This window comes from Petromyzon marinus, chromosome 26 (assembly GCF_048934315.1).
Source record: "Petromyzon marinus isolate PM22_M1 ecotype Great Lakes invasive population chromosome 26, UKy_Petmar_22M1.pri1.0, whole genome shotgun sequence".
In the NCBI taxonomy this organism is placed as follows: domain Eukaryota; kingdom Metazoa; phylum Chordata; class Hyperoartia; order Petromyzontiformes; family Petromyzontidae; genus Petromyzon; species Petromyzon marinus.
In genome coordinates this window covers 14,334,118-14,406,206 of record NC_133692.1, presented here as the reverse complement: position 1 = coordinate 14,406,206, position 72,089 = coordinate 14,334,118, and the positions used below count along the sequence as shown (strand labels likewise).

General features: G+C 45.8%; 1 protein-coding gene and 1 long non-coding RNA gene across 3 annotated transcripts in view; one reads left to right on the top strand and one right to left on the bottom strand.

Annotated features, from left to right (window-relative positions):
- The window catches only part of LOC142929198 (chitin synthase chs-2-like), an 18,294-nt gene extending 11,228 nt beyond the window's left edge, over positions 1-7,066 (bottom strand). The window contains exons 1-4 of the mRNA XM_076069952.1: positions 6,855-7,066; positions 5,414-5,576; positions 4,107-4,193; positions 1,234-1,375 (exon numbers count right to left, since the gene is read on the bottom strand). Coding sequence (XP_075926067.1) covers positions 1,234-1,375; positions 4,107-4,193; positions 5,414-5,576; positions 6,855-6,910 — 448 coding nt within the window. The 5' untranslated portion in view covers positions 6,911-7,066. The remainder of the gene's footprint in view (positions 1-1,233; positions 1,376-4,106; positions 4,194-5,413; positions 5,577-6,854) is intronic.
- A 33,140-nt stretch (positions 7,067-40,206) lies between these two features.
- LOC116938294 (uncharacterized) lies at positions 40,207-48,468 on the top strand. 2 transcript variants are annotated; one of them, XR_012945419.1, is made up of 3 exons: positions 40,831-41,933; positions 42,058-42,215; positions 48,160-48,468. It is a non-coding gene; the product is annotated as an uncharacterized LOC116938294 (long non-coding RNA). The 2 variants fall into 2 exon arrangements; XR_012945418.1 differs by having other exon boundaries at positions 40,207-42,215.
- Positions 48,469-72,089: the final 23,621 nt, after the last annotated feature.

The following is a 72,089-nucleotide window of genomic DNA, read 5'->3' as shown; positions in this document are numbered from 1 at the left end:
ACATCTTACCTGGTTATAATTTGAGGCTGAGTTGACCTAGGGGAGCCGCTGTACGGGTTCAGATAATCGTCACTGGTGTTGACCTTGAGCGAGAATCGAACTTGGGTCGCCAGGTTCATAGCGCAGTGCACTAACCACTGCACCACCACTCTGCACCACACACACGTGCATCCTACACCACACACACATCCTGCACTACACACATCCTGCACCGCACAAGCATCCTGCACTACACACATCCTGCACCACACACATCCTGCACCACACAAGCATCCTGCACCACACACATCCTGCACCACACAAGCATCCTGCACTACACACATCCTGCACCACACAAGCATCCTGCACTACACACATCCTGCACCACACACATCCTGCACTACACAAGCATCCTGCACCACACAAGCATCCTGCACTACACACATCCTGCACCACACACATCCTGCACCACACAAGCATCCTGCACCACACACATCCTGCACCACACAAGCATCCTGCACTACACACATCCTGCACCACACAAGCATCCTGCACTACACACATCCTGCACCACACACATCCTGCACTACACAAGCATCCTGCACTACACACATCCTGCACCACACACACACATCCTGCACCACACACACACACATCCTGCACCACACACACACATCTTTCACCACACACACACACATCCTGCACCACACACACACATCCTGCACCACACACACACCCTGCACCACACACACACATCCTGCACCACACACACACACATCCTGCACCACACACACACATCCTGCACCACACACACACCCTGCACCACCACACACACATTCTGCACCACACACACACATCCTGCACCACACACACACATCCTGCACCACACACACACATCCTGCACCACACACACACACATCCTGCACCACACACACACATCCTGCACCACACACACACACCCTGCACCACCACACACACATCCTGCACCACACACACACATCCTGCACCACACACACACACCCTGCACCACCACACACACATCCTGCACCACACACACATCCTGCACCACACACACACCCTGCACCACCACACACACATCCTGCACCACACACACACACATCCTGCACCACACACACCCTGCACCACCACACACACATCCTGCACCACACACACACCCTGCACCACCACACACACACACCCTGCACCACACACACACACCCTGCACCACCACACACACCACAGCTGTCTGCGCACCCACGCCCGTCGGGTGAATTCTCCCGCAGGCGGCGCCAACGGTGGAGTCCCTCGTGAGTCGGTCGACCAGCATGGAGAGCGCCGAGGGGTAGAAGTCCGTGTCTCCGTCCAAGGCCAGCACGTAGGTGTTGCGCTTCTTCCTCTGCGGCGGTGAACGGGGAGTAGTGGCATGGAGACAGATCAGCAACAGCGGTGGCATTACAGCCGTGACCTCGTACAGAGCAAGCAAAGCAACCGTCTCACTTAGCTCCTCAACCCCAACGCTCCTTCTCCTACCTCTAACAACCAAACACACAACGTATGCATGCTGTATGCAAGGAGGATGTGTCCCCCAATATTCAAATATGCTCAAAATGTCCCCCCCAATGTTTTGCTATAAAATAAATTTATGTTTATATGATTGTAGTTATGGTTGCACTTTATTAATCCCTGATCTCTGCCATTACATACAATGAAACAAGAAAAGGTAAATAAGAAAAACAGAGCATTGGAATACAATACACTATTAGACATTATTGTAAAAAAAAGTCCTATGTGTTAGTGAATATTTTTTATATATTTTAGGCAGGAAATTGCAGGAAACCAGTATTCAAATTAAGATGTTTTTTTCTGGGGGAGACCCCCTGGAAGACTTAGTCCCCCCCAATGTTGACTCCAAGGCTACGGCCTTAGCGGTATGTATATTGTATGTATGTATAACTTCTTTCGCATCGTATGTAGCCAACCATGTTCGTCAGGAAAGGATACAAACTAAACACAAACTGCATTTCACAGAAATGAGTGTTCAAATAGATTATTTAAAAGTGCATAGCTCCAGTGGATTCCTAATAACAACCACGCGGGTGGAGAGATCGTTTCTATCTGCAGCGCTACAACCTCTGGAAACAACCTCCCTGAAGCGGTGCACACACTCGACTCCATCGTCACTTCATTAAGTGACAACTCAACAGCAACAACGCGGCTCTTTTCGCTTGCGTACACCAACAACTAACTCCGGTCATCCTCGCAGCAGCGGCTTTGGGCGAGCCATCGAACAAAGATGGGCACTGCATCTCGCGCTTTCAGATGCGCTTCTACGGTCGTCTGGAACGCTCTTCCTTCCGATATTAGGAAGCAACTGGAGGTTTGCACTTTTAAATAATCAATTAGATTGGAAACTACATTCTCTAGAACTGCTTTTTGTGTTTGGTTTGTTGTCCTGCCCCCACACCTCCGATTAGCACGGTTGGCTACGTACGGTGTGAAAGAAGTTAAACATAAATACAACTAAATTTCAGCCGCAAACCTATTTTACACTTCTATTTTAAACAACTGTAATAAGTGTATATATATTTTTTTTCTTTTTGTATAGAAAGTTATATTGCTATTGTAGTGACCTATATTGGGTCACTACGGCGTTTAGCGCCAGTTACTGACAGAATAGGGGAACTGTGCGTGTTAGAGCCACTCTCTGGCACCAGAGTATGTTTGGCATGGAAGGGCGCCCTACGGGGCATGCTTCTGGTGACTATCAGAGAGAGGGCAGTTGAGGACGTGACAGTCTAGGTGAACCCGAGAGGGCACGTGACCAGGACAGGATAATGAGGGGGGCCAAAAGGTGGCGAGAGGGACGCGTGATATTAGGCCCAGAACCTTCTGGTAATATCCAGAAGGGTGCGTGGCCGAGGTCGGAGCCAGGCCACGCTCAGGGGCATAAAAGGGAGGTCCCGAGAGCCGATCCAGGCTGTCTGTTGGAATGGAACGCGTCGGTGCTACGCCTCTTCGATCCTCGGTCGTCGGTCTTTACGCTCGGCATCGTGGGTCAGGCAGTGTGTTACTTACTGACCCGGTTATGTAGTTACCCCGTTGTGTCTAGTTACCCGTTGTCGTCTAGTTAACCTGCTGTATGTTTATGTAGTTACCCTGTTGGGGTGTAAGAATAAACGTGTTGCCTCCGAGTTCAAGTGTGTGCCTCCGTGGAACCCAGTACACTATTTTGAGTATCAACGTGATGATGGCGCGTTGAGTGACAGATTGTGCCAGAAAGGCAACCAAAGATTAACTTCTAAATGTGCCGACTCTGTGTGCAGAGACACGCATAGTGCACGCTATGACTGGGCCTCAACCCAGAGGGAAAGGGCCTGAGAGAGAGAGAGACCCTCTAACAAACGAAACAATTTAAATTTACTAGGCAAGACCCACTGAGCAATTAGCTCTTTTCAGAAGCGACCTGGCTATCACAAATAATAGCTCAACAAAGTGGATTATCATTTGGATATTTATAGCAGCCAAATTCACGAAATGCGTGATGTTGATTCTAAATGTGGTGGGAAAAACCGGAGGACCCAGAGATATATCCATGCGGCCAAGGGGAGAGAGACACGTAAACTTAAAATATGCAGGCATCAGGGTCGGGATCGAACGCAGTGCCTCCTGCATACCAAGCGAGGTAGTTAAAATCTTGCCATGGCGGCACCCGAGCAGGGTGTATTTGGCCTACACTTCCACACTGCTCCCACGTCTTGGGAGAAGTATAATTGGGTAGGCCCTGCACGTTCCCTGGATGGGAAGCTTGCGTGCGGTTCGCGTGCGGTGGGGTAGAGTGTGAATACTCACACTCTACCCCACCGCATGTAGAACTGCCCATCCACGGAATGTGCAGGGCCTACCCATTTATACTGCTAAGTTGAAAGTGGCCTCCCCTATGTCGGCTTAGCCTTAAATGAGTAAACATTAGCACTGGTGAGACAAAGACGGATGGGCGTGGTGTTGGACACACGACCCGCTCGCATGCCATCCCACCCTTAACAGGTGCTCGCTAACAGCACTTGCCTCAACAGTCTGTTAATGGATATATGAGACGTCGTTGTCTTTGCAGTTTACAAAATCCTTACCTCTACCCATTCCTCTTGTTCATCTTTCTTAACTGTGTGGATCTTGCGGTAGATCTTCCAGCCAAGGAGGTAGTACAAGTACATCACCTGTACAGAACACGTCAAGGGGTTTAATAACAACAATCACCATCAGCAGCAGCAGCCGTGATTGATCCACTACTGGATTAAGACCTACCCAAGTCGTCGCGATGTTTCATGAGATCCTGAGTCGTTATCCACCCAGAACCTCTATTACCGACTGATTCCATCGCTCCATCTCCCCAGTGGTCACCTCTCCGCAATGAGTTCCATTCTTTGGCTGCCGCTCCGTTATTATTCTCGACCCAATGGCCATGACAGCGCGTGCTGCTCAAGTGTAACTCAACAGCGCCACCAACCTTCCCCCCCCCCCCAGTCGTGGATAGAAGGCAATAGAACAACACGCAAATGAGCATCGGCGTGAGATTGCTGTGATACATCGATAACAACCCTGGTGCAGTCATCATCATCGTCATAGCACTCAACGGGTAACACCACGGAACACCAAATCAATCGAGTCGGGGAACACTCGGTCACGGACAACACTGCTGTGTGCAACTCGTTTACAGCACTTGCCCCAAAAAGCCTGCTGAGCCTATACGGGGTATCTTCGTCTCTATGGTGTGCACTGATTCGCACGTGAAATGAATAATTAAGCATCACGTGATTTAATTTCAATATGAGAGCATGACTCTCGAGGTAGCATACAGATGGCTTCAATAGATATGAGCTATTGCCATCTGCTTCTTACGGCTGATGCTGATGTCGACTCGTAGAGCGAGCTGTAAATTTACATCGAGGTGGTTGACGATCCAGATGATTGCGTCAGGAGTAGCGGAGTGGCGAATCATCGCTGCTGTGATGATGCCTCTCCCTTCATTCGTGTTGTGAATCGGGTGTTGAGTCGTTGTGTGTTCAGTCGCTCTGTTCCAGGTGGTGACCACTGTCGATATTAGGAATGCACCGAAGCTGTGCACTTTTAACTCTAGATTGGATACTAATTTATTTAGAACTGCTTTTTGTGTTTATTTATTTTTATCTTTCTCTGTACCACCAATTAGCATGGTTGGTGAGGTACAGTGCGATAGAAGTTCAACATACATACGTATCGTCGCCGGACACTGACCGGAGATATTTACTTTTCCAATTGTGCATAATCGTCATCGTCATGTATAAGCACATCAGCTGTTGCTGTTGCTACTATGCTCTAAGTGTGGATGCGGTTGTAGGGTTTGTGGCCCAATGAGATTTGGGGCAGAAGATCTGAAGCCCAGGGATGCAACAAATACCTGGGACCAGCGCTTGCGGTGGCGGATCATCTCCTTGTCTTTGAGGTGCACGCACAGCGAGTTGCCGTGCGGGAGTTTGTAGGAGAGTCGCGCTCCGTACGGCGTCTGAGTCCTCTCCATTGAGGGCGCCTCTCGTGGAATCTTCGAGTTTTTCTCAAAATACCTTCACATCAGCAGCAGCAGCACAAGCGAAAAAGAACACGTTCCCCAATTACTATGTTCCATTGCTGCTACTGCTGTCATATCTGGGATGAAGTCCCCAGTTGCCACCTCACTGCTGCACTCGAATTTTTTTAATAATTTTGATTATTTTGCTGCTATAAATTTCCACATGATAAGCCACTTCGTTACGCTATCATTTGCGGCCAGTGCGCTTCTAAAAAAATATTATACCTCAGTGGGTCTTACTTGGTAATCTGTCCTATACTTTGCACTCCTATCGTGTTGTTTGTTGAGGTAACGGTCTGACCCGCCCCTGCTGGACATCTGTGAAATAGAGCTTTTACCTCATCGAATTCCTCCTGCAGTATAAATACATGTTCTGATTCGGAATTGAGTAAAGCAGCAGCAGTCGTGGGTGACTGATGATCTAGCACTCAAAGATTATTTCCCAGCCGTTTGCTCGCTCTCTGCCAGTCAGTCGCCTCCGTATCTCACTTCTATCGCTACTACTTGTACAACCATTGTTACTGTTCACACGAACTTCGCTGCTCGATTGCTCCACCCACGGCGAGGGCCTCGGTCGCCCAGACTGAGTCGTCTCGTTGCCCAAATTCTTACCAACGCACGAACAAAAGACAAAGATCCCCCCGCATAGCCTTCAACAGAGTGTTGGGGCAAGGGCTGTTAGCCAGTAGCACCCATGAAGGCCGGCCCGGCACACAAGGGGGTGGGTGACCAGCACCACACCCGCCTGCTTTTATCTCCCCAGTGCTGCACCGTTTGTGTAAATTATGTTAAGCGCCTAGTCTGCTCTACAGCAAGGTTGGCTACGTATGGTGCAAAAAATAGTTCAACAGATGAGGTTTCTGCTCAATTCAACACGCGCGTGAACGTCCATCTATCACACCGCCCACCATAGTGTCTCTGTTTGCCGGCCAATTGTCAGTTTGTGCACCTTCGGATTTGCACTCAACAACGGTGATGGTGACGCAAGGAAGGCATTGCTAGCCCTGCGATCCGCACTCACGACGTTCATCTACGTGACCATCACCAATCATCGTCATCGTTCACCATGATCTATTCACTTCTGAACGAAGGCATCGGCGCAACCTGTTGCCATCCTTCCCGTGGTCTCTCGCACCACGAGCTGAGCTTAACCACCCCGTGTCGTCCCGTGCTTTGTTATTACGAGGCCCGTGCCTCTATCCATCCATCCCTCCCTCCCTCCACCCACCCACCCAGCTCATCGCTACCACAGAATAACATCCGGTGCACTGACCGGCACACTTCAGCGATGACGTCCGTGAGGCTGGTCACGAACTGGTTGACCACCATGCGATCTCCCTTCCTCTCGAAGGCGTCGTCGAAGTAGATGTGAGCCGAGAAGTCGTACGGTTCCCGCTTCACCGTCTTCCCCTCCTCCTTCTCCCACTTCTTTTCCTCCTTTTCCTCCTTCTGCTTCTTTTCCTCATTCTCTTTCTTCTTCTTCTCTTCTTAATTTTTCTCCTCCTCCTCCTTCTTCCCATCCTGCCCCTCCTTCCCCTCTTCTTTCTCCTTCTTATTCTCCTTCTTCTCCATCTCCTCCTTTTTCTCATTCTTCTTCTTCCCTCCGCCGCGGGAACCGACGTTGAGATCCTTTGGCTCACTCCTGTCCAGCCTGGCAGCGGCAAGGGGGAAGGGTCGTTATTGTTATCCCGCCACACGCTCCCCATCGAGTCAAGGTCATGGTACAGCATCGCTCTCCTCTGCAATCGAGCGCTCTCCCAAGGTCTCCCGCCGAAACGTTTCCTACACCTTTCTCATCCCACTGATCACAGCAAACTTCCACCGCATCCTACTGAGTTCAACTCACAACGACCTCTACCCATCGCCGGCACCGGCTTCTGGATGAGTGCGTTTCTCTGTAGCTGTACCAGTCAGCAGCCGTCTGGAGCTCTCTCTGTATCTCCCACTGGTGCACACGCAGCAGCAATCAAGAAGCAGACTCTAACCCATCCAGGCTCTCATCTGTCCAGGATCTCACCTGGTTGAGGCTCTCACCTGCCCAGGCTCTCACTTGTCGACGCTCTCAATATTAGCATGCATCATAATATTTTTTGTTGCGGGAGCCCAGACGTGTTAACTCAAGAGAAGTTTACAGCTTGCACAATTCACAAACATCGTACAATGGTCACATACAAAGAACGGTCCGCGTTAAAAACGATCAGCTGATTAGTTGCGACGTTCGAAGGAGGGCAAATGTTCTTGAGGTTAGGACGGCGCTGCTCCATGTGAAGATGTCATATTTACGAGCATCCAAAGAAAATTGAAAATACACCGCCCACAAATACTGCACTGCGTGTAAGCGGTTAAATGTCCAAGGTCGAAATATAACGGTCGTATATGCGACATGGTAATATGGCATTGCTGTAGATTGTCCAAATAAGAGCCACAGTAATGTGGTTCTATTTTGTTTAACATTTTTTCACCGGCATATGCATTGCTGCATATATCACGATATATTTTTTTCAGGACACTTTAAACGTGCAGTTTAGATTAATATCCTCAAATCTCGTTGAGCTGAAGGGAGGGACGCGGTAGCGTGGTAGCCTGACTGGTGTGGTGCCCTGCAGAAATGAATGTACGTATGTGTGGTGGACTTATTTCACACCATACATACCCAACCAAGATAATCGAATGTGCAGGAGAAGGACAACAATCTAAACACAAAAATAAATTCTGAAGAAATTAGTTGTCAATATTATTTAAAAGTGCATAGCTCCAGTTGTTTCCTAATATCGGAAGAGTGTTCCAGACGGCCGCAGAAGGGCATTTGAAAGTGCGCGGTGCCGTGACCACACCCCATCTGCATGTTCGCGAGGGACCCCCACTGGCCCTTGGGATCCGGCCGCTTGATGGAATTGGGCGATAGGGAATATACCACCTCAGGATGGACGAGATGATCTTCGTCATCTCCTCCTTGGTCTCGTGCCACATGGTTGCGCACAAGTAGATCTTCACCCTCTCTTGCTTGTGGTTGCTAGAGGATACAACGAGAACATGAAATCATGTTCAGATTGAGAGAAGGAATCGCAGAGCGTGGGTTCTCTGTTTTATGCATTGGGCATATTGTGGGATGGACATATTTCAGTCTGTAGAACAGAAGGGCAAACGTCACAAATCGTAATCATTATGAAATAAAACAGAAAGAATAAAATCTTGCTTTGATTATATGACCATACTTAACCTCTGATACGCAAAACACGAAACATAGACAAAGGCATCGACCAGACTAACACAAACTAAAAACAAAGATCGCCCATAGAGCCTTGAGAGACTGTTGGAGCAAGGGCTGTTAGCGACTAGCACCGATGAAGCCAGTAAAAGGACTTGAGGGATCTTCTTTGGTTCTTTCGGTAAAGTCACGTAGTATGAGAATAAAATAATAAATTGATAAAATAAAATAACACAATAATATTCTCACGACGTTTCGGCCACAACACAAGCGGCCTTCATCAGGTGAAGGGACGAGACTGTCTGGTAGGACAGCGCTGGAGTGAAAGAGCCACGTTCAGATCACGACCTTTAAGCTGTGTGAGAGGAAACAAAGCGCCTTGACAAAGGAATTAGCATATAATTTAGCATTGAAATGGCTGAGTGATTAGCTTGTGACTGGTCACAGAAATAGCTATGTTAAAAGTTAAAGTATACACATCCGCAGAGGCACCCCTTGATAAAGGAATTAGCATAGAATTTAGTATTGAAATAGCTAAGTTAAAGCACACACATCCGCAGAGGCACCCCTTGACAAAGGAATTAGCATATAATTTAGCATTGAAATAGCTGAGTGATTAGCTTGTAACTGGTCACAGAAATAGCTACGTTAAAGTCAGAGCATACACATTCACCGAGGCACTTAGTACAAATCAAACAGGAGAATTTAGCATTGAAATAACTAGGCGAATTTAGCATTGAAGTAACTGAGTGATTAGCTAGTGACTGGTCACAGAAATGACTATGTTGAAGTCCAGGCCTACACATCTGAGCTATTCACAGTACTATATAGTGAACCAATAAAAAACTAAAATATAAATTACCTTATTGTTATCAATACACTCTATATTCTCCAATCAGCTAAGCTACCAACAATAAGTCGTTATATATCACAATGCTATATGGCGAAAAAATGGGTGGATTATTACCCTCAACTTTAGCACCACGGATAGCTACGGGCCCCGTTCAGACGGACGAGTTCATCCATGGTCGGAACAGAGGAGGGGGAGAGAGACAGCTGCGAGGCGCTATTATACTCCATGTTGTAAACCATACCATTAACCGTGGTGTGAGAGGTATTAAGAGTAAATGCTGGCGAAAGAGCTGCGGTCTGAAGGTCATCGTAAAATACAATTCATTAAGAACAGAAATGGTTTAAAACATCTTTCCAATGGTTACTAAGCCATAATCCATCTTCTCGGTTGAAATTGTCTCTGTGCTTGGATATGTGAATGGCCTCATGAACGAATCTCTCATGGTAGCCGGTTGGTTTGCAAAGAACCTCCGTCTTGGAGAAGTCAATGTCATGTGAGCCCACTGAATTATAACAGTGATCTGCCACGGCAGAGGAGTTCGTCCTACCGTGTTTCAAGTCTGCTTTATGTTCGCGGATGCGGTCCGAGATATGTCATTTGGTTTCTCCAATGTAGCTACTACCACAGAGGCACTTTAGTTTGTAAACGCCCGGGTACTGCATGTCTGGAAAAGCATCTTTACAGATGGAACTAAATCACGGATTTTATGTACTGTGTTGAATCGGACCTGGATCTTGTGTTTATTCAGGATTTTGGAGATCTTTTTAGTGACCCCTGCAATGTAGGGTAAGGTGATGGTTTTGAGTGGCTCCACAAGAGGATCCTTCTTCATGACTGGAGTGATGGCTTTGCGGATTGTGTAGTCGGAGTAACCATTATCCCTGAGAGCCTGGTGTACGTGCTTGAGTTCACTGGTAATGTGTTCCTGGTCGGAAATGCATTGGGCTCTATGGTATAGAGTCTTGATGAGGGCGTTCTTCTGGGATGGATGGTGGTGGGAATTCGGTTTCAAGTAAGCATCTGTATGGGTAGCTTTCCTGTAGACAGAGTGGCTCATTGAACCATCATGTCTCCTTTTAATTAAGACATCCAAAAAGGGTAGTTTGCCATCTTTTTCGACCTCCATGGTAAATCTGATGGCTGGGTGTATGGAATTGATGTGGTCGCGGAATTGGTCTAGAGCTGGCTGGCCATGTGGCCAGATGACAAAGGTGTCATCAACGTACCTCTTCCATAAGGTCGGGCGTAGAGTGGAAGTCTGGATGGCGTCAGTTTCAAATTTTTCCATGAATACGTTGGCTACGACCGGAGATAGGGGGGAGCCCATTGGGGTGCCCTCAGTTTGTTTGTAGAAAGTTCCATTCCAGGTGAAGTATGTGTTGGTTAAGCAATGTCTCACCAGGGGGGGGTACATCAGTATGCAGTCCTTGATGAACCAGGTCTTCAATGATAGCGATGGTGTCAGGTACCGGGACTTTGGTGAACAAGGACACCACATCAAAACTGACAAGCAGGTCGTCTGGGGACAGGGAAATGCCTTTGATTGTCGATACCAGGTGAGTAGAATTTATTATTTTATGTATTATTTTATTCTCATTCTACGTGACTTTACCGAAAGAACCAAAGAAGATGAATCATTGCAGTCACGAAAGCTTTAAATCGAAATTTAGGACTTGAGGGAGTTTATGGCCAGTCACACAGACACACACCTAGTCACACAGACACACACCTTGTCACACAGACACCTAATCACACTTACACCTCGTCACATAAATACAGCAAACAAAAAAAGTTCCCCTGTGTAGCCTGAACAAACTGTTGGGGCACGTGCTGATAGCGAGCACCTATGAAGGCCGACACTGCACACAAGCGGGTGGGTGGCCAACACCACGCCCGGCCGCCTTTGTCTCCCCAGTGGTGATATTTACACACCACACCAGTTACTAATTTGAGCAAGGGGAGGCCATGACCTATTCACACACACCTACTCACAGAGACACCTAGTCACACACACACACCTACTCACAGAGACACCTAGTCACACACACACACCTACTTACAGAAACACCTAGTCACACACACACACACCTACTCACAGAGACACCTAGTCACACACACACACACCTACTCACAGAGACACCTATTCACACACACACACACACCTACTCACAGAGACACCTAGTCACACACACACACCTAGTCACAGAGACACCTATTCACACACACCTACTCACAGAGACACCTAGTCACACACACACACACACCTACTCACAGAGACACCTAGTCACACACACACACCTACTCACAGAGACACCTAGTCACACACACACACCTACTCACAGAGACACCTAGTCACACACACACACACACCTACTCACAGAGACACCTAGTCACACACACACACACCTACTCACAGAGACACCTAGTCACACACACACACCTAGCACCTAGTCACAAATTACTCATAGTCACACACGCAAGTCCAATACATCGCACCAACACCAACATACGAACCTCCTCTCCTCCAGCACCACCACCTCCTCCTCCTCCTGCTGCTGCTGCCGCTGGTTGAGCAGCAGCCCCGCGACGAGACACGCAGGCTGCGGGGTGCGGCGCACGAAGAGCTCGCGTGTGCGCTCCATGCGCCTCGCGTCATCTGGGCGCAACGCCGGCGCCGCCGCCAGCAGCAGCGCCGCCAACCACAGAGCCCCGGCGCCGAACGTGGCCACGGCGTCCACCGCGGAGTCCTCGCCGGCGCCTACGAACGAGCAGACGGCGGCGGCCGTGCGGTCGTAGAAGAGTGAGGCGGTTGCGGGCGTCGTCCGCTCGGGGCCGTTCTACCGTCGGACCGACTCGCAGTCGTAGCGAGAGTCGCCCGAGGCGTCGAGCGCGAGGTGGAGGGCGAAGACGACCGCCAGGGCGGCGGGCGTGGCGAGGCAGAGCGGCGCGGCGAAGCAGCTCCCCTGCTGGCGGATCTTGCAGGCGGCGTTCGCGAGCCACTTGCAGAGGATGGAGGCGCCCGCCTGCACGCCCAGCAGAGCCAGGGCGAGCGCCATGCTCTCGCGGTGTTCCGCGATGCCGCCGATGGCGCTGAAGCTCCTCCACTCGCCCTCGACGCCCGCGTCCAGCAGCACGACCGCCACGATGATGAGCGTGCGCACGAGCGAGCCGTAGAACTCGGCGAGGTTCCGCGATTCGCCGATGGTGTCGCGGAATTCCCGGAGCCAACCGGCGGGCAGGAAGTTCTCCCACCACGACAGGGACACGAGCAGCAGGCTCAGCAGCAGCAGCGCCAGGTGCGCGAACCTTCTTGCCTCCGTGGAGCCATCGTCGGGCGCCACCAACGCCGCCTTGGCGACCGACAGTGCTAAGGCAACGAGACAGCAGCAGAGGGAGGCCATACTCAGGAGCTTGGACGTCCGGGGCGGCTTCCTGCGTCCCGTCCACCTGCCGCCGAACTGCAGCGAGCTCGGCACCAGGGTGACACCGTTGAGGAGGAGGATGCTGCTGAGAAGGTTCGCCGACTCCGCCGGGAGGACGACGATGGCCATGAGCGCCGCTCCGAGGCCGATGAAGCCTTCCAGCAGGCAGTTCTGGGTGACGCCCAAACAAACGCAAGGACACTGAGACATAGAGAGATTGAGGATTGTTGGAATCGTGAAACACACGCCAAACAAACGCCGGCGCTATCGTGGTTTGTTTTTTAAAGGCCTAATTGTCGTCTTTGTACAAAACAGGTGACAACTGCGCTGGCCAACGTTGGTGAGGCTTGGGAAAAAATCAACCCCCACTGATGGACATGGCCCAACGTGGATTAAAGACAACAACAAGACCTCCTTAAAAGGAATGCATACATCAAGGCCCCGCAGAGTTTGTTATTAAGGTTGTTATTGTTTCTAGCTTTGAAGCTTTCGTGACTGCAAGGATCCATACTCTTCGGTTCTATTTGGTAAAGTCACGTAGGTAAAAAATAAAAACAAAAATCACGACGTTTCGGCCACAACACAAGTGGCCTTCATCAGGTGAAGGGGACCGTACTGTCACGAGGACAGCGTTGGAGTGAAGACAATCCAGCCCAGGTCGCGTCCTTTTAAGCTGTGTAGGAGGACACAAAACGCTTTGGCAAAGGAATTAGCATAAAATTACCGTAAAGTGCAATAGGACCGGCAAGGAGGGGGGGAGAGGGGGAGGGGAGTGTGAAGGGGAATGAAACCATCTTCTCGGTTAATATTGTTTCTGTGTTTGTAAATCTGAACTGCCTCGTGGATAAATCTCTGATGAAAACCCGTGGCTTTACAAAGGACATTGGTATCGGAGAAAATGCTATCGTGATCACCCACAGCGTTGTAACAGTGGTCAGCTACGGCAGAAGAATTCGTTCTGCCGTGTTTCAAATCTAATGTGTGCTCGCGATTTCGGTCAGAGACACGTCGTTTCGTCTCCCCGATATAGCAATCACCACAAGTGCAGCTCAATTTGTAAACCCCGGGGTACTAAATCATACCAGACATTAAACTAATTTCAATGGTAGTATATTTATCCAAGTAGTGATATACCGAACTTTCATTGCAGCTTATTTCACTTCAAACCACATTTGTAAACTCCCCTCCCCCCCCCCCGTGCTGGTCCTCTACGTTACGGTCATTCCCCTTCACACTCCCCTCCCCCTCTCCCCCCTCCTTGCCGGTCCTCTTGCAGTTTACGGTCAATTTATGCTAATTCCTTCGTCACAGCGTTTTGTGTCCTCCCACACAGCTTTAAAGGACGCGACCTGGGCTGGACTGTCTTCATTCCAACGCTGTCTTCGTGACAGTACGGTCCCCTTCACCTGATGAAGGCCACTTGTGTTGTGGTCGAAACGTCGTGATTTTTGTTGTTTTATTTTTTACCTACGTGACTTTACCGAATAGAACCAAAGAGTATGCTGTTATTTTTCGATTTAAAGCTTTCGTGACTGCAATGATTCATCTTCTTTGGTTCTTTCGGTAAAGTCACGTAGAATGAGAATAAAATAAGAAATTGATAAAATAAAATAACACAATAATATTCTCACGACGTTTCGGCCACAACACAAGCGGCCTTCATCAGGTGAAGGGAGCGAGACTGTCTGGTAGGACAGCGCTGGAGTGAGAGAGCCACGTTCAGATCACGGCTTTTAAGCTGTGTGAGAAGAACAAAGAGCCTTGACGAAGGAATTAGCATAAAATTTAGCATTGAAAAGGCTGAATGATTAGCTTGTGACTGGTCACAGAAATAGCTATGTTAAAAGTTAAAGCATACACATCCGCAGAGACACCCATTGTTAAAAGGAATTAGCATAGAATTTAGCATTTAAATAGCTAAATTAAGGCATTCGCTTGTAACTGCTACAGAAATAGTTACGTTGAAGTCAGAGCATACACATTCACCGAGGCACTTAGTACAAATCAAAACAGGAGAATTTAGCATTGAAATAACTAGGCGAATTTAGCATTGAAATAACTGGGTGATTTGCTGGTGACTGGTCACAGAATACTATATACTATATAGTGAACCAATAAAAACTAAAATATAAATTACCTTCATGTTATCAATAAACTCTATATTCTCCAATCAGCTAAGCTACCAACCATAAGTCGTTATATATCACAATGCTATATGGCGAAAAAATGGGTGGATTCTTACCCTCAAATTTCCGTACCACGGATAGCTACGGGCCCCGTTCAGACGGACGAGTTCGTCCATGGTCGGAACAGAGGAGGGGGAGAGAGACAGCTGCGAAGCCCTAGTATACTCCATGTTGTAAACAATACCATTAACCGTGGTGTGAGAGGTATTAAGAGGCAATGCTGGCGAAAGAGCTGCGGTCTGAAGGTCATCGTAAAATTACAATTAATTAAGAACAGAAATGATTTAACACATCTTTCCAGTGGTTACTAAGCCTGAATCCATCTTCTCGGTTGAAATTGTCTCTGTGCTTGTATATGTGAATGGCCTCATGAACGAATCTCTCATGGTAGCCAGTTGGTTTGCAAAGAACCTCCGTCTTGGAGAAGTCAATGTCATGTGAGCCCACTGAATTGTAACAGTGATCTGCCACGGCAGAGGAGTTCGTCTTACCGTGTTTCAAGTCTGCTTTATGTTCGCGGATGCGGTCCGAGATATGTCTTTTGGTTTCTCCAATGTAGCTACTACCACAGAGGCACTTTAGTTTGTAAACGCCCGGGTACTGTATGTCTGGAAGAGCATCTTTTACAGATGGAACTAAATCACGGATTTTGTGTACTGTGTTGAATCGGACCTGGATCTTGTGTTTATTCAGGATTTTGGAGATCTTTTTAGTGACCCCTGCAATGTAGGGTAAGGTGATGGTTTTGAGTGGCTCCACAAGAGGATCCTTCTTCATGACTGGAGTGATGGCTTTGCGGATTGTGTAGTCGGAGTAGCCATTAGCCCTGAGAGCCTGGTGTACGTGCTTGAGTTCACTGGTAATGTGTTCCTGGTCGGAAATGCATTGGGCTCTATGGTATAGAGTCTTGATGAGGCAGTTCTTCTGGGATGGATGGTGGTGGGAATCCGGTTTCAAGTAAGCATCTGTATGGGTAGCTTTCCTGTAGACAGAGTGGCTCATTGAACCATCATGTCTCCTTTTAATTAAGACATCCAGAAAGGGTAGTTTGCCATCTTTTTCGACCTCCATGGTAAATCTGATGGCTGGGTGTATGGAATTGATGTGGTCGCGGAATTGGTCTAGAGCAGGCTGGCCATGTGGCCAGATGACAAAGGTGTCATCAACGTACCTCTTCCATAAGGTCGGGCGTAGAGTGGCAGTCTGGATGGCGTCAGTTTCAAATTTTTCCATGAATACGTTGGCTACAACCGGAGATAGGGGGGAGCCCATTGGGGTGCCCTCAGTTTGTTTGTAGAAAGTTCCATTCCAGGTGAAGTATGTGTTGGTTAAGCAATGTCTCACCAGGGGGGGTACATCAGTATGCAGTCCTTGATGAACCAGGTCTTCAATGATAGCGATGGTGTCAGGTACCGGGACTTTGGTGAACAAGGACACCACATCAAAACTGACAAGCAGGTCGTTTGGGGACAGGGAAATGTCTTTGATTGTCGATACCAGGTGAGTAGAATTTAGTACCGCAGAGGTGGTTTTTCCAGTGCTGTTATTGTTGTTAATTGGCCTTGGGCACCACTGCCAACGCAGCTGCAGCATCCCCAACATACTCTTTCCACATTTTGTATGTCCAGCAATGGATTGTCAAATGACTCCGTGAATGATATTCATTGTTTCATTTTTGTTAACGACATAGACGCGATGTTGCTGCTGCGAGGTAATGGTCAGCACAGTCGACGTGCAATTCCTTAGGCCGCCGGGTCTATCTCCCAGTGCGGCAGCTGAAATAAACGGGCGAGTTTGTGACGTCTCCTCGCTCTGTCCACCCAGAACCAAGGGGGAGCGTGGGGGGGGTCTAGCAGAATCATTTACATTTATACTTGAGGAATGCGATGAGCTATACAACTCTTTTTCTTAGATGTCCATTCGAGGTGGGTCAGATCGTTACAACAACAAACAATACAAAAAACACGGAAGTGTAAAGTATGGGAAAGATAAGCAAATCACTTATAAACAGAATTAACAAAAAAAATACTTTAGCAGGTAAAGTCCACTGAGCTATTAGCTTCTTTTTTCAGAAGCCATAAACGATAGCTCAACGAAGTGGCTTATCACGTGGACATTTATAGCAGCCAAATACTCCACCCAGGGAGAATATGCACACTCCAAATAAACAGGCGTCAGAGTCCGGATCGAAATCACGACCTGTATTCTAGGATAGGAATATAACATCTCGCCATCGTGGTGACCCATTCGCTTCCTCTTCCCTCCCCTCGCCCCTCAACTCCGTCTCTTTCTTCTTTTTATAGCTCTTCCGTTACCCCTAAGTATGCCTCTATCACTCTCACTCATTCCTCAATCCTTGTAACACGCCCGTGTACACTAGATCATTCCATTCTGTAAATGTTATGCAAGCTACATCATAGAGTGCATTGGGAGAAGGCGCTCTATAGAAATATAGCTTAGATTAGACATGGGCTTGCAGCGTGGACAAGTAGGGAGCACGCGTTGACAGAGCAACTTCAAGACTGCACCTTTGCCGTGACCTCTGTCCGTCTTTGTCTCTCTGAATCTTACCAGAGCGATCATCTTCCGATTGGAGACATCGGAGTTCTTGAAGGCGAGCCGGAGGCCGCAGCGGATGGAGCTGAAGATGTTGGGGAGGACGAGAACGAAGGCGAGGACCCAGGAATAGAACTGGTTCTGGTCGAGCTCGCCGGCCTGCCTGGCGACCCTCTTCATCTCGGCCAAGTACACCAGGCTCAGCTGCATTCCACCACATTGCGCACGCGAGACAGAAAAAAGCGTCACGATACTCTGCGCATCCTATCTATATAGGGAATCCTCGTTGAGCGTGCGGCATTCACTCTCCACGTCTTCTGCTTTCACGCAATTTATATTTTATGGAAGGTTTTTCATTAAACGCACACTGCGCCTGCTATAACGCGAGTCTAGTATGTGACAGACTTCTAGCTATAACGTGAATCTTGCTTGTGGCACACTGCTCGCTATACATGTGCAGTTAACCCTCCTCAGATTTCTGGCAACTGCCTGATGATGCTGGCTGTAACTCCCAGCGAGGCGTCCATACCCAGTTGGTGAACGTGTGTGGATCACTCTCGAACAACAACAACAACAACAACCACCCCAATGGTGCTCAACGTCAATCAATAAATCAATGCTCCTGCTGCTGCTGAAGCAGTAATACACATTGATTGGCTGCACATTTGTTCAGTGACAACCTCATTAATTAAGTATGGCTTAAGTGAGATATATCTCGTCTATGTACACGGGTGTGCCTGTGTGTATCCGCAACATCTGAAAGGCATTGCTGTGTCAGCGGTTATGGTGAGGGCAGTGTAAAGTATTTCATGACATGACAAAAAAATAAATATGCTTACATAATACAATAAAACCCACAGACCGAGACGTCCCACAGGTTGTCGTCGATGAGACTAAGAATAATAGCAACCGAGATGCCGACTACATGAACACGATGTGAGGGTTGAGGTGACGAGATGTTATCTCGCTCGTCTGGTACACAGGAGCTCGTGGGTTCGATCCCGTCCCTGACGATGCCTATTTTATATTTAGAGTCTGCGTGGTCTCTCTCCCCGTGGTCGTGTGGATTTTTCGCTGGATCCCCCAATTTTTCTCTCCACATTTAGAATCAACATCACGCGTTCAGAGTATTTAACTGCTATACATTTCCAAGTGATGATGATACATCACTAAGTTGAGCTATCATTTGTGGCTAGGTCGCTCATGACATTTTTATTCTATGCAACTCAGTGGGCTTTACCTAGTAAAATAAAAATTTGTTTTAGTTTTTTTCATATCGAGGGCATGTGTGTATGTATCTTGAGCTTCTTTCCCACTGTAAGTAGCCATCCGTGCTAATCGGAGGTGTGGGAAACGAATCGCGTGATCGTGCAGCAATGAGGTGAGGCTGGGGAGAGAGGTGAGGGAGTTCCTCCTTTCTCCTCACCTTGTTGAGCACCGCCGTTCCGAACACGGCGAGGAAGAGCAGTGTCAGGAGGATAAACCTGAGAACCCGAAGACCCCGAGTTGAGGACTCCTCCTCATCGATGTCTGGGCGAATGTTGAACCTGTCCCAGGATCTACGGTGGAAACAGACGTTCGGTCGAGTCACAGTGAATGTTGTGTTGCGAAATTGCTCTCCTTAATCAGCTGCTGCTGTTGCTGAATCTGCAGTAATGCATTAGATCTTTTGTTCACGTAACAACTTTTTTAATTGGTTGCGTTATGTGGAGGAAGCTTTGCGACACGACATTTTACACATACGATCTGACCCGAAAATCGATTACGAAGCACGATAAGTGGTCGCAACAGTCTACACTTTGCTAGATTCAGTCGAATAACTTCAGAGCTTTAATCGACGATATTCGTTGCCAATAGGAAGAAGACGTTGACGAAGCAAATGGAGAGGAGGGCAAAAAAACAACCCTCTTATAATTGCGCAAAGGAGACTGGATCGGTGGACGCTGGGCATTGCACGAAGAGGCAAGGAGAGGAAGACCATGCGTGACCATTCTGGTCAGCGTGGACTGGGGAAGATGCCACTTTGTGACCGATGCTCACCCATGCCTGAGAGCAAATTGACATCTCCTGTCGCCGAGGCTGGAGCGATGGCAACCTCTGCGACATTGATCCCAGACGACGGTGACTCAAGCAGCTTGAGCGACGCATTCTGGGGCATTACTTCGCTTTGCCAGAAACTGGTTGGCTATTAAAGCTAAACATAAGAGGGTCGGTTTTATTACGTAATTGTTTTTAAATATACATTTTAGTTTGTCGCCTACGATCGAATCACCCACCTGTTTGCTGGTGCTGCTGAGGTAACCAGGTTCACAGGGCAGTTGGTTGACCATGATTTGTCTCACGCACGCAGTAACTCCATTATATGTTTTGACGAAAACTTACCAGTGTCTTCAATGCCACCAATTGGGGGTGATACGGAATTCGCCAAAATGTTATTTGCGTGTTTGGCCATTGCCGTTTCATTTGAATCTCGCCCCTCATCCGAGGCTAATCGATGCAGACAATGAACATAATCGAGGGATGCTGCAGTGTTTGCGATTCTCCCGTTGCGGCAGCTGGCCTCTGTCCAACCAGCAATTCAAGTCGATCGGCTGATCGCATGTGGTGGGTTAAAGTGTGGGTACCCCCACCCATCCAATACGTCATTTAGGCCCGTCTCGAAGAGTGGGCCGCATACAACCCTAGCGGGGGCCCATAGGACTCCCCGTGGTGAAGGGAGGCGCTGCCACCAGCAACACCACGGTGGCGAGATGTTATCTCCCTCGCCTAGTATGTAGGAGGTCGTGTATTCGATCCCGACCCTGACGCCTATTGCGCCTATTGTATATTTGGAGTTTGCATGTCCTCTCTCGCTGTCTCCCCATGGCCGCATGGATTTTTTTGCGGGTCCTCCGAGTTTTCCCTCCACATTTGGAATAAAAATCACGCGTTTAGAGTATTTGGCTGCGATAAATTCCCACATGATGAGCCATTTGTTTGAGCTATCATTTGTGGCCAGGTCGCATGTGAAAATAGCTTTACAGCACAGTGGGCATTACTTGGTAAAATAAAATAGTTTATAGTTGTTTACTTAGTTTTAATCAGCTGATTTAGTATTCTTCGCTTAACGTACCTGGCGGTATGGTTCACGTGTCGGCCAATAATCGGTCGTAGAAATATTCTCGCGTCATTGTCAACGGGCGAGAACATTCCACAAAGCACCGTGAGAGATGACACCGACTTGAGGCGGTGTTCATCCAGCAGTGGATGGATCATGGCTGATGCTCACGATAATTGATGGTGGTTGTGGTTGTGGTGGTTGTGGGGGTGGTTGTGGTGTAGGGAGTGGTAGTGTGGTAGTTAGCACGCTAGCACGCTAACTACCACTCGTACAGACGATTATCTGTATCAGTCCTAGGCCTCCCCTAGGTCGACTCAACCTCAAATGAGTACATTTTTGTAAAAATCGCCACAAAGGAGATAAAAGCGGCTGAGCGTGGAGCTGGCCACCCACTCCCGAGTGTGCCATTCCAACATTAATAGGTGCTCGATAACAGCACTTGGGCCAACAGTCTGTTAAAGCTATGAGGTGGATCTGTTTCTTTTGTGGTGGTTATGGTGGTAGTGTTGTTGGTACTGTGTTATTGGTGGTGGTGGTTGTTATGGTGCTGGTTTTGGTTGTGGTGATTGTGGTGGTGGTGAAACGTTAACTTACTTCTCGCATTGGGTTTGGGGCTCCACTTCTTCTGATTGTGCTTTCCTCTGCACGTCCCTGCGTTCGTCCGCACACGGGCACTCGCATTTCCATTCAACAGCTCCCGCCTCTCCTTTCTCTGGTGGCTTTAAGGACTTCGGTGATGCTTGAGGCTTCGTCATCGCCCGTTTACGCGTTTGGGAGCTCAAATGCCGGTGGTGGTAGAGTCTCCCTCTCGGGTCTCCCTTCAATAATCATTAAACCTGTTGTATACGGCCCTTTTTCCACGATTAATATCCATAAGAATATTTACGGATGCATACACATAGATTTCTTTTTCCTTTCTTTCGTGACAAACAATATTTTTTTTTTAATAATGAATAAAACCCGTAAGCCAGAAACACGAAAAACCAGATGTCGGTCATAAACAGGCCATATAGAGAGATAAAGAAATAATAAAACTCTCAAGGCGAGGATGTAACAGCTATCGGCGAAAATCTCCAGATGAACAAGAGTTTGATGGGCCCCTTAGGAAAGGTCCCTCCGAGGTCAGAACACCAAGAGAGCAGACACCAGACGCCAACAGGGTAAATCGTATACATATTCTTTTCCTTATTTTCCAGTAAAACAACAACAAAATAAAAGGCAACAACAAGAATAAGATAAAAGTAGCGAGCCTAACGCTCATTCCAATTAAGAACAGGCCACCAGACACATCAGTGAATTATTATCCAATGATTAATTCGCTATCAAATGATTTTCACCTTTAATACTTTTACTGTTAAAACAAAGCTTGGAGCAAGAATACCGAGTCACATCAAAGGTTATCGAGAAGGAATGAGACAACGAGCAAACTTGCGAAAGAGTTTAAACAATATTCCAAGCAACCCCGACCACCTTTGTCTCTCTCACAGCGCGGAGAAGCAGGAATTACACCTTATCACAAGGGGCCATCTGGAAAAGCCAGCCGGGTTTGATGAGGAGACACACCCACCCCACACACGGCAACCAGGCAAAGAAAGTTTTAAAGAAAATTGCAAAATAATATTAATAATAACAACGTGTTAACCTTACACGACATTCCATTATAGAACCTTACAGAACCAAGGGATATGGATTCCAACAATCAAGAAATGGACCTCTTAAACTCAGGATGATAATTATTTTTCTTAATAATAATTCCATCATAACAATTCGAACCTCGGTAAAACCGAGAGGTGTCGGGAAGACGTAGTTACAAACACGAGTCTTGGCGAACATGGGACCAAATGGTATTTGAGAAATATAAGTCGAAAGTATAAAGAGGTGCTCCCGACCACCTTTGTCTCTCCCGACCACCTTTGTCTCTCCCGAAGAGCGCGAGAGAGGAATTTCACGCCAGGGCAACCAGATCGTTATCGCGGGGACCATCTACCACACACGGAACTTAGTAGCAGCCCCACCCCACCCTGCACACGGGCAGCAAAAGAGCGAGCGAGCTTTAAGTTAAACTGTCACACATTTATAAACGCACAAAGTGACGAAAATTAATAAACTAAGTAAGAGCCAAGGTAACGGGGTGGATTAGGCTGGTAGAATGTGGAGTCGAAATGATATTTGCAAAGTATAGAGAGATGGGAAGATCCCGGCCACCTTTATCTTTCCCTGCAGCACGTGATAAAATGCATACGCTCGGAAGAGCATCCTCACTTGGAAATAAATCAAATACTATGAATCACAAGCAGGATCATAACTGTGTATGATAAGATACCAACTGTGATGTGAAATGTTAAACTTAAAAAAAAAATCTTAACCATTTCTTTGTGCGTCGGAACGCGTACGGAAAAGGGGGGGGGGGGGGGGAACCCGCCCCTCTCTCTGGGTGGAGGGATTAGACAACCAGACGCCACCAAGATGAATCGAGGTGTCTGTCGTCTTGATGTTTATGGCTTGAGGAAAGACCCGAACAGGACCGTGTCATAAATGACACACACACAAACATACACACTGACACACGAACCCCCCCCACCACCGACACACAACCCCCCCCCCCCCCCCCACCGACATACGATCAGATCAAAGATAGCTCCGCCTCGTGAGGGGGAGCCGAGAAGGAGAGAGATTTTTGGCATAAAAAGGAGCCGTTTCAGCATTGAAATCAACTCATCAGCCCTCGGGGGCAGCTCAACAGAAGAAGACTCATCTCAACTCAGCTCAACAGAAGAAGACTCATCTCTACTCATCTCAGCAGAAGACCCGCTCAACTCATCTCAGCAGAAGACCAGCCATCACCGACGCCGGAGACGTCTCTACAACTCGCCGAATTGGCGACCCGCTGCCGCTGTTAGCGGCCAGCGCCACCACGAGCGAATCGTGAGCCTGCAATCTACAACCGCCGACGACGGAGCACCAGGGCGCCGCTGTGGGCGTGCTTCTAACGCCGTCTACCAGACGGTCATCTCAGCTACAACAACGCATCTACTCGTTCACCAACGTCCGTCGAGTCCGAACCAACTACTGAAAGAAGAATCAACTGATACGTATGATACACTGCCCCCCACTACACGACAAACCAGACGTCTGCTTGACGCAAAGGATCGATTCCGAACATTGGCCTACTCTTTCACCACTCACACCATTCAACACACACACACACACGGGTCATTAACAAAGCCTAAAAACCTCAAGCCATTGAACCATCCGTGATTGTGGAAACATCGCAACGACCGAGTGAATAATCCATCGTTTTTAAGAGTGTTCATAATTTTTCTCTGTAATATTGTGCTGGGGCTGTACTTCTAACCGCATAAATTACCAACTGACCCATTAACAAGGATTAATTCTTGACACCTCACCACGGAGCGCCGCTCGCGGGGATAGAGAGCGTGTTCAACCGGTTCCCTGTCAGGGGTCTGGCCACAATTAATTAAAAGATTGGCCCGAGATAAGGATCTCAAAAGGAAACATCGCCACCCATTGAGTCGCGTTGAGAAGTTGATTAGAAATACTTGAGTCGTTCGTTAATATTTGTCTTTCTGCATAATCTTGCTGGTATCCACGAATGAAATAACGAATTGAAACGCATATTTGTGCCTCCAAGAATAATACTGGTTGGAGTGCCCTGTCAACGAGTAGCGTTGCATAATAATCAGTCATCCTATTGTTAACAACGTGACAATAATTGCATTAAGGGCCGCGCATGATCAATGACCGAATGCTGTGTTGTGTGACAATTCAAGTAACGAAGCATTGCGGCCATCGAGTGGTGTTGATAAGGCAATTAGAAGTATTTCAGTCGAACGCTTTAAATTCATAATCGTTATGAATCAATGAACGAACATCAACGTGGTACTGTGCTGACGATTTCAAGCATAATAACTTCGCATATCAGAATGTATTAAGGATTGGATACGAATCAAAGACCAAGTGCCGTGTTGTGTAACAATTCAAGCATACGAGTTTGCATATTATAAAGTTAAGGTTTGATAGAATAGTTCGCATGTTTTTAATCTCTCTCTCAACAACCGATCGATTGCGTTACGCGTCGGGAATTAACCACAGGTGCCGCTATCGAGGTGAAACAACGCAATCGTGATGGTATCATGTTAACGCTGTGTTGAAATTCCAAAATCCCGAGATTGAGTTTTTTTTATATTATCCAAAAATTAAAGTTAGCTAGAAATAAAATTGATTAAAGCAGAAGGTTTGTGTGTGATTCTTCCTGAAATTCTGCATAATATTGTTCTGCGTATGAGATCTGAATCCTGGGGACCTATCATAAGCACACCATCACCACACATAATCCATAACACACATAATTCGTAATGTTCAATCGAGAGTGATCGTATCCTTATCGATAATACGGAATTAAAGAGCAGATTCGAATCGACTCTCGCTCATTCACGCTCACAACGCCTGCGTCACTGCATACGATTAATTGCGTTATTCCAATTCATAACACAATCCTCGTCACCGAGGCTCGACCTGATAATCCATAACGACCTGCATTATCATAACCACGCCCACTCGCATAAATTAATACGATTATCTCTCGAATCAGCATAATTTATGTGCATAATTACACTAATTAACATAATTTCGGATAAATTATGCAAATATCAAATTTCATTTAATTTTCATTATTTTCATCAATTTTCATAACACCTATATATACAACAAACCCCTACCTGTCTGCGATGAGCTGTGGCGTGATTAATGGACATAACTCATCTGTAGAGCTCAACTGAGAGTCGTTGAGACAATCAGCCCAATAGTTTTATCTTTGAGATGCGATTGCGTTGATACGCTACACTCTTACACCATGTATTATAATTGTCACACGAACTAGCGATAATGATTATTATAAAATTGGCAAGATTAGACTCCAGTGGTGAGGAAAGAAAACATCTGACACTGAATGCAGATATTTCAACTGTCTACATACTTCTACAGAGGCATCAGCACTGAGCCCTCTAGGGAGCGGGGTACTAGTCTCAGATAGCGTGGTAGCACCATTGATTATATATATCGAAAGGGAGCGATGACCCCGGGTTCAGTTTGACACCATAATTTGCAAGTGGTCAATGACATAGCTGAGGGAGGCAGAGACTTGCTGAGCCACGGGGCATACATTTACAATGAGGAAGCTGATATTCTCTGCGGCTTAACGTTCACAGTCGCGATTTCGTGAGTTAATGTTCAAAGCAGCGTAATTCCGTCATCATCATTTTTTGCCATGAACAACATCAATCACGTCATCATCATTAACATTGAGTCATCAAACATCAACAACAGCGCCATCGCCATCATTAATTGCATTACCACCATTGCCACCATCATCATAATCATGATGAACATTAGCATCATTCATCAACATCACCCACCAGCATCGTTACCAATAGATGATAGAATCCCGACGCCACGTTGGTTGTGGGAGCTGTTTCGACCATACTTGACCACCATGCTGGGTCAGTGTTCGCGACGAGTAGGGTGGAGGGGTGGGGAGGGGTGGGGATGGGTGGCGCAGTGGTTGGCGCATTTCGCTACGAACCTGAATACCTGAGTTCGATTCCCCGCTCACGGCCAACATCGGCGACGCCTATCTGAACCGATCCTGGGCCTCCCCTAGGTCGACTTAGCCTCACATGAGTATCTGGTGCGGTGCGTAAAAACATCGCCACTAGGGAGACAAAGGAGGCTGGGTGTGGTGCTGCTCACCCACCCTCTCTGGTGCTGTTCTGGCCTTCATAGGTGCTCGCTAACATCCCCTGCCCCAACAGTTTGTTCAGGCTATACGGGGTATCTGTTTGAAAGGGTCGGGAGCGGCGGTACAGCGGTTAGCCCGTTGAGCTACGAACCCGGCCACCCGAGTTCAATTCCTGCTCACGGCCAGCACCACTGACGATCACCAGAACCGGTTCTGGGCCTCAAATGAGTACCTGGTGTCGTGTGTAGCAAACATCGCCACGAGAGAGACAAATGCGGCCGGGCATTGTGATAGCTACCCACCTCCTCGTGTGCCGTGCAAGACTTCTCAGGTGCTATTCTCTAACAGCAATTACCCCAACAGGTCTATTTAGGCTACACGGGGGACCTCTATCTTTAGAGGGGTGGGAGGAGGGGCGGCGGGAGGGTGGGGGAATTAGTTCTGAATCCTCTTGCCGTTTGATGTTCGCCGTGGTCGGGAATCTATGTGGGGGGCCGGGGTTCAGAAATAGAATAAGAAGTTGATTAGCCAAGTCAATAACACATTGAACTCTACAGCTCGTTACCAACGGTGACTCGGCCAGCAGACAAACACGCAGCAAGTGTTACAAATCAATAAGCAAACAAATCAAGAAGTAAACAACATATATACATCACTAACATCAAAACACCAGCAGTTTCCTAAAATAGTCTCATGGCACTTTGACACTTCCGTGTAATGCATGTTACCTGTCACGATGACGCCGTGAGCTCAGTGAATCCCCACATCCAAAAACGACCGAGAGATCAGGAAGTTGATTGTGTCGCCATGGTCATCATTGATAGCACGACCAAATATAGCTTTCATGTTGAATATGTTTGAACTCGAGGTGGTCGGGTTGAGCAGAGATCAAGGTGTTGCACCGCTCTGATCCTGGGTTCGAATCGAAAGAGCCACTTGTGATGAAGCTGAGTTCTGAAGTGTAAGGACTCGAGAGTTTTAGCCTAGTCGCTAATGACTCTACGAAACAATCGGACCCATTAATAAACGTTCTTGGGTTAGATCGCGTAATTTATAAATGTGTCGTAACCATCTTACTCTGATGTTACATCCCGTCTGACCAATATAGCATCTGCCACATAAAAGAACACCAAAGAAATGTAAAATTATCTCAAACACAATTGTCGGCAGTGGCAGAACATGCTTGTCAACAAGGACACTCAATTGATTTTGATAACGTTGAAGTGTTGTGTAAAACTAATTATTACTGGCCAAAACTAATTAGAGAATCCATTGAAATTGAGATAAATACTTTAATCGCTATGACAGCTACAGGCTTAGTGCGGCCTGGAAGCGTATTATTAAAAAAAAAATAGATTACAATTCCAATTCCTTATAGGGGAATGAAATACTAATTAATAACAATTGAATGATTACCAATCTATTATATAATTACAATACCCTCCCCCTCTCCGCCTCAAATCACTGCACCAGATTAGGTTATATGATGACGTCACCGTGCTGCTCTATTTAAGACCGGGAGTGGAGGGCTTCACTATTCTGGCAAATTGCCTGATGATGCTGGATGTAATTACCAGCGAAACGTCGTACTCAAAAATTGTAAATGATGTTGAATCACTCTTCAACACACCGGTGGGCTAAAGAAGAGAACTATTTGTCTTCTGTGAACGTGACACATTTTCAACTGTTTGGCCGTGTCGGGTGGTGGAGGGTTACGACACATTTATAAATAACGCGATCTCACCCAAAAACGTTTATTATGTTTATTATGAATAATATAGGTCACGAAAGCCTACGTGTTAAACGGACCCATTAAGTTTACTTCTCGACTTAATTTTTCAAAATTTCTGTTGTATAGGAATACAAAAAACCAACCTGGTTTTGATTATTTTACAAATGTTACTTTCTGTGGCAGGGGAAAATGAAAGAATTTCCCCCAAATGCGTTGACCTTTTGGCGTTCTCTGGTCTAACAATGGTGAAACAATGCCATAAAGAAGGATCTCTGCTGTAGGCAAATCAGTTTTAAAGACAATGCATATATTATCAAAGCAAGTTTCTCAGCATGTTTTGCCACAAGTACTTGTGGTTAATGCACACCGCCTGTTTTTATTTTTAGCCAGAAAGGGTAAAACCGATTCGTATTGTTTCATCAGTGTCTTTAGTATTACTATGTTGGTAGTGGTGCGCAAGCACAAACAACAACAAACCAATCGGATTGGTCAATAACGCTTCCTTAAAATGAAACAGACAATAGCTGACGTTTTGGCCATATAAGTGGATGAGAGTTGCAGTCAGTAGTTTAAAATCATCCCACGGCATTGAGCAGGGTTTGTACGTGGTGACGTCATCACACCTCCCCCCCATCCCCCAACCATCCACCAATACACGATAATATGAAGACAAATGTTTTGCTGGTTAGCTGACTGCAGGAAGGGTGACGTCGACAGGACGCTCGGGCTGCTAGTTACATTATAAAGCAAAAAGTGTTTACGATTAATAGTCTTTACATAAAGCACTGAGTGATGGATTTCTGGCTTCAAATCTAATTTCAATCGTGAAAGGAAATCCACAAAACTCGTCTTGATCACGGAATTTGTATTATTCCCTTCAACACGAACACGACCGCGCGTTGGGCAGGGCATCAACACTCATTAATGACATCCACCCTTTTCTTCACCCCGAGCCCCCAGCCTGTCTCACACCTGTTTATACACTCTCTCTTCCTCTCCTCTCTCTTCCTGCCAATGTATTCTTTACATTTTAGCCCAAATAATGCATTGGTGGCATCCTTTACCATTTGCCACCAATTTGCAGAGGCGAAACGTTATCTCCCTCGCCTTGTATGCAGGAGTTCGTAGGTTCGATTCCGACTCGGATGCCTGTATATTTGGAGTTTACATGTCTCTCTCCTCTTGGTCAGGTAGATGGGGTTCCCCTACACATTTCTAAATGTGCGTTTAGAGTATTTGGCTGCTATAAATTTCAAAATGATAAGCCACTTCATGGGGCTATTATTTGCTGCCAGGTCGCTTCTGAAAAAAAACTATATAGCTGAGTGGTCTTTATCTGGAAAAATGAAGAAAAGTTTATTTAATGGTTTAAAATCCCACATCCCATTGTCACGCCTTCTTGCCCGTACCTTTCTTGAACAATTTCGCTGAGCATGGTATTTCGCTCTTTACGTGACCTCCACGTTCAATCGCGGCTGAGTCCCGGCACGGCCCCGACCGCAGGATTAGAATGAGCGCAATGCACTTAGTGATGATCGCCTGGGCTTCATGATCATTTCAAAAGCATTAGAGATGCTCTCAAGGAGTGTACGGACCAAACCTATGATATGGGATTGGCTAATGCTTTCGGTTCCTGAACATTTCAAGCAAGTTTTATCTTTGCCCTTGGTATCTAATGTAACTGTCTTAAATACAACAAAATGTGCATTCTGATATGCAGTAAACTATGTATTAACTTAAAATGAGTAAACGCTCTGTATAGCATTTAACAATACAAATATATTTTGAGTGTGGTATTGAGGTGTTCATTCACTGTTGGTAGCGTTGGCTGTGACCATTCTGTGGGTCGTGATTGATACGAGTTCACCACAGCCAGTTCGCTGATCTTGATGGTGATAGTTCAGGAAAGCGGGGATGTCCAGCACTTGAATGGTGTCTCTGATGTCTTCTGTAACAAAGGATGCCGGTCAGCGTTTCGGGGTTTGTGGCTCACTGTCACAAGGCAGTATCCGCGAATCTTCCAGCAGGAGCCTTGACTTCTCAAGTGCACCATCATGCAGCGCCAGGACATGATGTCTTCTGTCCTCAAAACATTCACAAGATAGTCGCATTTGATGCTTCACAATCCGTCCACGTTGAGCTGCACGATTCACGGTGATGGACTAATCGGAAGGCTGCCGTGTCCTTCAGGGGTGGTCCATTTGCTTTGCTGCCATCGGTTTATTCGCCAGGGAAGACCGTATAAAGGTCATCGGCTGATGTGTGAAGGTAACACGTGTTGCATCTTCTCTAATTACATGTGTAATCAGATAGTGCCATCTATTGGTTAGTAAAGGGAAGCACGGATACAGGCACCACTATAAACATTATCCAATCCCAAAAGGGAGAGGTATTTGGGCCAAAGGTGAAGGGTGGGGCTGGCCGAGAAACTCCGAGAACCGGCTAGAAAGTTACACGAGAGAGCGTGGCCGGGGGCGGAGATTAGCCGCGCCTGCAGTAATATAAGCGGAGGCGGACTCGTGGTCGGTGTGTGGAGTCTTGGGTCCGGACTGCGTCGCTGCTCGCCGTCATCTCTCTCCGTCGTCCGGCCACGCGGAGCTCCACCGCCCTCACCAGCACGCCATCAGTCAGCGGCGAGGCCGGGAGTGGACGGGCAGGACCCGCCGGGAGATCACCCGTGTGTGTCGTCTGTGAGGCGTTAATATCTACGTGTGTACTCGGGAGAAGAGAAGATAACGTTGGCCTGTGTTGTGCCCATGTGTGAAATAAAGAAGAGTACCCTCTAAACGACGTGTCGCAGAAGTCGCTCATTACACATGGAAGGATGTCGGACATACTACCATTGCTGTTGCTTCACATGAAGCTGTGTACTGCGGAACACACATAAAGGTGGCCTCTTAACATAGTTGGCAGTGTTTGTGTGGCTCGAAATCTCATCTAAGTGGTTCTCGTTTGATCAACCGTAGAAAAATGAAACTACTCCCAATCTGGAAATTAAAACGTTATGATTTTGGGCTATGTGATATTCTAAACGCAAACCTGCCTTACCAGGTTAAAGCACACTATAAATAAAATAGAGATCAATTACTTGGTTGTCTTGGCTATAATCAATCTGGCATTAAACTGCTTCAGATAGCACGCATTCATTATAACTGGACCAAATCACCGTAAACAGTAATAGGTATTCTGTAGACCAGGGCCCGATATATTTACGTATTAATGTATTAGCACATTACTTTTAATCACATTTGTATCTCTGTATTGCCAAAAACAAACAACAAAGCACAATCTGTAAAATATTACATTTCAGATTTTTAGGACCACGACGTAAAAAAATACATGATTGCAGAAAACATCGAAATGATACAATTTCAAATCAAGATTGATACAATTTGTAAGATAATGTACAGATTTGTAGAGGTGGATGTAGAACAGCGCTGCTCTATGAACCCGATAATCTCAGAACTATTTTGGTTACGGCCAACATCACTGTTTTGAGCCAGCTGGCCAGGATTGGAAAGAAAACAAACCTAGCCCACTTAACACCCAGGAAACTGAAAAGCCGCACAGACCAAGATTTTGTGACGTAACATTGACATTAACATTTAAGACTCACAGTAAAACAACAAGCAACATTAAAATATTGATTAAATTCATAATAATACAAAATTCTTAAAATATCACAAATGGTCCTCAAACTATTCAGGACACTTATTCCAGTGCCCAGCCAGGCTGCTTTTGATATTTAATTTAAAACACCGCAAGCACCAACTTAAAAGCTGTGAGTTGAACGCCAATGTTTCTAGACAACTATGTTTATTTTACCATGCAAGGTCCACTCAGCCGTATTGTTCCCTTTCAGAAGCGACCTGGCCATATAGCTCAACGAAGTGGCTTATCACGAAAAATGATGGCAGCCAAAGACTTTATTACCTTTCAGATGATGAATGTTTTGATCAAATAAAACCTGGTATATAAACAGGGTGGTGTTCCCTTAAATCAGTCATCCCCACCTCCGATTACCACGGTTTATTACGTAACACACATACTTACAAATTTATCAACCCGCACTGACGAGGGTGATCATGTACGGTTAAACAAACCCCACGATCGACAAGCCATGGAAAGACATTCATCCAGCAATAGATTAAACGAGAGCTGTCAATGATTATATATGTAAACAAAAATCGTATGGAAATTTAAAAGTAACTTCAGCATATATAGTCATCAGGGGTAGAGACTCCGCAGATAACATAAGGACCCTCGTCAATGCGGTTGATGTCACCTGTTGTATATTTTGGGTCTTGAAATATAAAAATTATAACGAAAAAATGAAAATAAAAAACGTGTAATTATCCAACAACGTATGTAATTATGCAAATAACTTTATGCTAATTAGGAAGGTGTAATTGTGTTAAGTTATGCAAGTGTATGTAAGTATGCTAATGTATGCAATTATGATAATTAGGCCCTGCCTCGTTGTATAGGGTTGTATTATCAATTGGGATAATACACTGAATTGTATGAAGTTATGCAAGTGTGATGTAAGTATGCTGATTAAGCTCGGCTTTGTTGTCTAGGGTTGTCTTATCAATCAGGATAATACAATGATTCTCGCTTTAACTTTTACTGATTGTGTTTTAGTGTTTATGTCAGGTCTCAAGATTCAGATCTCACCGCAGGATACACTTCTTATAATTAAGATTATTATGCATGAACTTAGGACGGCACCACTCAGACTCTTCTGTGTCTCTAAACACAACACTCTAATATGCGAACTCTTATGCTAGGCATGTCAACACAGTACTCCTGGAGATGTCCTCCTCATTGATCCGTACATTTAACCCTCAATGATTACGTTTGTTAAACTGGGTAACAGAACAATCGGTTAATTCCTCAGAGTAAAGCGAGCATACACGGCGATGGGAAAAAAAGTCCTTAAAAATTAATGTTACAATATTCATACAAACAGCAATAAAGAAACATGTCCGGAAAGCAATAGTAGACCTCAATGAATTCATTGGTAAGATTATGCAATTAACGAAATGTCTTGGAACAATGGTGTGCAGCAGTGTGCCTGCTTGTCTAGCGAATGCTTATCAATTGGCTAAGGCTTCAATAAATTCGCGGGCAAGATTTTGTGATTTTACCACAATAGTCTCCCTCTTGATTTGAAGCTTTCGTGACTGCAGGAATCCTACTCTTTGGTTCTTTTGGTAAAGTCACGTAGTTAGAAATAAAATAAAACAAATCACGACGTTTCGATCGCAACACAAGCGGTCGTCATCAGGCAAAGGAGTCAACCTCTAAAGGCAAACTGTTTATAAAGGTTTGGGGATGGGTGTAGCCCAAGTTTATCAACAGCATCAGGAGCATGGGCGGTGCACGAGTGCCAATGCAGCAACAATTCCAATGCAGCAACAATGCCAATGCAGCAACAATGCCAATGCAGCAAAAATGCCAATGCAGCAAAAATGCCCATGCAGCAACAATGCCAATGTAGCAACAATGCCAATGTAGCAACAATGTCAATGCAGTGGGCGAGAGAGCTTCTGTGGCAAGAGGTTATATAGGAAAGAAAGAGGGGGAGGAGCAAGGGGGGAGAGAGAAATAGGGGGGGATGGGGGGGGGGCGTGAACGCTAGGGAGAGAGAGGACGTGAAGCTGAGAGGGGGGGAGTGGGCGGGGCTGGACGTGGGAGGCTGGGAACGCTAGGGTTGCGGGGGGAAATTAACTCGGAAAAATAGACTCGTACCCGGCAGATATTATGGAACAACCATAAACTGTTGAGGTTTTACCTGGTTAATAACATCCTTCCAATGATTGCTCAATTTGTATCCATCTTCTCGGTTAAAGTTATGTCTATGTTTATATATCTGAATGGCTTCATGAATAAACCTTTGATAGTTAGCCCGAAGGTTTGCAGAGTACCTTGGTCTCGGAAAAAACAATAGCATGCGAGCTCACAGCGTTATAACAATGGTCAGTCACGGCAGAGGTATTGGTTCTGCCTTGTGCTCTCAAACACGGTCCGAGACATGTCGTTTCGTTTTCCCAATGTAACTGCTCCTGCAGGTACAACTCAGTTTGTAGACTCCAGGATATTGCATCTCAGGAATGACATCCTTCACAGATGGGATTAGATCACGGATTTTGTGTACTGTATTGAATCGGACCTGGATCTTGTGTTTGTTTAGGATTTTGGAAATCTTTTTGGTAACACCTGCTATGTATGGTAACGTGATGGTTTTGATCGGCTTCTCAGGGGGTTGTTTTTCCATGGTTGGAGAACTTTGGAGTAATCTTATTCTAGTTCCGATATGTGCGTTATGTGTGCGTTGGTGTATTGTCTCCTTGCTCAACTCTTTGTGTTAAGCAGACGCCAAGGAGGGGCGTTTCTTGTAGCAAAAATTAGTTGGTTCCCTGATGAGCGATGAGTCGTGTGTGTGTGTGGGCGTGTCATACACACGGCGCCCTCGCTCTCTCTTGGCGATGCTGCAGGCCTGTCTTCTGCTGGATGAGCTGAGTCGGCACGACGCTTTTCTTTGAAGGTGCCCGATTGCGCTCGCAGCTCGGCTACTGCTGCTGGTCCTGTGCGGTGCTCGCTTAGTCGATGCTTGGCGCTTTTCCGCTCTTTCTCCAGGTTGATTGCTTGTCGTTACTCGTCACTCTTTCTCTCTTGCTGCAGCTGCTAGTGGGAGCTGGCATTCAATGTAGAATAAAACTTTCAGCGATACTTTGTCTGTCAGCGCCGAACTCGTAATCGGTGACACATCGCCACTCTGCAAGCCTCGCCATCCTGTGTCGATTGCGGGGCCCACCCCCGGAGCTTGCCGCAGCAAGACTCAATTTCCGTTGACTTCGGAGACTCGTGGCTTCTGCCGATGCAGCTCCCTATCGGGGGAAGATTCCCGGAGCCTGCCACTTGCAGGACTGAATTGTGTGTGTTGTGTCCCTGCTTATATCTAAAATTCTCTCCCCTTGGCTTGCCTTCTCACAAATGACCGGAATTCCTTTGATTTCACTCTCAGCTTGTGGGAGCAGTTGTTTGTCCGGTGTACGTTGTGTGTGTGTGTTCTGATTTATTAAGCAATCTGTTAAGTCTCATCAAGGCCTGGTTCCTGTCCCCCTCCTCAAGCCATCTCGCCAAAGCCTACGTGTTAAACTGTGGAAACAGATGCTTTCAATTGTGCCTAAGTGTGTTTTTCTAGTTTTCCAACTTCTGCAATGATTAATCTGGAAGAGGGAGGGGTTCCTTTTGCCCGGTTGCGTTCTCCCCCCCCCTCTTCCGTCGCCGTTGGAGGTGTTACATTTTCTTGTCTCTCACAAAGAGGGGCGCCGTCTCGTGAAGTGTGACCTCCCGTTACCATGTGTTCTGTTCACTCTTGTGGGTTGTGAGTTGAGAGAAAAATAAACATGATTTTCCACCCCTTATCTTAGTGTGTATCCCTTTTTGCGGTGTTGACTCTTTAAGTGACTCAAGGTATATTTTGAGCAGTGTTTACAGTACGCCTGGTTTAGAATTTCTTCGTGGTGTTTGATATCTCAAGGGGAGGCGCCCTCCCTGCATGTGTGATTTATTGCTACCACGTCCTTCTGGAAGACAAAGGTGGATGGGAGGCTCTGATTCTATGGAATACATATTATCTTGGTCGTGTGTGATTGACCTGTTTCGCATTGTATTTCTTCTGGATGACCCTCGGTCTAATACTTTATAATTATTAATTGGTTTATGTTTAACCAAGATTTGTGATCTACCATAGTTGTTACCTCAGGTATTCTGATGGTTTTATTAAGCTTTGTTCTTTGTCCATGTCACCAGGGATCTGTGCTTCTTATTCTCGAGTTATATTTTAATATCCTGAGGTTGGAGATATAACTAAGTTTTGACTTAATCTTTCGTGATTGCCAGAACTCATATTCCTTGGTTCTTTAGGTAAAGTCACATAGATAGAAAGATACAATAAAAAAAACAATATATGGTGAATAAGATTAAAATAAGGTAAGTAATAAATAAAAGTCACTATTCTCGACCTTTGTCTGGTTCGTAATCTGGGTGAGTGTGTTGGTAGTCTAGGATGTAGACTTATTCTTGTCGCGAAGTTTCAAACTTTACCGTTAACTAAAATAAACTACTAAAAAAGTTGTCTGTTCGGTTCTCGCCGCCCGGGAAGAATTGTGGCGCCTATTGTTTGTACGTGCTTTGTGGCGGTCTTTGAAGCCGTGTAGAGATTTCCCCAGAATCTCATTAGCAACCCCCCCTCTCCCCGTTTTGTACCGGTTTTTATTTATTTATTACATTTTATGGCTACTTCCTTGCCTGGTGTAGCTTGTGGGAGGCAGCTGCTGTTTGAGGGGAGGGTGTTTGTGTCGCCCCCTTTTTGCCCCAAGCGACACCCCGATCTATTATTATAAAAAAACAAATATTGGCAGAATTATTCTTAATATCAATATTTTGAAAAAAAGGCCTATATATATACAACACACCACAAAATACAAAATAGAAGTTCCTGTTCAGTACCATGGAAGAAATAGGGATACTGACCCGATTCGTCAATTGGTGCCATATATTGTACTCGCCACCCCTGCACAACGGTCTCCACCAACGGAATCATTTCAAGAAGGTTCACACTCACGCATGGAATTCTCCCTCCTGAGCGTGCTATCCATAGAGGCCCTGGCTGAGAAGATTAGAAAAAGCATAGAGATCAAAGTGCTGTCCTGTGGGGATTGAGTAAATCAAATACATCTCTATGCAGACAATATAATATTAACCATCACCGAGCCTGTAACCTCAATCCCGGCCCTCCTGAAGGAGATTAAGGAATATGGAGAAATGGCAGGATATAAGCTAAATGTAAACAAATCATAACTAGTTACCATCTCCCAGACTCTCAAGGCCTCCCAATTAAATTCTGCCCCTTCAAATGGTGCCTTCAGAGGATTAAATATCTCGGAGTCATTATTCCGAGTCGGCTGAGTGAGCTTTTTAAGGTGAACTTCTCCCATCTACCCCAATAGATCCAAACTTCCCTGGCAGTGTGGAATCATATCCCATTGTCTCTTCCTAACATGGTGCACTTGATTACAATGTTGAACCTCCCAAATATATTGCACCACCTGAGAATGATTCCAACCCAGAAAATGACGGGACCAGTTCATGTATCAACGTCCTTGGCCGTGCTTTGCTTGCTCGAGACTGACATCTTGGGGAAGATGCCCCTAATAATTTTGATTGATCAAGGTTGCCTTGAGTTGCCATCGGGCCGTCAAATGGCCTTTTCGCTTTCTCCCACTTGAATGGGCATGGCCACACTACTGTACAAGCGCTTGCGAGTAAGACCGTAAAGATTCCCCCCGGTGTGAAAATGTTCGTTTCTTTATGATTGTGCATGCCGCTAGACCAGGAGGCGACTGCGGGAAGAATTCTCCTAGGACCCTCAAACAAAGCCATTCGCAAGTTGACGTTGGTAGGCACCCAGACTCTGGTTATCCAATGACCAGGAACCGTTCATTCAAGTCCTGAATGCAGGGTTGGACACGTCTGTCATTCAGGAGGGCACCGTGCTAGCCCACACATCACCCGCGCTTCATGATGGAAATACCGATAGCGGTAAGGGGGCCGTTTCAAATACGAAGCCGCAACAGGTTTCTGATGGATACATTTCCGAAAATTCTGATTTTTCTGAGTCCCAGAGGTGGGAGTTGAGGGCGCTTTTGCGTGAATTCTCCAATGTATTTAGCAAGGGCAAATTTTACATCAGCCGCACTACGCTTTTGAGTCACCACATCGATACGGGCGACGCCACTCCCATCCGGCAGAACCCCTATCGGCTGAGCCCAAGACAGCCTTTCATACACCACAAGTCTTATTTGAAATTAATCGGCTTCCGATGGGTCTTCATTCCACGCTGGCTATGTTCCAGCGATTGATAGAGCTGGTTCTAGCTGGCCTGCAGTGGTTATCGTGCCTGATATGTCTCGATGATGTTATCGTTTTTAGCCGTACGTTTGAAGAACATCTGGAACGGTTACGTGCTGTCATTCTTAAAATGCGTGCGGCGAACCTCAAATTTAAGCCGAAGAAGTGTCATCTGCTCCAAAAAATTGACATCAGCCGCTCGGCAGTTGTATTGGTTATTGGCTGAACCTGGCTTTCATTATGCTTGCGGGTGTTGTTACACGGTGAGTGTGGGAGATGCTGGTGCTGGAGGGGGTCCAAAGGTTCCGTGTGTTACTGCGTTTTGTTTTTTTCTCTCTCTCTTCCCTTTTCTCTCTTCCTTTTTTTGCCTATTGTTGTTATGTACTTCCATCCTCTTCCCCCATTAGTTACTGTATATTCTGTATATAGTGTATATGTTGTATAGATGGGTTGGGTATTTGTTTGTTGCGGAACACTAAGGTGTTGTTCGTTTTGTTCTTTTGTTGAAGGGGGAGTTGACAGGCGGGACTGCTGAGTGCTACAAAGGGGGGGGGGGTTGATGTAGTGACATCGCGGGAAGTCACTGTGCAGTGCCGGCCCTAGAGAGGCACTGTGTGTGGTGTAACCACATCACGGATACCACAAAAGTGTGGGTCTAGTACTGGCCTTAGAGGGGCCCGGTGAGCGCTGATGGATAGCGCTAGATGGCACCATGCTTGGCGTGCAGTGCCAACCCTACAAGACAAGGTGTGGGAGTGCTGACCATAGGAATGAGGTTACTAGAGGGCATGGCACTCTGGTTGACCCGAGAGGACACGTGACCAGTTAAGTCTACAAAGGGGCCCAAGTGGTGGCTAGGTTTGGTCACGTGGTTAGCATCCAGATCCTTCCCGAGGATTTTGGAAGGTGGTCATGGCCAAGTGTAGAGCCAGCCACGCCGCAGAGAATATAATCTGGGTCCCCAGAGGGACCGGCGTTGTTGTTCATCCTTGAATAAACCTTTGTCTACGTTCTACGTTCTCCGTTCTCAGTTCAATGAGTCTCCAATACGTGGACCTGGACCCGAGCTGTGGTCCCTGTCCGTAGTAGCTCGGTACGTTGTAATTAGTTTAGTTAGCCTGGTGGTCACCACCATAGGTTGTTATTCTGTTAAGGGGTAGTTATCCCGTGTGTTGGAGTTAAATATATGTGTTGCCTCCAAGTCTATGTCTGCGACTCAGTTGAACTCACTCCAAGTCTATTACATCAATAATACGTGACTAAGTTTGATAGTATTATGTAATTTTTTTTAATTGTGGCGTTCTCAATTTACAATGTAGTTATCTTGTTAGCCTCACGTATAATTCAGATGAGCTTAGTTGTAATTTCTGTCTTTTTCGTATGTATTTAAGTACAGTGCACGTGTAGTGGGCTCACTTGAAAGACACACTGATTCAGGAGGCAACACATTTATTCTATGACCACAATGGGGTAACGACACAAACGCGTCAGGTCAGTCGGCACACCGCCTGACCCAAGTTGCTGAGCATGAAGACCGAAGAGAAGACGTAGCAAGGCGGGTTCTATTGCAGCAAACAGCCCTGATGCAGCCCCGGGACCCCCCTTTCATACCCCTCAGCGGGGCCCCGCTCCGCCCTCGGACACGATTTCATCCAGAACTTACTAGAAGGTTCTGCATCGCCTTCCACGTGTCCCCTGCCTGGCTCTGCCCTCGGCCACGCCCCCTTCTGGAACTCACTAGAAGGTACTGGGTCCTACAACACGTGTCCCCTCTGTCACCTTTGGCCTACATGCCATCACGTGCCCCTGCGGCCAATCGGGCTGCTACATCCTCAACTGCCCCCTACTCTGCCAGCCCCAGAGACGTCTACCATGACATATACTCTGCTGGCAGAGGGCTACTATATCCACTATTCTTCTCTCTGTCGGTAGATGGCACTAGGTGCCGTAGTGACCCATTATATGTCACTACACATGTAATGGACACCCACTGTGAACCAGTTAACTACACGGAACATTTATTCGGTTGGTTGGCATTATATATTATATTTTGTTCAGTCATCTTCGCGCAGAATATATACACGTGTGCAATATGAGTTTAATGTGTGAAATTATTCACGTCAATTATGTTGCCATATTTAGATAGGTGGAAGATTGAGGCATCATGCCACGATTGAGCCATTTAATGTCTGTACGCTCTTCGTTAATAAAATATAAGTGTATGCTTGCAGTTTAAATTCTTCATCATCATCATCGGACATGTTTAATCCACTGCTCGATGGATACTGATTTAATTACCAGCTAATGCTCACACACTTGTGTGGTGACGTGGAATGAGTCACTGGAGCGCGTGCCGCTGGGAGATTGGTAGACAATGGCATTAGGACTATCAGCCCGTTCTACCAGTTGCAGCTGTGGGCAAAGCATGAAGCCATCTGAAGGATCCAGAGGGGTGCAGGGCCGAGGGTGGAGCCTGGCCACGCTTTTCAGGATATAAGGCGAGCTCCAACTCACAGCCGGGGCAGCTGCGATCTGGAGTGGAATTCGTTGTGCTGTCGTAATTGTGATCGTCACCCTCTTCAGCTGTGGGTTTGGCAGCATGTTGGCTGTCCCGACCCGGTGTGTGGTTATCCCCTAAGGCTCTGAAGGTCGGAATAAAAGAGATGGAGTACCTTCTATTAGTGTCTGTGAACTAGAACACAACATTTGGTGTCAGGCGTGTTAACGAAATTTTTTTTATATTTTAGGGTTATGAATGTTTTTTCTTCGAATCCTTGAGGGGGAAATAGACTATGCTGAAACACGTGAAGAGGAAGGCTCTCACCCGCATACCCTCGGGCAAGGAGGATTCCCGGGCAGGGCTGGCAACCGGGACCCCTTGTGGGGGGCCCCGGAGTGGTGATCCCGGCGGGGCAGCGAGCAAAGGGCGACGGCTCTGCGCCGCCGCCGGCTGAAGGGGGGCTGCGGGCAATCGGCAAGCGCATCGTGGGGCGGCTTTCCACAGTGTCGACCCTGGTGGGGCAGCTGGGCAGGGAACAGCCGAAGGAAGGGGCTGTGGCTCGGGGGTGGCGAGCGGGCGACTCCACCATCACTGCCGACCGAGGGCAGGAATTGGGTCCCTTTAACCTGCCGCCGACAGCTCATCCGGGGGCACCTTCCCTAGCGCAGCGGCTGCCGCTTCTCAATTAATTTTCGGCTGCGGGGGGTGCTTGGGCGGCCTTCCAGCGGCGGTTCTCCACCACTTGCGAGCTCGCAGGGTGGTCCGATGCGGAGGCGCTACTTATTCTTCCCACCGCACTGGATGACAGCCTTGGCGGCGTTTTTTTTTTTTACATTGGGGAGGTGGACAGAACGAAGCTGCGTCAAGCGTACTCCCAGTTGGCGGCAATTTTTGAACTGCCGTCCAACGCGGCAGACATTCGTAATACAGAGTTGGGGGGAGACAGAGACACCCCGCGCTTTCTGCAGCGCACTGCTGTCGCTGGCCAAGGATGCGTACCCAAAGATGGAGCGGGCAGGACTGGATTCTCTGGTGCTTGAGAAAATGTTGATGCTGGCTCAGGAAATTAACGTTTGTTTGCCGGCCACAGAGGAGGATGACCTGTCCTCGATTCAGGTAGCCCATTGCATCCAGGCCCACTATAACCTGCGACGACGTGCTGGGGTGACGGCAGGGGCTGGTTTTCCGGGAGAAAAGGGCAACCAGGCTCTCTGAGAGTCTCCCTGGGTGTGCGCGTCAGGTGGTTGGAGCCTGCGGAGGACATTCGGAGTGGGACGACGATGGGACAAGCGGCGGGGGGGGGGGGCCCATTACCTCTTTCAGTTGTGGCCTACAGGGACACATCTCCAGGGGCTGCCGTGCTGATTTGGGGCCGCCTCCGCTCCTCTGGGTCCAAAGGTAGGTTGCAATAGGTCACACACCTGGCCGACACAGCCACCTCATGCATCCCATTGCAGTCCGTGTCAGGTGCACACGCCGTCGCCCCTCATAGGAATACGGGGTATGAAGGTGGTGCATGATGGTTGGCAATGGACCGCACTGGCACACTGTGTCATGGCAGCGGGATCATCCACAGTATGTGGATTTGTGCAGGCTGTTGAGGTGCGAATGCTCATAGATACGGGGGCATCCGCCACCATGGGTTCAGAGTTTATTTTTAGGACTCTGCCATAGATGTGGGTTGCCTGGGTCTGGTAGATAATTTGTTGCCGCTAATGGTGGGAGTTTAGGCATTGTGGGCTAAATCAAGGCATCTATACGGACTGGCGATATTTAAAGGACGGGCCTGGTGTTGGTTTCAAGTTCGTTAGCGGTGCCTTGTTTATTGTGGAAGGATTTTTGGAAGAGGATGCCCCTCTGGATTTTAATTGACCAGGGTTGTGTGGAGTTACCGTCGGGGCATCGGTTGAGATTTTTGGAGTCCCCCTACTGGATGGTGTATCGCTAACACTGTGGTTCAGGCCATGGTGTGTGAAACTGTTAGGGTTCCCCTGGGTGCACAGATGCTCATACCCTTGAGCTGCGGTCACGGCTCGACCAGAAAATCGCTGGGAGTGAGGTTCTTCTAACCCCTTCAAATAGAGCAGTTCGTGGGCAAATTTTTATAGGGCATCAGACCTAGTGTGGGGAGCGGTGGCGCAGCGGTTAACACACTAATGAACATGGCGACCAGGGTTAGATTGTCCAACACCAGTGACAATTATCTGAGCCGGTCCTGGGCCTCCCCTAGATTAACTCAACCTCGAATGAGTATCAATTACAATGTGTAAACAATGCCACTGGGGAGATAAAGGCGGCCAAGCATGGTGCTGGCCACACACCCCATTGTGTATCGTACCAGCCTTCATAGGTGCTGGCTACAGTAGGCTGTTGGCAATATATTGTATTTTAATTAACTATTTGGCACGTTGTTTACGTGACATACCTTACTGGCTGTCGGGTGGTGGAGGGTTGCGACGCATCTATACTTATGGGATCTAATCCTAAAACCTGTATTAACATTTTAAGCTGTGTTCAACCACCACACTACAGGTCTCAACAACACTCACTCACTGGTTCGCTCAATCACGATTATATTATTGCGTATGGAGGCAATAAAAGGTGTCAATTGAATACAGTGTACCAAAAAAAGTTTAACAGTTGTATTGCTATATTCTTGGTTCTTTCGGTAAAGTCACGTGGTTTTCACACCTGATGATTGTTGTGTTGCAGTCGAAACGTCGTGAATTTTATTGTTTTGTTAACGCCGACAATGGTATCTGCAGCGAAACGTCGAATATGAGATTGGAAATTTTGCTCTCTTAACATTTAGGCTATTGCTGAAGTGCCAAATCAATTGGCATGTTTTCCCAAGTGACGACTTGAAGTGATTGGCTCTGTCGGTTGGTGGAGGTTTATACTGAACATTGGCCTCTTACCTACCAAGAGTATAATGACATTTATTTTCGGCACTTCTTGACTCGAGTGCTCACTCGCCACGTCATGGAGGCCGTGATGGCGTGGAGAAGGCGGTGGTAGTGGAAAGGATGCTGTGATAAACTCGCTCATCTTACACCAACTCACTCGCACATCAATGACTCGCGCAACCACAGACCCATTCACTCATCATACACTTGCTCACACTACCACTGACTCGCACACATCATACACTGGGAGTGTCATGCTGCCAGCTATGGCTGCAACTTTGGTCGTACATGTTATAGTATCGTAATACTATTGCATGTTCACCAGCTCACTCCTTGTTTAAAAAAAATGTTGCTGTGAAGGTCTGGCTCTCAGATTAACTCTCCCAAATAACATATATTGGTAGTGTCCTGATATAGACCGCCTAGTGGGAAGGATGTTGAAGCTGCATCTGCAGAGCTTTTTGGAGGCCTCCCTAAAGGTGAAATAGTTTTAGTGGGTGATCTAAATTGGAATTTGCTAAACCCGCTGGCCGTGGCCACAAATTTTGCAGTTGAATTTAACCTGTTTAAATTAATAAATGTCCCCACAAGACCCAACCTAAAAAATCTGGTACAGTCATCTCTGCTTGACGTCCTGTTGACAAATGCCCCTCACAATTTCACACTGACTGGTGTTCTGGGTAAAAACCTTGGTGATCGCTCCATTTTTGGGGTGAGATCATCAGCCAGACCCGAAGCACTCGGGCATTTACTAATGATGTGCTTCACTCGGATATTGACAAGGTCTGTGATATCCCCAACCTAACTACGGCTTGGGAGACCTTCAGGTACACGTTTCTCCAAATTCTTAACAAACATGCTTCGTTGGTTAGATTTAAAACTAAAGGCAACCACCCACCATGGTTTGATCCTTTGATTACAAAGCTCATGAAAACTAGGGACAAGGCTTGGACATGTGCTCAGAAAAGTACTTTGGTCAATGACTGGCTAGAATACAGGATTTTAAGGAATAGATGCGTCAAAAAAATGCCTATTTTTCCTCCTGGAATCACATGGAAATGCCAGGATTTTCTGGAAAACAATCAAATGTATCGAAAAGGCATCCAATACAGATAATCTGCCCGTTGAGCTTAACGGAAATGGGGAATATTTTTCAGATCCCAAAAAAATAGTTGACAATTTTTTAACCTTCATTTTTCTGAAGCTGGTAATCTTTTTGATAATGTATTGGGAGTCACCCCTGCTCATGCAAATTCATACACCCCTGTCCAAATATTAAACGACTTTAGTTTCCAGCAAATCCACGAAAGTATTGTTCTGAAACAACTGTCCTACCTCAAAGGGTCTTCCTCTACCGGAGCAGATAGTATTCCCATCTTTGCTCTACTAACTGTTGGTCACCTAATATACAAACCTATAGCCCATATTTTCAACCTGTCCATCAAAGAAGCATCAGTTGCTCTAGAATGGAAACATTCCTATGTCCGTCCACTTCACAAAGAGGGCCCTAAAGGTGATCCAAATAACTACCGACCTATCTCAATTTTGTCCCCGTTCATGAAAATTTTTGAAAAATTATTGAACTACCAAATTATCAGTTTCCTGTCCACCAACAATCTACTACATCTAAAACAATCTGGGTTCTGAAAAAAATACAGCACCACATCTGCTCCATTAGACTCTCTGAATCACATTTACAGTAGCCTTGATACTAAGCAGTGATGTGCCTGTCTTTTTCTTGACCTGTCCAAAGCTTTTGATACAGTAGACCACAACACCCTGCTAAGTAAACTAAGTTGCCTCTGTTTTTCCGAAAACGCAGTAAAATGGGTACAAATTACCTCTTCTCTTACCCAAACTGTATTCACAGATGGTTGGAGGTCAATCGGCGTTAAGATAACAAAAGGGGTTCCACAGGGTTCCATCCTTGGCCCCCTTTTGTTCTCTCTTTATGTCAATGACTTGGGCACTGACCTGGATCATTCCAGGGTAAATCTTTTTGCAAATTACACGATACTAATTACTGCTGGCCGCTCTCCGGATGACTTGATTGCTAAGCTACAGGGTGATTTCAACAAACTACAACATCAGCTAGTTGCTCTTAAACTAGTCCTGAATACTTCCAAAACCAAGGTGCTATGCTTCTCACCTTGACTAAAGCTGGAAGTTATTTTCCCCAATTACAGTCCTTAAATAATTATCAAATAGAGCAAGTCAAGATCTATAAGTATCTTGGTCATCCTGGATTCAAAACTGAATTTTGAAGATCGCATTGATTATATTGGTAAAAAGACGAAAATATAAATTGGTTTTCTGTATCGACACAAGCCCTGCTTCTCCCCCAATGTTCCGTTTTGCATTGATAAAAGCTACCATACTGCATCTACTTGATTACTGTGACATCGTGTAAAAATCAGCCCCAAGTACTGAAGCTTGATTCCATCTATCACTCGGCCTTAAGATTTACATTGCACTGCCCATATAGGACTCACCACTGATCTCTCTACATTGGGTCAAACTTAACATCTCTTAATGTTCGACGGCTTGTGCAACAGATCTTATTTATTCACGATGTACTTACAAAAAAATTCCGCAGACTACCTACTGGATCTCGTCTCTGTTTCAAAGAACAAATTTGACCTCAGGTCTTCGCTCATTTACCAGCTTCACATTCCCTATTGCCGTACAAAAACTGGAGGAAGGGCCTTTGCTATTGATGCCCCCAGGTTCTGGAATGCTATTGCCAATAAACTGCAACTTGAATCGCTACCAATGAGATCTTCTCTCAACACTGCTCTAGAGGAGTTGTACACCCCTAGCTGCTACTGCTATTCATTAGCGTAAAATAAAATGTTTCGCTCCAGATGACTACTGCAAAGTATCATCTGTATTTTGATTTAGCGTGCTGATCTTAAAGGTGCATTGAAAAAATAGATACTCCGACTGATGCTTCTGTTGTGGAGTAACTCATTCAGCCAGCTGTGGCTCTAGGGTTTGGTGTTTCAAGTTATTCATGTAGTTTATTGTTAAAAATTCGGTCAGTCCCTATGATCACTGTTACATTGCAATTATAGCTTCATTTTTGGTTATTTCGAAAACGTTTTTTGGTTTGGACATGTTTGTAGTACGGAGTTAGAATGGTGGCCTTAATCTAAGTTTCTTGTTGTTTGACTTGCATCCCACTGGGATTTTTGCACACAGCGTTGGTGTACGGTGCTTTTTCAAGAATATTTTGCTGTTTTTTCCTGGATTTTCTGTTTGCACAGTCACTTTAAGATGTTTTCTTGTTCGTTTTTTCTTGTTTTTTGTTTGTTGCGGTTGCTCCCGATTTCAAGAGCCAAATGGCTCACAGGGCTATACCAAATAAATAAATAAACTGAAATGTATATCGTTAATACTGGTAGGAACCTCCTGGTGACACCAGCCCACAGGGGATCATTGTGACCGTCCGTCGTGCATACAAAAATGGGAGGGGCTGGGTGGGGAGGGGCTGGTCACCCCGTGGTGCCCTTATAAAACTCAACGTTTAACCTACTCACGCCGACTTGTGCCTGCCCTCATAGTCGGGCATATTTGCGGAATACACCACGCCGCCGTTGACCCTGGTCATTGACCGAGCAACCCAACGTTCCTACCAGCTCCCGCCGCTGCAATGTGTTTTGTTAAATTTGAATCACAGGTCCTATGATTACTGTTCTTACATTGTTCTTATAGCTTTATTTTGATTTCGAAAACATGGTTTAAGCCATGTTTCTTGTGGAAGTGCGGAGTTGGCCTGATAACTTAAATCTAAATTGTCTTATGGTTGTTATTCTTTGACTTGCATTACACTGAGATTTTTGCACACAGCGTTGTAATACCGTTTTCTTTTCTGGAAGATTTGCTGTTTTATCCAGGATGTTTCTGTTGCGTGTCGTCGCTTTTAAGATGTGCTCTGTTCATATTGTTTGTGCTTGCACCCGACTCAAGAGCCGCATGGCTCACAGGGATATACCAATAATAAATGAAACTTGAAACGAGCCCTGTGCTCATACGACTGGAATCATGACCCCGTTGTTCCCCACTGCCACGCCCGCACGTCCGCGTGTCTGCCCTGGGCCACATTCGCGCCTCTGACTCGACCATCATTTCTAGCGTCACGCTCACCAACAGGGACACTCACTGATGTTCCTCCATTTACGAAAGCGATGCTTTCTTTATAAAACGCGCGAAAAACTAAATATCAAATGAATTTTCCCATTAATTTAATGCAAAAAAAAATCGGGATGCGTTTCGGACATATCAACTCCACTCCTTATCTAAAAATATACACATATCATTTTTCACAATGCAAAAGTACCCGTAAGGAATTTTTTTACCTTTGCAGGGAATTCACCAAAAGATTTGCATGTTGAATTGACTGGAGGTGATGTGGAGGCTTTGCTGTTGCCCTGCAGGGACACCGTGACGCTGTAGTGGACGGGTGATGCAGCCTCCACGGTGCTTCTCGTTTGATCTGGCGCGTGCCGTATGGAATTTCGTTCACGCGGAAATTCGATTTTGTTCATCTAAAGGTGTCCATAATTTGTCAATTGCATGAACGTGACATTTTGTAAAATCGAACGTTCGTAAATAGATACATGAAGCAGGCCACTGTTGTATATGCCCCCCTTTCCATCTTAATATTAACAAGTAATTTTTCGATACATATAGAAACATATTTCTATTGTTTTTATTTTAATAATGAATAAAAACACCAAACCAGGCCTCGGCATGGCATGTGGAGGTCATATTTACCTTGACCCACTAACACGATTTTGACGTTCAGAGCCCTCCCAGGGTCAGAGGGAGCAGATAGAGAGCAGAGCGCAGCGGGTTGCAAGGGGCTGACGTAAACACAAAGCCAGGGTCACTGGGAGGTTGCGTTAGCCTAGATCTAGTTGAGTCAAAAAAGCTAATTGGTTCTGCATTACTATTAAAGTAACTTAAAATCGGAATTTAACGACAGGGTAGGCTAAAGTTATTTATCTTCACACCCACTTCAATTGAACCCTGCCACAAGCTATAGCAATGTAACCATCACCCGTCTATTAATTAATATGAAATGTATTTACATTTTAATAATTTCTATACGACTTGACCCGAAGCCTATAACAATCAGGTTTTCATAAGTCAACATGAATGCTCTAATCCACCCATACGCAAATAATAAGCAGGGTTAAAGCAAGAGTAGAGAGGAAAAGAAATGCAAGCGCACAGCAAAACTGCAACGTAAGCAAAGGGCGATGTTAAACCCAAGTTCGGAGAGAAAGGGAGATCCTGGCCGTCTTTGTATCCCCGCAGCGCGGGGTAGGAGTGTGTATACGCTCGAGGAAACACGAGTCAAACACCACAACGGGAAGCTGACACAGACATTGGATTAATACAGAATCATAACTTTGGAACTCTGATGAAATGAAATGTTAACTTAAAACTTTTTAACCATTTCTTTGTGCGTCGGTGAAAGTCGAAGGGAATATCGCCCCTCCCTCCAGGTTGTGCACCCAGACAGAGGCGCCTTCGAGACAATTTATAACATTTGATTGTTTTACTTGTGGGTTTTATGGTAGGAGTATGACAACGGAATATACCGTGGGTGATGCACACAATGACACACTGACACACGTACAGACACACACACACGGACGCAGATACATACGGACAAATCCTGACAGCAAAAATCGAAAGAAACTCCGCCTTGTGGGCAGGATCCGAGTGAAGGGATTTTTGTGCATAAAAAGAGGATCCTGAGCATTGAAACCTCAGTTCGACCGGAGGGGGTCGGCTCACCAGAGTTCGACCGGGGGGGTCGACTCTCGGGAGACAGTTCGACTCGGAGGAGCAACTCGCAAGAGTTCGACCAGGGGGGTCGGAACTCGGGGAGTTCGACTCGGAGGAGGTCGGAACGCGAGAGAGTTCGACCAGTGAGTCGGCTCAGGAGCAGTTCAAATCGGGAACGAGAGGAACAGGTCGCCAGCCGGCGAGCTGCAGAGCAGGGGGCGGCGAACAGAGGCCAAAGTGGCCCCGTCGCTACCCACTGACGTTGGCAAGACTCGCAAGGTAGTGAGGCGCCACCGAGTGTAATTTTAAAAGAGCTGATAAAAAGAGTATTGTTGAAAGTTTATTCTACATTGAGTCCAGCTGCAGAGCGACCGACGCACCAAGCAAGAGCTTCTGCAAACCAGAGCAAGAGCACGTGCGACCTGAGTCATCCAGCAGTGGAGAGAAACCTGCTTTCAGCAAACCAGCAACGAGCACCTTCGAGTTCTCCACCCAGAGAGAGGGAGCGTGCCGATGCAGCTCATCCAGCAGCGGAGAGAAACTGCTGTCGGCGAACCAGCACGAGCGTGATCGCGCAGCTCATCCAGCAGTGGAGAGAGGTGGCCACTGAGCAGCACTGAGAGCGATCAAGCAACTCCCCCCCGTGGACAGAGGCTGGCTGCTGTGTGGAGGAGGGAACGCCGATACGTATGATGCACAACCCCCACTCACCCTGACCGCTCTAAAGGGAGCGAGTATCCCTTTCATACAAGGGACCCGTCGACGTGTGTTAACGCGAGAAGACCAACCACACTCACATTACCCTATAAAGAGAACTCCACGATACGATGATGCGCTGTGCCCCACTACACGACCAATCTGACGTTCGCTGGACCTAAAGACTCAACTCCAAACAATGACTACTCCACACAATTCATGACACACAAACACACTCAAGTCCGTGAACCATCTGGCCGTGGAAGCATCGATAGTGTGATAACAGTGCGTCGTTTATAAGTATATTCGTAATTTTCCTCTTTAATATTTTGTTTTGGACTGTACTTCTAATCGCATAAGTTACCAACCGATCCATCAATACGAATTAACCCTTGGCACCTTCGCCACGGAGCTACGCTCCCGGGGAGGAATCGTGCTAAACCGATTTTCTGATCATACAATCTTATTCACGAATTAATTAATCTCCCGTGAGATAACACGTTCTGCCGCATACCCTCACACTAAGCCATTTCGGTAATCTTATATTCTGTCCGGTGGATCTGTTGTTACATTCATGCCTTTGGAAATAACTGTTTGATTGTCTTTTTATATGAATACCGTTGCATGTTAATCAATCGCCTGTGATAACATGCTGACCATTTCAAGCATAATAATCGTTCATATTATAATGTATAAGCTTTTGTGTAGCATAGCATTGGCATGTTCTGACTCTCTCTCTCACTAACGGCAATCGCTTTATGCGGGGTCCATGTGTTATCAAAGTGAAATCGTACAGTCGTTGATGATTCTGTATTGATACCGTGTGGATACCGTGTTGAAGTTCCGAGATTGAGAGTTCGCATGCATATTATAGTTAAGGTTTAATTAGAAAATAAATTGATCAATACAGAAGTGGTCGTGTGATTCTTTCCTGAAATTTTTGCATAAGATCTGTATCCTGCGATCAGATATGAACTCGGGAACCTAAACTATAAACACACCAATCCACACTCATTAAACTTTAAAACGAATGATATGAACTTGGGACCTAAAATATGAACACAGAGTGTTAAAGCGACAATCATTGTATTATTAAAGTTAGACAACGAGGCCGAATTGACACTTGCGTAACTGCACACGATTGATTGCGTTATCCTGATTGATAACCCCACCTTGTCAACGAGGCGGGGCCTGATTATCATAAAGGCTATCATTAACACAACCACACCCACTCGTATAAATTAATACGATTACTTCTCTAATTAGCATAGTTATACGCATAATTACACGAATTAACATAATTTTGGATTCATTATGCAAATTTCGAATTTCATTTAATTTTCATTACTTTTCATCAATTTTCACACACCCACATATACAACACCCACTCACTCAAGACTTCACTCACCCACCCACTCACCTATTCACTCCCCCACTCACAAACCCACCCATCCACCCACCCACTCTCTAACTCACACACTCACCCGTCCGCTCACCCAGCTACTTACCTACTCACCCACCTACCCAACCACCCATGACTCAATCACACACCTACCCACTCAATAAACTAAAACTGAACTATTTTTCATCGTACTAGCTAAGGTCCACAGAGATATATAGATCTTTTTCAAAAGTGACCTTGTTACAAATGACAGGAAAACAAAGTGGTTTATCACATATACAGTGAGGGAAAAAAGTATTTGATCCCCTGCTGATTTTGTACGTTTTCCCACTGACAAAAAAATGATCAGTCTATAATTTTAATGGTAGGTTTATTTGAACAGTGAGAGACAGAATAACAACAATGGGTGGCATGGTGAGTGGGTTCGTGTGTGAATGGCTCGGTGGTTGAGTTTGTGGGTGGTTGAGTAAGTGGCTGGTTGAGTTAGTGAGTGGTTAAGTTAGTGGGTAGGTGTTTGAGTGGGTGAGAGAGTCCAAGAGCGTAGCGCCATGGTGACGAGATACTATCTCGCCTGGTATCCAGGAGCTTCTAGGTTCAATCCCTACCTTGTTGCGTCTCTATTTCCCTAAACATTTAGAAACATGCATTTAGAGGAGTTGGCTGCTATAAATGTATCCGTGATACGCCACATTGTTGAGCTATCATTTGTGGTAACGGTTGTTTTGAAAACGAGCTATATAGCTCAGTGTGCCTTACCTGGTAAAATAAACATCATTTAGATTTAGTTTAGTGTGTAGGTGAGTGGGAGGTGGGTGAGTGAAATAGTGGGTTAGAGATATAGTAGTAGGTGGCTTGCTGAGTGGGTGAGTGGCTCGGTGGTTGAATTAGTGGGTGGTCGAGTTAGTGGGTGGTTGAGTTAGTGGGTGGTTGAGGTAGTGGATGGCTGAGTTAGTGGGTGGTTTAATTAATAGGTGATTTATTTTGTGAGTGGTTGAATTATTGGGTGGTTGACTAATGGGTGAGTGGGTGAATAATTCCGTGGTAATGGGTGAGTAGATGAGTGGGCGGGCGGTTGGGTGAGTGGGTGGGTTAGAAATTGAGTGGGTTGCATGGTAAGTGGATGTATAAGTGGGTGGGTAAGTAGGTGAGTGGCTGAGGGAGTGGGCAGCTGGTTGGGTGAGTGAGTGGGTTAGAAATTGAGTGGGTGGGTTAGAAATTGAGTGGGTGGCAGGGTCAGTTAATGTGTAAGTACTGGGTGAGAAGGTGAGCGGCTCATTGAGTAAGTGAGTGGATGGGTGAGTAGGTGAGTGGATGGATGAGGGAGTGAGTGGGTGGGTGGGTGGGTGAAGAAGGGCCCATATATCTACTGAGAATTTCATCATCGACTGCGGCTGGGGTTGGCATCGTCCCCGACTCCTCCTGATGTCGAGGGTAAATGGGAGAGGTTTAGGACTGTGACTCATGCAGCTGCAATGGCTGCTTTGGGTACGCGGTCCAGACCTCCCCAGAGACCCTGGCTGACAGAGGAGGTGTTCAGGATATTTGAGAAAAGCGACAGGCCCACTGTCATCGGCTACAGAATCCCACGTCAGAGAATGAGGAGGCTTACCGCAACCTTCGCTCGGAGGTTCGGAGAGCCGTGAGGCGCTGCAAGGATGGATGGTGGTCGCGGGTTGCTGAGGAAATGGAGTCTGCCTCAGTGGCCCACGATCACAAATCTCTATTTAACTCCATCAAAAAAGTTACCTGCAGTGCCACACCTATTACCATCATTAGGGGAAAAAACGGTGATCCAATCTCCGACCCCCCGGTGAAACAGGTTTGCAGATTTGCTGAGCATTTCTGTGAGGTCCTGGGGGAGGGAAAATTCCTCAGCCAGGAAAATATCGTGGCACAAAGTGAGGATGACCCTGCTGAGGCTGCGGTGTCTCAAATATTGGAAGAAGTCACCGCCTGTGAGTGGCAGGCTGAAGTGCCATCTGTTGAGGAAGTACTGAAGGCAATCCGGAGTCTGAGACCAGGAAAGGCAACGGGCAAAGATGATCTCCCAAGCGAACTGCTGAGGGAGGGTGGCGTTGGTGCACAGACTGCCCTATATGACATCATAACAACAGTCAGGACCACTTGACGGGTTACGCAGGATTGGAAGGATGCCCTGGTCGTCCCCCTCTTTAAGAAGGGAGACCGCACAGACTGTGACAACTACAGGGGCATCTCACTCCTCAGTGTGCCGGGAAAGGTCCTGGCAAGGATTATTCAACATCGCCTTGCCAGGCACGCTGAGGAGAGGCTTGCGGAGCCCCAATGCGGTTTCAGGAAAGGGCGGTCCTGCACAGATGCCATATTTTCTGTCCGTCTGCTACAGCAGAGGTGTAGGGAATTCCAGCAAGACCTACATCTCTGCTTTATTGACCTGGTCAAGGCCTATGATACCATCAGTAGGCCTGGGCTATGGTTTGTTCTTCGTGCTTTTGGAGTACCTGACCCTTTGCTCACGATCATTAAGGACCTTCATGATGGTGAGCGGGCCCGGGTAAAACTACGTGGCCGGGAGTCCGAGCCATTCTCTGTATACCTTGGGGTGCGACAGGGATGTCCTCTGGCTCCCACATTATTTAACATCTATTTTGACCACGTAGTTCATGACGCCTTCAATAGCTGTACCGGGGGAATCTCCATATGGTACAGATATAATGGGAGGCTGATCGATGCCCGGGTGCGGTCAAGGGATGGCTCCCTATTGCTCAACCACGTTATGTATGCCGATTATTTGGTAATAGCTGCTCATTCAGAGGAGGAGTTGGAGATGCTGCTGCTGAGGCTGGAGCGTGCCTCTTAGCGATGGGGCCTTACCATCAGCCCCACCAAAACTAAGCACCTACCTGGGTATTTTGTACCATGGGACACTCCAACCCCACAACTCCCAATCGGTGATGGGGCAGTTGTGGAGAGAGTGGAGAGCTTCCCACATCTGGGCAGTGTGCTCATGACTGGCTCCAGTTTAACAGCAGAGGTCTCACTCCGAATCAGTCGTGCGGCAATATATTTTCATCGGTTGCGTAACGCTGTGTGGAAGCTACCTGGTCTGTCACGCCACACGAAGCTTCGGGTCTTCTCGGCCACGGTCATTAACTCCCTTCTCTACGCTTGCGAAACGTGGACCCCCCTAATGGAACATCTTCGCCGGTTAGAAACATTTAGACAGGCCTGCCTACGATCCATCCTGGGTTTAACCAGACTGGATTGTGTGAGGAGCTCACAAATCCTTGAAAGATCTGGGCAAGGTCCCATCGGTGAGCTCCTCCGGCAGGCAAGGCTGCGATGGCTGGGTCATGTAGCCCGCATGCCCAGCCACCACTGCCGAAACAGCTTTTGTTCGGCCGGATCGAGGGGGCTAAATGGGCGCCGCACGGGCTAGAGAAGAGATGGAGTGATGTGGTACAGGAGGACGTGGAGCTGAGTGGACTTGCCGATGACTGGTACCAGCGGTGTCAAAATCGGCCTCTGTGGAGGAGGCTCGTGAAGGACGCTACTGGGCAGTTCGAGGTAGTTGCCCTCCAACAACAACGGAGGGCAGAGGAGCGACGCTCACAACAACGAGCGGAGCGCCGGGTGGCTAGGGCACAGCAGGTTGGCACAGTAGGGGGCACAGGTGGTGCATCAGCCAGTCATCTCAGTCATCTCAGTCAGTCGACCCGTGGCACCTGGGTCTGCCCCGTGACCTCCTGCCAGCGGGCGTTCGACACTAAACGTGGCCTCGAGGTGCACATGGCCTGGCACAAGCGTCGTGGTGACGTCACCGCCACTTAGGGGCGAATGGCGGTTGTTATATATCTACTATAATCACCCAGGAATGTATGTCCTTAACGTTCGTGACGTCACTCCACATCGACCAGCCCCCCTCATTAATATTCATGAGAAGGTGACGTCCTCCAAATGGACACACCCCCACCCCTCATTCATAATCATGAGCGGGTGACGTCACTCCAGATGGAGTACTCCCCCCCTCACCAATAATCATGAACAAGTGACGTCACTCCACATCGAACAGCCCCCTTCAATAATCATGAACAGGTTACGTCCTCCACATGGACCCCCCCATCCCTCATTAAGAATCATGAGCATTTCGATTTAAAGCTTTCGTGACTGCAGAGATTCATCTTCTTGGTTCTTTCGGTAAAGTCACGTAGAATGGAAATAAAATAACAAAAATAATAAATTAATAAATTCTCACGACGTTTCGGCCACATCACAAGTAGCCTTCCTCAGGTGAAGAAACAGAACTGTCGGGAAGACAGCGCTTCAGTGCCAGGCTTGGCAGCGTCTTTTAAGCTGGGTGGGAGAAGCAGAGCGCCTTGACAAAGGAGTTTACATATCAACAGTAGCTGTGTTAATGTGTTGGATTAGCAGGATGTTAAAGTCATAAAATTAGCATGTAACTGGGGGATTAGCATGATGTTAGTATGAGGGATTAGCACCACGGAGAGCGACGAGCTTTGTTCAGACTGACGAGTCCATCTATGTTCGGAACGGAGGAGGAGGAGTTAATGTGTTGGATTACCAGGATGTTAAAGTCAGAAATTGGATTAGCAGGATGTTAAAGTCAGAAATTAGCATGAAACTGGGGGATTAGCATGCTAATTTCTGACTTTAACATCCATGCTAATCCCCCAGTTACATGCTATTTTCTGACTTTAACATTCTGCTAATCCAACACATTAACACAGCTACTGTTGATATGTAAACTCCTTTGTCAAGGTGCTCTGCTTCTCCCACCCAGCTTAAAAGACGCTGCCAAGCCTGGCAGTGTTCACTGAAGCGCTGTCTTCCTCCCGACAGTTCTGTTTCTTCACCTGAGGAAGGCTACTTGTGTTGTGGCCGAAACTTCGTGGGAATTTTTATTATTATTATTTTATTTCCATTCTACGTGACTTTACCGAAAGAACCAAGAAGAATCATGAGCATGTGACGTCACTCCACATGGAGCGCCCTTCCCCATAAATAATCATGAGCAGGTGACGTAACTATACATCAAACAACTCCCCTCATGAATATCACTGTGTAACAAAAAAATAGGTTCCTGGATAGTGTTATTTTCCAATTGCTTATGCCTCAAAAGTACAGAACATCTGTTTGTGCAATTTGTAAGGGCGCAGTGACACACGCATTAATGCAATGAATATCACGTCGTGGTCTGCTTTTTCGCTTGCAAATTTCAGATTTACTGCAATACACCCGTCCTTGGACGGGCAAAAGGCGAGTCTAACAATGGTTCCCTCTCAGTAACATCTGGCAGTTCACCAGTTCAAGCGAGCCTGACTGCTGATGAGACACTGAGAGACGAAGCCTGTTTCAGGGTGCTGCTTGTGTTGAGTTAATGTTGATGATGAGATGCACTCTCAGAAGCTTGTGCGGCTGAGTAGCACCACTCGCATTGTGTGCGTGGGGAAGTGGCGATGTGGAGGCTGTACAGCTCGGTCATCTTGTTCTTTGAGCTGCAGCAGCAGCTGTAGTTATGCGTTTGTCCACTAGAGGGCATCACGTGCCTTGTGGAGAACCTGCAGTGCCCCTACATCCTGTAGCCCTGACCCTATAGCCCTGAACTATAGCCCTGATCCTAACCTAATACTTTTGTTGTCCTTCCCCGGCACCTCCGATTAGCACGGTTGGCTATGTACGGTGCGAAAGAAATTCAGCCTTCAATAGCTGCCCCCATACATGAGTTATCATTTGTGGTCAAGTGGCTTCTGAAAAATAAGCTAATACCTTATTGGACTTTACCTGATAACATTTTTAAAAAATTGCTTAGTTTATTCTTTTTTTTAGTGATTTGTTTACTTTTCCTATGCCTTGCACTCCGATCGTTTTTTTATTGTTTGTTGCTGTAACGTACAAAGCCGTCCCTACTGGACATCTCTGAAAAAAGCTGTATAGCTCATCGGATTCCTCCAGTATGATTACATATTCAGATTTTGATTCTTATATACATATCTGGGGCAGCTCATGTTGGTAGTGAGCCCCGATGAAGGCCAGCAAGGTGCTCGAAGGGGACGGAATGGTCAGAACAGTGTCTGGTCCTCAGACTCACCAGAGACACTCACCAGGGACAGACTCACCACATATCGACACACTCACTCACCCACCCACTCATCCACTCACTATATCTCCCACCCACCCACTCACCCTCACCCACCCACCCACCCTCACCCACCCACCCTCACCCACCCACCAACCTACTCTCACCCGCTCACCCACCCACCCACTCTCACTCACCCACCCACTCACTCACACACACACTCACCAACTCACCCATTCACCCAATCACTCAATCATTCAAATACCACTTACCCACGTACTTATTCACCCACTCACTCAATTACCCACTCACCCACCCACTCAACTACTCACCCACCCACTCACCCACTCACTCACCCACCCACCCATTCACCCACCCACTCACCCAGCCACCCACTCACTCACCCACCCACTCACTCACTCACCCACCCACCTACTAATTCACCCACCCGCTCACCCACCCACGCACCCACTCGCCCACCAATTAACTCATCCACCCACCCACCCAATCACCTCCCCACTCACCCACCACTCATTCACACACTAATTTACCCACTCACCCATCCAACCACTCAATTACCCACTCACACACAGACTCACGAACTCACCCATTCACCCAATCACTCATTCAAAAATCCACTCACCCACATACTCATGCACCCACTCGCTCAATTACCCACTGACCCACCCAAGCACCAAATAATGTATCCACCTCCCCATTCATGTAATTAGCCACTCAACCACTCATTCATTCAAACTAACTCACTGACCCGCCCACTCACTCATCCATCCACCTAATCATTCACCAACTCAATCACCCACTTACTCATTAACAGATTCACACATCCACCAATCTACACACTGACCCACTCATTCAATTACCCATCCACCCATTCAACCACCAACCATCCACTCACCCAGGCACCAACTCATCCAATTACGCATCCAATTACCCATCCACTCACCCACACATCCACACACCGATGCACTCATTCATCCACCACCTACCCACCCACTTACTCAATTTCCCACTCACCCAAGCAGTAATGTGATGGTGCATTATGTGCAGTCAATGGCAACCGCGCTGAGACCATTAATTCACCAGACTTGAGAACCTGCTTTAATCGTAGGTGAATGCCTAGATTCAACCCCATTTTAGTGCTCTGACCTCTGAGCCACTGGACCATCTCTAGACAATCAACACCCCCCCCCCATGTTAAATACATATGCAGCCTGTTTAGTAAGCAGCATTATTGGAATACTTTGCCAAGGCAATTGGTAATGTGGAGCAGTCCTGCAATTGCTTTCTCATGCCTCTGCTGGCAGGAAGAAATTCCACAAGAGAGACCTCTAGAAAGGCGTTTGAACGATATTTTGGTCTATTCTTCCATACTCGTTAGATGATTTTGAAGAGGAAGGAGTATCCACACATTTACCCACCACACGCAACTTGCCACTCGATTTTGGTGTACTCAGTTGTACTGTTTGGCGGACAGAGGCAGGGGAACTTCAGATACTCGACCATTTGTTTCAACTGCTGTGCCAGAAGGTGGAACCAGCAACCTCTCTATTGCCAGTGAAGTTTACGAGCCATTGCATCATAGTAGCCCCCTCCAGTATGCAATGCTAAACGAGGGTCTCTCTCTCTGCGTGCACATCAGGGTAATATTTAATGAGGTGGTATGGACGTTTCGCTGCTTCGTGATGGATGTGATGGCAGTGGGAAAGTGGAGCAATGGAACAGCGGGGCATTAGGGTAGAGTGGCACCAAAGCAGTGGGGCAGCGGAGCAGAGGGGCAGTGAGGCAATGGGGCAGTGGGCAGAGGGGCAGTGAGGCAATGGGGCAGTGGGCAGAGGGGCAGCAGGACAGCGGAAGCAGCTTGGCAGAGGGGCAGTGGGGCAGTGAAGGGGTGGATGTGTCAGACGAATCGCCTGATGATCTTTCCCACCACTGCTTGTACACGTTCTGAAGAAGGGCCATTGCCTGAAACTTCTCTCATGACATAGTTGTCATTGTACCGCCGCACACAGCCGGGACACTGCACACGAGCCAAGGCACATTGAACCAACCCAGGCAGCGCTCACAAGCAATGCAAAGTTACATTGTTTCCTCATAGGTTTATGTCATAAAGTTTATAATAAAAACAACAATGATAATTATTACATAATGCATTGGATTGATCCTAACTCTTAACAGAGTTAGTCTGTTGGCAGCAGTCAGTGTCCAGTGCAGTCCTGGCATCTGCTGCTCAGTTTCCTTCCCCGGCTGCGGTCCCAGTGGCACCTCCATCACCTCAACTGTGCGGTCGACCGGCCGCAACCAAACAGCATCATGCTGCGGAAGAGCGCACGGATCGCGTTCGCCACACGAGCCAGGCCCTTTCGTTCCTGCACTACCACCGCCTCCTGCAACTCTGTCTCCTGTCTCCTCCTCTGTCTCCTTCCCCGTCGCCTCCTCTGTCTCTTCCGTCTTCTCTTTCTCCGTCTTTTCGACCTCCTGCATCACCATCTCTTCCACCACCACCACCATCTTCTCCTTTTCCTCCTCCACAGCCATCTTCTCCTCCATCTCCTTGTCGTCCTCTTCGTCCTCCACCGCTATCTCCTCATTTGTCTTCTCCAACTCCCTCTCCACCTTCTCCATTTCCTCTTTCACCTCCTCCTTCACTTCCTCTTTCATATTCTTCTCCACAACCTCTCTCTCCTCTTCAACGGCCTGCGAGGATTGCTGCGCTGGCTCCGCTCTGTGAAGAGACGCGCATGACACCGTTCAACCTTCCTGCTATGGCAGACATCGCAGTCGTCTCCTCATAATCTGTAGGTGGACTGTGTGGCGGATTAATTCGAATTTAATAACCACACAAAACATCACAATCAGTGAGTACGCTTGGCATTGCAGCTGTCATTCTCTCAATGCAAGGCTAGCACGAAGAAAGGTGCTGCTGAATCTAACACAGACTGCTGTAGTTTCACAGTAGTGGCTGCCATTGCTGTGTAAATCCAATCGAATTACTTGCAGTGACATTTGTATATGTGTATTATAATTGATCCCTGGCACACAATGGCATACTCATTTCCAATGACATCAGGGGAGATTTTTAACGTCTGCTACGAAGGAGAGGGTGTGCGTGTCTTTGTGGTTTACGCAGCAGCAGTAATACCCAGGGCAGGACGCCAGAGCTGAACTGTAAGCAGTGAGTGATGAACCCGCTATCGCTGGCCTGCTTCACCCATGCACGATTGTGGAAAAAATATCTATGGTGATTCGTGGTCGACTAAGTTGACCCCTTTGACTTTGATGCCATCTCAGAGCGCTTTACACGTGATGAGCCACTCACATCTTGCATTTCTCGTCTCAATGCATTTGAAAGGGGGCTCCCCCCTCCTCCCAATGGCAGCTATCCTTGTGCAGTAAAAATACACTTGGTAGTTGGCCAGGAAACGGGCATTAGTCTGGCAACAACATAGTGGATGTAGGGTTACATGGTGAATGTATGACCGCATTGTTACGTGGTCTCACCCAGAAACCAATTATGGAGAACATTTCTATCGCCAAATGTACATGTGGGGTTTCCATTGTCTGTGTGATTGTGTGGGTGGCAGAGCTGGAACATCTTTGCCTCATAGCTAGAGGGATCTGGGTTCGATTCCCAACTTGGGCCACTTTCTCTGTGTGGAGTTTGTTCTCTCCCCCTGTTCTGGGTGGGCTCTGCAGCTTTCTCCCCATAACTGAACCCACATAAGCAATGCAAATCACTCAATTGAGATCGCAAACAACAGCAAATTTGTTCACGATTACTAACAAAACTTGGCAGGACCCTGCTGAAAAAAGGTCTTGAGACTCAGTGATGCCTATCCTGCGTAAACAATAATAATAAATACACACAGGACACACGGAGAGTTGCTTACCCTGGCTCAGCGGCTCCTTCTCTAAAAAGATCTTCTCCAATGTGCAGTGTGATTGGGCCCTGCACAGGAGTGGTAGTGGTGGTGGTAGCGGTAGCGGAGGAGGTGGCGGCGGTGCTGGCGGTGGTGCTGGTGGTGGTGCTGGTGGTGGTGCTGGTGGTGGTGCTGGCCGTGGTGCTGGCCGTGGTGCTGGTGGTGGTGCTGGTGGTGGTGCTGGTGGTGGTGCTGGTGGTGGTGCTGGCCGTGGTGCTGGTGGTGGTGCTGGTGGTGGTGCTGGTGCTGGTGGTGGTGCTGGTGGTGGTGCTGGTGGTGGTGCTGGCCGTGGTGCTGGTGGTGGTGATGGTGGTGCTGGTGGTGGTGCTGGTGGTGGTGCTGGTGGTAGTGCTGGCGGTGGTACTGGTGGTGGTGCTGGTGGTGGTGCTGGTGGTGGTGCTGGCGGTGGTGCTGGCCGTGGTGCTGGCCGTGGTGCTGGTGGTGGTGGTGGTGGTGCTGGTGGTGGTGCTGGTGGTGGTGCTGGTGGTGGTGCTGGCGGTGGTGCTGGTGGTGGTGCTGGTAGTGGTGCTGGCCGTGGTGCTGGTGGTGGTGCTGGTGGTGGTGCTGGTGGTGGTGCTGGCGGTGGTGCTGGTGGTGGTGCTGGTGGTGGTGCTGGCGGCGGTGCTGGCGGTGGTGCTGGTGGTGGTGGTGGTGCTGGTGGTGGTGCTGGTGGTGGTGCTGGTGGTGGTGCTGGCGGTGGTGCTGGTGGTGGTGCTGGCGGTGGTGCTGGCGGTGGTGCTGGTGGTGGTGGTGGTGCTGGTGGTGGTGGTGCTGGTGGTGGTGCTGGCGGTGGTGCTGGTGGCCATGGTCCGGAGGCAGTGGTGCTTCAATTTGGTGATGCGCTTCTCCTCCTCGAGACGTTTCACTTCCATGAAATGCTTTAACTGATCGAGGCGCTCCTCCATGAGGTGGTTCACATCTTTGAAGCGCTTTTCCACTAAGCGCTTCACTTCCTCGAGCCGCTGCTCTGCAAGCCGCTTCTCCTCTGCAAGCCGCTTCTCCTCTGCAAGGTGCTTCTCCTCTACAAGATGCTTCTCCTCTGCAAGATGCTTCTCCTCTGCAAGGTGCTTCTCCTCTGCAAGGTGCTTCTCCTCTGCAAGCCGCTTCTCCTCTACAAGGTGCTTCTCCTCTGCAAGGTGCTTCTCCTCTGCAAGCCGCTTCTCCTCTGCAAGCCGCTTCTCCTCTGCAAGGTGCTTCTCCTCTACAAGGTGCTTCTCCTCTACAAGGTGCTTCTCCTCTGCAAGCCGCTTCTCCTCTACAAGGTGCTTCTCCTCTGCAAGGTGCTTCTCCTCTGCAAGGTGCTTCTCCTCTGCAAGGTGCTTCTCCTCTGCAAGGTGCTTCTCCTCTGCAAGGTGCTTCTCCTCTGCAAGGTGCTTCTCCTCTGCAAGCCGCTTCTCCTCTGCAAGCCGCTTCTCCTCTGCAAGGTGCTTCTCCTCTGCAAGCCGCTTCTCCTCTGCAAGGTGCTTCTCCTCTGCAAGCCGCTTCTCCTCTGCAAGCCGCTTCTCCTCTACAAGGTGCTTCTCCTCTGCAAGGTGCTTCTCCTCTACAAGGTGCTTCTCCTCTGCAAGGTGCTTCTCCTCTACAAGATGCTTCTACTCTGCAAGGTGCTTCTCCTCTGCAAGGTGCTTCTCCTCTACAAGCCGCTTCTCCTCTACAAGGTGCTTCTCCTCTGCAAGGTGCTTCTCCTCTGCAAGGTGCTTCTCCTCTGCAAGCCGCTTCTCCTCTGCAAGGTGCTTCTCCTCTGCAAGGTGCTTCTCTTCCTCGAGACGCTTCACCTCGCTGAGGTTCTCCACCTCCCGAATGCTCCTCTGGTTCTTGGGGCGCCTACACTTGAGCTGCTTCTATTCGTACATATGCGCAACGATAAGCACAAGAACATTCAGACATGCCCACACATGCACAAAATAATACCCACACGCACGCAAACATGCATTTCCACCCATACACAAATACAAACTCACACACCTATGCATGGACGCAAACATGCATATTGACTCATCCAAATATGCTGAGCACACACATACATATACACAATCACCCGATGTTAAAACAAACCTTTACCAATCAGTACTTTTGAACACAGAATTAATGTAGCCCTAACCCCTAATTCACCTAAACCCTACAAACTAATGATACATGTTACACCCTCATATATTCCCACAGACACCTATCGACCCCACAGACCTCATGAACCCCATTGAGGCCTTGATCAACTGCGATAATTTAATGGCGATTGTTATCAACATTCATCACGGGCAATAGGTGCCAGAGAATGTTCCATTGTAAGGATCTAGCTGCCCATAATCTAGAAAAATCTAAAAGCAGCGCTCATAGTGGGCAACTGGAACAGCACCTTCCAATGAGCTCACAGACTGAGGTCGCGTCACTGCCTGAAAAAAAGGCCAATTTATGTGCATGCACGAGTGGGATATGGCATGACATGGTGGCAAGATGGGGTGATGTCGGGAGATGATGTGGTGGTATTTAGATGTGATGTGTTGGAATGTTATGGAGAGATGGTGTCATGTGATGGTGTAGACACATGGTGAGGTTCTATGATGGGTTATTGACTGGATGGTGGGGTGGTATGATGGGAAAGGTGGTGTGGAGAAATGATTTGATGTGATGTGTAGTCATGTTGTAGTTTGATCGTGTGGTGGCATGGTGTGCTATCGTGTACAGACGGTGTCCTTGACCCTCACCAACCACATGCACACCTTTTGGTCGCCATTGTTGTCACCTTGGTTCGGGAAAGGGTCAACTCTGTCCATAATGTCCCCCCACGTGGTCGTTTGGAGCTGCGACTTCCGAGCTACGGAGCACAGACATTTCATTCAAAGGATGAGTGATGGATTAGAGAACGAAGCACATGGAGATTTTACAGAACTCATTCTGAGATCCCTCTAGTTACCTTTTATCACACTACAGGCCCTGCTATTGAGAAATATTCATCACATGGCATTAACACTTTACATGTCGTATTTTTATGAGCATGTTGAGATCCTTCATTCCATAAACTTGAGACCCTAGTTTAATTATAGGTTGCTGAAACCCAAAGCTTAACCAATGTTCTCTGCTATGCTGGATCAGTGTATAATCCCTTACCCACCAAGCCAGTTCTACTGAATGTCATTATTAGGGAGTTCTCCTCTGCATTTCCTAGTAATTTGTGAAAAGTAAGTTTATAGCTCATCAGAATCCTTCAGAATCTATAAATATTCTGATTCTAACAAACTATTTTATGTAGGTATATGTAACTTACTCTCATAGTGCTCCAAGATATCAGCCCACTTAAGTTGTTTGTCCATGTTGTCGGTGTTGTGTCTGTTTGATGGTGGTGGCCTAGAGGGGTTAGAACAAGGATCAAATTTATTAATTCAACTAATCACTCATCCTCTCAATTATTGCCATTTCCCACTCACAGTACCAGTTCACTCACTCTTGTGCATGTTGATTTACAAGCCCCTTCATTTACTTGCTTTCTGCCAACTCACTCACTTGTGCACCCGCTCACTCACTCATTCACTCACCCACTCACACATGTTTATTCCAATCCACTATTCCATTGAACATAATCGTCAGACTTAACCATGTTCATGTAGAACCCATTTGTATTAATCCACTGGTTGATAAAGGCCTCCCAATGCCTCATGGATGATGAGGGTTATGTAACCATACTTTAAAACGCTGGTCAGTGTGGGTTGGTGAAGGTCGGGGAGACTGCAAAAGAAAATATATTTCTGCACTGCCCTCCAATGCTCACAATGGCTATTACACCATTTATAGCACGTGGTGGCCACCCAATGCTAGGACATCCAATCACTCCCCAAGCTAGACCCTGCTTAGCTTCTGAGAACTGATGAAATCAGGAACATAACGGGTAATCCATTCATAGGTCAACCAATTGAATAACCTGAGCAATATCCCTCGCCCGTACATCGAAATACTATTACTCAAGAATAACCCGAACACCTGATAGGCAACCCTAACCCCTCATACCGAACACTAACCCTTAATACACAAACCCTAATACACAACCGTAACTCTAACTCCTAAACCGTAACTGTATCACACTTACCCCTACGGCAAACTCCAACCTCTAATTATAACTGTGAACTCTAACCCTTCACTCTATCCCCAAACACTAAAACTCAGCCTGTAGCCCATAACCACAACTTTTCATCCCTAATTATTAACAACGATCCCTGATCATTTTTAAAACGACCGTGTCGGGCTCACTTTTCAGATGTGATGAAGACCAGGCTCACTACTGACGAGATTAACTTTACTTTTATCACCGGTTGTGCATCTATTAAAAACTAGAATGCAAAATAATCGCGTCCAGTTGCACATTATTTAATTGTAAATGCATTTACATGATTTTGCTTTACAAACAATGTTTTCCATCAATTGAATAATTGTTGCATAATAAGACAAAATGCAGGAGTATCTGCATTATTATGAAAAAACTATTGTAACATTTACAATATTATAGAAATAAAAGAGAAAATAATAAATTGTGTCAAGCAGACGATCATACACTGCAACACATAAATTAACAATTGAGAATTGTTTAATGATTAATGTTCAGCTTTTTTGCATGCCGTTTCTATTTGAAACTAATTTTTACAACAATGTAAGAAATATCTACATCAATATTAATTCTACCGTCAAGAATCCAAAAATCACAATATCCACGACATTGTAGTTTGATTTTCTAATAACATTTGCTAAAATTATATATTTAAACGTATTTGTTACAACACGTTACCATAAGCTGAGCGAAACCCCCAAACCCCTCATGCTCATGTAGTGAGACCCCCACACCCATGAAAGCCTCAATAATAAACCCCATTAACACGCAAACAATCCTTAAACCACCCCTTTCAGGCTCACCGGTTAAATGATGTGCAGGCTGACAACGGCTGAGATTAATTTCAGTTTCATCAACAATAGTGGAGGCTTTAATAACCACGAGGCTAAATAATCTCACGTTTATTTTAGCTGAGACAAGAACCACTGCGACCAATAAACACAGCTCTTCCAATATGAATGACACGTGGTACATGGCGTCATAGACATCATGATGTCAAAGGTACCACCCACATGACTGACACAGACTGGAGACAACTACGTCATCAGCCAGGATCTGACCTGAACAGCAGACCCCTTCCTAATGTTAAATGTAATGTAACTCAGATTATTTCGGGCACAATTGTCCCAGTAATAAGAAAATGATGATTGTGTACATTTTATTCGTAATCTAGATGACTTAAACAGGCTCGTTATCAACGTTTTGAATGGTTACACGGTTACGGTCTAAACAATGTTAGAAACAGCAATATATGAAGCGATATTCCAAGTAACGAATCTAATTGTCTTAATTTGATGGCAGACAATCCAATTACCACAATATTATGAATATTTGAGTCTAGTTTGAGGTGACAATGTAAAATTATATTTTTAAAATGGCATCTTATGAAAAAAACTATTGTAACATTTACAATATTATAGAAATAAAAGAGAAAATCATAAATTGTGTCAAGCAGATGATCACACACTGCAACCCAAATTAACAATTTGGAATTGTTTAATGATTAATGTTCACCTTTTTTGCATGCCGTTTATATTTGAAACTAATTTTTACATCACTAATCAGTCACATAAAACGACTGTCAGAAATATCCACATCAATATTAATTCTACCGTCAAGAATCCAAGAATCACAATATCCACGACATTGCAGTTTGATTTTCTGATAACATATGCTAAAATTGTATATTCAAAAGTATTTGTTACAACACGTTACCTTAAGCTAAGCTAAACCCCCAAACCCCTCATGCTCATGTAGTGAGTGAGACCCCACACCCTTGAAAGCTTCAATAATAAACCCCATTAACACGCAAACAATCCTTAAACCACCCCTTTCAGGCTCACCGGTTAAATGATGTGCAGGCTGACAACTGCTGAGATTAATTTCAGTTTCATCAACAGTAGTGGAGGCTTTAATAACCACGATGATAAATAATCTCACGCTTATTTTAGCTGAGACAAGAAACACAGCCACCAATACACGCAGCTCTTCCAATATGAATGACACGTGGTGCATGACGTCATAGACATCATGATGTCAAAGGTACCACCCACAAGACTGTGACATCACAGACTGGAGTCAAGTATGTCATCAGTCAGGATCTGAATGCAATGCAACTCCTATTATTTAGGGCACAATTGTCCCAGAAATAAGAAAACGATGATGGTGAAAATTGTATTCATATTCTAGATGACATAAACAAGCTAGTTAGCAAAAGTTTAAATGGATACACGCTTGCGGTCTAAACAAAATATCAGGGAATATGTGAAGCAACGAATCTAATTGTAATTTGGTGGCAGAAAATCTAATTATCACAATATCATAACCATTATAGCCTAGTTTGTGGTGAAAATCTAATTATCACAATATCATAACCATTGTAGCCTAGTTTGTGGTGAAAATCTAATTATCACAATATCATAACCATTATAGCCTAGTTTGTGGTGAAAATCTAATTATCACAATATCGTAACCATTATAGCCTAGTTTGTGGTGAAAATCAAACTATCACAATATCATAACCATTAGAGCCTAGTTTGTGGTGAAAATCAAATTATCACAATATCATAACCATTGTAGCCTAGTTTGTGGTGAAAATCTAATTATCACAATATCATAACCATTATAGCCTAGTTTGTGGTGAAAATCTAATTATCACAATATCATAACCATTATAGCCTAGTTTGTGGTGAAAATCTAATTATCACAATATCATAACCATTGTAGCCTAGTTTGTGGTGAAAATCAAATTATCACAATATCATAACCATTATAGCCTAGTTTGTGGTGAAAATCAAATTATCACAATATCATAACCATTGTAGCCTAGTTTGTGGTGAAAATCTAATTATCACAATATCATAACCATTATAGCCTAGTTTGTGGTGAAAATCTAATTATCACAATATCATAACCATTGTAGCCTAGTTTGTGGTGAAAATCTAATTATCACAATATCATAACCATTATAGCCTAGTTTGTGGTGAAAATCTAATTATCACAATATCGTAACCATTATAGCCTAGTTTGTGGTGAAAATCAAATTATCACAATATCATAACCATTAGAGCCTAGTTTGTGGTGAAAATCAAATTATCACAATATCATAACCATTGTAGCCTAGTTTGTGGTGAAAATCTAATTATCACAATATCATAACCATTATTGCCTAGTTTGTGGTGAAAATCTAATTATCACAATATCATAACCATTATAGCCTAGTTTGTGGTGAAAATCTAATTATCACAATATCATAACCATTATAGCCTAGTTTGTGGTGAAAATATAATTATCACAATACCATAACCATTATAGCCTAGTTTGTGGTGAAAATCAAATTATCAAAATATCATAACCATTATAGCCTAGTTTGTGGTGAAAATCAAATTATCACAATATCATAACCATTATAGCCTAGTTTGTGGTGAAAATCTAATTATCACAATATCATAACCATTATAGCCTAGTTTGTGGTGAAAATCTAATGATCACAATATCATAACCATTGTAGCCTAGTTTGTGGTGAAAATCTAATTATCACAATATCATAACCATTATAGCCTCGTTTGTGGTAAAAATCTAATTATCACAATATCATAACCATTATAGCCTAGTTTGTGGTGAAAATCTAATTATCACAATATCATAACCATTGTAGCCTAGTTTGTGGTGAAAATCAAATTATCACAATATCATAACCATTATAGCCTAGTTTGTGGTGAAAATCAAATTATCACAATATCATAACCATTATAGCCTAGTTTGTGGTGAAAATCAAATTATCACAATATCATAACCATTATAGCCTAGTTTGTGGTGAAAATCAAATTATCACAATATCATAACCATTATAGCCTAGTTTGTGGTGAAAATCTAATTATCACAATATCATAACCATTATAGCCTAGTTTGTGGTGAAAATCTAATTATCACAATATCATAACCATTATAGCCTAGTTTGTGGTGAAAATCTAATTATCACAATATCATAACCATTATAGCCTAGTTTGTGGTGAAAATCGAATTATCACAATATCATAACCATTATAGCCTAGTTTGTGGTGAAAATCTAATGATCACAATATCATAACCATTGAAGCCTTGTTTGTGGTGAAAATCTAATTATCACAATATCATAACCATTATAGCCTTGTTTGTGGTGAAAATCAAATTATCACAATATCATAACCATTATAGCCTAGTTTGTGGTGAAAATCTAATTATCACAATATCATAACCATTGTAGCCTAGTTTGTGGTGAAAATCTAATTATCAAAAAATCATAACCATTATAGCCTAGTTTGTGGTGAAAATCTAATTATCACAATATCATAACCATTATAGCCTAGTTTGTGGTGAAAATCAAATTATCACAATATCATAACCATTATAGCCTAGTTTGTGGTGAAAATCAAATTATCACAATATAATAACCATTGTAGCCTAGTTTGTGGTGAAAATCTAATTATCACAATATCATAACTATTATAGCCTAGTTTGTGGTGAAAATCTAATTATCACAATATCATAACCATTATAGCCTAGTTTGTGGTGAAAATCAAATTATCACAATATCATAACAATTGTGGCCTAGTTTGTGGTGAAAATCTAATTATCACAATATCATAACCATTATAGCGTAGTTTGTGGTGAAAATCTAATTATCACAATATCATAACCATTATAGCCTTGTTTGTGGTGAAAATCAAATTATCACAATATCATAACCATTATAGCCTAGTTTGTGGTGAAAATCTAATTATCACAATATCATAACCATTATAGCCTAGTTTGTGGTGAAAATCTAATTATCACAATATCATAACCATTATTGCCTAGTTTGTGGTGAAAATCTAATTATCACAATATCATAACCATTATAGCCTAGTTTGTGGTGAAAATCAAATTATCACAATATCATAACCATTGTAGCCTAGTTTGTGGTGAAAATCAAATTATCACAATATCATAACCATTATAGCCTTGTTTGTGGTGAAAATCTAATTATCACAATATCATAACCATTATAGCCTAGTTTGTGGTGAAAATCTAATTATCACAATATCATAACCATTATAGCCTAGTTTGTGGTGAAAATCGAATTATCACAATATCATAACCATTACAGCCTAGTTTGTGGTGAAAATCTAATTATCACAATATCATAACCATTATAGCCTAGTTTGTGGTGAAAATCTAATTATCACAATATCATAACCATTATAGCCTAGTTTGTGGTGAAAATCTAATTATCACAATATCATAACCATTATAGCCTAGTTTGTGGTGAAAATCTAATTATCACAATATCATAACCATTATAGCCTAGTTTGTGGTGAAAATCAGATTATCACAATATCATAACCATTTTAGCCTAGTTTGTGGTGAAAATCAAATTATCACAATATCATAACCATTGTAGCCTAGTTTGTGGTGAAAATCAAATTATCACAATATCATAACCATTATAGCCTTGTTTGTGGTGAAAATCAAATTATCACAATATCATAACCATTATAGCCTAGTTTGTGGTGAAAATCGAATTATCACAATATCATAACCATTACAGCCTAGTTTGTGGTGAAAATCTAATTATCACAATATCATAACCATTGTAGCCTTGTTTGTGGTGAAAATCTCACGTATTTTTTTTCATTTGATTTTCATAGCACTACTGTAAAATGTACAATAATATAGAAATAAACGTGAGATCTTCAGAAATTGAGTCAAGCAGACAATCATACACTACAACACATAAATCAACAGTTGCGAATTGTTTCATAATTAACTGTAACCTTCTTTGCATGCCGTTTAAATTTGAACCTATTTTTTATATCAAAAATCAGTGGCATAAAACGAGAATATAAGAAATATTCGCAATAATATTAATTCTACCGTCAATAATCCAAACATCACAATTTCCACGACATTGGAATTCGATTTTTTTAATAAAATATGCCAAAAAATAACCCGTACCCATGACCCAAGCCGAAACCTACAACCCCTCACTCTTCTGTACTGAGAGAGGCCTCCACTTCTTTGAAACCCTCAGCAACAGACCTCATAAACATCCATGAAATCATATTCTTAGCTCTTTCAGTAAAGTCACGTTGAAGGGAAACAAAAAAATAATAAAATATATATAAAACAATAAAAATTCTCACGACGTTTCGACCATAACACAAACGGTCGTCATCAGGTGTGTCGGTTTGCATAAATGTATTTATTTTTAAACGGTGTATTTATTTATTTTTTAAAAAAACGTCAGCGCCACGCGCAGAGATTTTTACAGTTTATTTAGAAGAACGAGTCCATCTATGTTCTGAAAAGAGGAGGGGGGAGACGAAAAATTAATGTATGCT